The sequence below is a fragment of the Phyllobates terribilis genome, unplaced genomic scaffold, assembly GCF_046119375.1.
Source record: "Phyllobates terribilis strain yellow unplaced genomic scaffold, ASM4611937v1 Scaffold_5__5_contigs__length_657084704, whole genome shotgun sequence".
NCBI classification, from domain to species: domain Eukaryota; kingdom Metazoa; phylum Chordata; class Amphibia; order Anura; family Dendrobatidae; genus Phyllobates; species Phyllobates terribilis.
The window spans coordinates 45,937,691-46,009,779 of record NW_027362765.1 but is presented as its reverse complement, the minus strand read 5'-3'; the positions used below and the strand labels follow the sequence as shown (position 1 = coordinate 46,009,779).

The 72,089-nt window shown below is 45.8% G+C and overlaps 1 protein-coding gene across 1 annotated transcript; it reads left to right on the top strand.

Annotated features, from left to right (window-relative positions):
* The first annotated feature begins 33,918 nt into the window (after window positions 1-33,918).
* Window positions 33,919-69,263, top strand: LOC141271896 (uncharacterized). Its single transcript, XM_073682113.1, has 7 exons — window positions 33,919-34,101; window positions 34,226-34,405; window positions 34,489-34,612; window positions 34,692-34,789; window positions 34,988-35,078; window positions 39,762-41,381; window positions 67,814-69,263. Exons 1-7 carry the CDS (start codon window positions 33,919-33,921, stop codon window positions 68,644-68,646), a joined length of 3,129 nt encoding a protein of 1,042 aa, XP_073538214.1. The 3' UTR covers window positions 68,647-69,263.
* Window positions 69,264-72,089: the final 2,826 nt, after the last annotated feature.

Below are 72,089 nucleotides of genomic sequence, written 5' to 3'. Positions count from 1 at the left end.
AACTAACAGGAGAAATGAGAAGTGACAAGCTTAATCCTCCACTAAGTATGACAAATCTAACCCAAGTTGAGGTACAGAAACGCCTCAGTAACATTAAAATAAACAAATCACCAGGACCTGATGGCATACACCCACGGGTACTAAGGGAACTAAGTAATGTGATAGACAGACCGTTATATCTTATATTTAAGGACTCTGTTGAGACTGGGTCTGTGCCACTTGATTGGCGACAGGCGAATGTAGTGCCAATATTCAAAAAGGGAGCGAAAAGTGACGCCGGAAACTATCGGCCGGTGAGACTGACGTCCGTTGTGGGCAAAATTTTTGAAAGCTTCATTAAAGAGGCAATTACGGAGCATCTTGATGCTAATAATCTTCTAATCCCGAACCAACATGGATTCATGAGGAATCGCTCCTGCCAAACAAACCTGATTGACTTCTACGAGGAGGTTAGCTCTCGAGTAGATCAGGGGGAACCAGTGGATGTCGTGTATCTCGACTTCTCAAAAGCGTTCGATAGCGTGCCACATAATAGGTTGGTATACAAAATGAGAATGATGGGGCTGGGGGAAAATGTCTGCAAGTGGGTAGCTAACTGGCTAAAGGATAGAAGGCAGAGGGTGGTTATAAATGGAATATACTCAGATTGGGTAAGCGTCACTAGTGGGGTACCACAGGGGTCTGTACTAGGCCCAATGTTATTTAATATCTTTATTAACGACATAGTCAACGGGATAAATAGTAAAATATCAATATTTGCAGATGACACAAAGTTATGTAAAACAATTAATACAAAAGAGGACAGTGCAGACCTACAGAGGGATTTGGATAAGCTGGGTAGGTGGAGCATTAAATGGCAAATGAGGTTTAATGAGGAGAAATGTAAGGTCATACATATGGGAAGGAAAAATGGAAGTCACCAGTACTCACTGAATGGGAAACCATTGGGGAATTCAGAGATGGAGAAGGACTTGGGAATCTTGATTGATAGCAAACTAAATTGGAGTGCCCAAAGTCAGGCCGCTGCTGTAAGGGCAAACAGGGTAATGGGATCTATCAGAAGAGGTATAGCTGCAAAGGATGAGAACATTGTTCTTCCACTGTACAAAGCACTAGTCAGACCACACTTGGAATACTGTGCTCAGTTATGGGCCCCAATATATAGAAAGGATATAAATGAGCTTGAAAAGGTACAAAGGAGGGCAACAAAATTAATAAAGGGAATGGAGGGACTGCAAAACTAGGACTATTCAGCCTGGAAAAGAGAAGGTTGAGGGGGGACATAATAAATGTGTACAAATATGTTAGGGGACAGTATAGAGATCTTGCCCGGGATTTGTTCAAAAGGAGGGATATTACGGTAACAAGAGGGCATTCACTAAGACTGGAAGAGAAAAGGTTTCAGCACCAGCATAGGAAGGGGTTCTTTACGGTAAGAGCAGTGAGAATATGGAATTCATTGAGTGAGGAGACGGTAATGTCAGATTCACTACACCAGTTCAAGCGGGGACTGGATGCATTTCTAGATATCAGGCAGATTTCAGCATATACTTAAAAATAAAATAAAATAGTAGGTTGATACAGGGATTTATTCTGACTGCTGGTTTCAGAGTCGGGAGGGAATTTTTCCTCAAGTAAAGATTGGCTAAATCATTTGGGGTTTTTGCCCTCCTCTGGATCAACTTTAGCAATTACAGAACTAACAGGTCGAACTTAATGGACGCAAGTCTTTATTCGGCTTTACAAACTATGTTACTATGTTACTATGAATGGACGTATTTTCTGTAGGGTCCGGTGATAATTTAGGCTATGTGCCCACGATGCAGAAATGCTCTGGATTTTTTCCTGAGCGTTTCTGCATCTCCCTGGCAGAAAAAAATGCATGCGGATTGTACATGCGTTTTCCTGCCAGGGACATGAGGAAGTGAAGCGTTCCTCACATGCATTTCCGCATGCGGGTTGACAAGCACTTTCCAAGCGATTTTAGCATCTCTTGGAAAGTGCTTGACAACTTGGTCACACTATATAAATCCATGCAAATGGCATGGATTTATATACTGTGACCGAAAGAATGGTAAAAAAATAAATCTATACTTACCTTCTGATGGCCCCCGCAGCCTTGCTTCCCTCCGTCCTGGCTGCCAGCAGCGATACACTGAAGGACCTGCCGACGTCAGCGTCGCGTGACGCGTCACATGACTATGACGTCAGCGCAGGTCCTTCAGTCCATCGCTAGCTGCCGGGATGAAAGGACGAGTGCAGCGGGGGCCGTCAGAAGGTAAGTATAATATTTATTTTTTATTTTATTCTTTTTTTCACAGTTGCTATGGTACCCGGGTCCGGAGGAGAGTCTCCTCTCCTCTAGACCTGGGTACCATCCGCACATTGGAACGCATGGAATGCGCATCTACATATACAGAGATGCGGAATCCATGTGTTCTAATGTAAGTCAATGGCGGCGAAAACGCAGCACTTCCGCAAAATAATTGGTAGTGCTGCGTTTTTTTCCGCAATGATAATCTGCAGCGGAAATTTCCGCAGCATGTGCACAGCACATGCGGATTATCATTGGGGAACATGGCAGGCCTTCTAGCATGCGTTTTTTAAGCATTTCTGCAGCGTTTTTGCCGCTGCGGAAACGCTTAAAAAACGCATCGTGGGCACACAGCCATACGGCACTTTCTGGAGTAAATTACAGTAAATTTGATGGGCTAATGATGACCACACCCTTCTACTAAGCCACAACAAAAAAAAAGAGATATAAAGATCATCCTTAAAAAAAAAAAATGTAAACGTTATTTTTTTGCAATTTTTTTGCATGGCTCCGTCCCATAACATCACGCACATACTCTGCTAAGCCCCATACACATCGCGCACATACTCTGCTCTGCCCCATACACATCGCGCACATGCACTGCTTCGCCCCATACACACAGAACGCGCAGACTCAAGCCACTGACCTGTACATAACGCACAGCTTTTCCCCTGTACACATCACACATCCAGAGTTCCACCCTGTACACATCACAGACACACACAGCTAACTCCCCATACAGTCATGGCCAAAAGTATTGAGAATGAGACAAATAGTAATTTTTCCAAAGTTTACTGCTTCATTTTTTGTAATGGCAATTTGCATATACTCCTGAATGTCAAAGAGTGATCAGCTTAACAGCAATTACTGTACTTGCAAAGTCAATATTTGCCCAGAAAATGAACTTTAACCCCCAAAACACATTTCAACATCATTGCAGTCCTGCCTTAAAAGGAGCAGCTAACATCGTTTTAGTGATTGATCCATTAACACAGGTGTGGGTGTTGATGAGGACAGGGCTGGCGATCAATCAGTCATGATTAAGTAAGAATGACATCAGTGGACACTTTAAAAGGAGGCTGGTTCTTGGTATCATTGTTTCTCTTCAGTTAACCATGGTTATCTCTAAAGAAACACTTGCAGCCATCATTGCACTGCACAAAAATGGCCTAACAGGGAAGAGTATCGCAGCTACAAAGATTGTACCTCAGTCAACAATCTATCGCATCATCAAGAACTTCAAGGAGAGAGCTTCCATTGTTGTCAAAAAGGCTCCAGGGCGCCCAAGAAAGACCAGCAAGCGCCAGGACTGTATCTTAAAACTGTTTCAGCTGCTGCGGGATCGGACTACCAGCAGTGCCGAGCTTGCTCAGGAATGGCAGCAGGCTGGTGTGAGTGCTTCTGCACGCATTGTGAGGCGGAGACTCTTTGAGCAAGGGCTGGTTTCAAGGAGGGCAGCAAAGAAGCCACTTCTCTCCAGAAAAAACATCAGGGACCGACTGATATTCTGCAAAAGGTACAGGGAGTGGACTGCTGAGGACTGGGGCAAAGTCATTTTCTCTGATGAATCCCCTTTTCGATTGTTTGGGACATCTGGAAAACAGCTTATTCGGAGAAGAAGAGGTGAGCGCTACCACCAGTCTTGTCTCATGCCAACTGTAAAGCATCCTGAAACCATTCATGTGTGGGGTTGCTTCTCAGCCAAGGGAATCGGCTCACTCACAGTCTTGCCTAAAAACACAGCCATTAATAAAGAATGGTACCAGAATGTCCTTCAAGAGCAACTTATCCCAACCGTCCAAGAGCAGTTTGGCGCCCAAAAATGCCTTTTCCAGCATGATGGAGCACCTTGCCATAAAGCAAAGGTGATAACAAAATGGCTCATGGAACAAAACATAGAGATTTTGGGTCCATGGCCTGGAAACTCCCCAGATCTTAATCCCATTGAGAACTTGTGGTCAATCATCAAGAGACGGGTGGACAAACAAAAACCAACAAATTCTGGCAAAATGCAAGCATTGATTATGCAAGAATGGACTGCTATCAGTCAGGATTTGGTCCAAAAGTTGATTGAGAGCATGCCAGGGAGAATTACAGAGGTCTTGAAGAAGAAGGGGCAACACTGCAAATATTGACTTGCTGCATTAACTCATTCTAACTGTCAATATAACCTATTGGTACTCATAATATGATTGCAATTATATTTCTGTATGTGATATAAACATCAGACAAACACTAATAAAAACCAGAGGCCAGCAGATCATGTGAAAATATAATTTTGGTGTCATTCTCAAAACTTTTGGCCATGACTGTACATGTCACGGCTCCGCTCCGCACACATCGTACACAAACTGTTCAGCCTCATACACACACAAATCCATTCACGTATGCATCATACACAAACGACTCCGCTCTGTACATGTTGTACACTCACAGCTCAGTACACACGTGGCTCTGCTCCGTACACATCGTACACACACAGCTCCGCTCGGTACACACGCGGCTCCGCTCCGTACACGTCGTACACACGCGGCTCCAATCCGCACACGTCGTTCACACGCGGCTCCGATCCGCACACGTCGTTCACACGCGGCTCCGATCCGCACACATCGTTCACACGCGGCTCCGATCCGCACACGTCGTTCACACGCGGCTCCGATCCGCACACGTCGTTCACACGTGGCTCCGATCCGCACACGTCATTCACACGCGGATCCGCTCCACACACATAGTACACACGCGGCTCCGCTCCGTACGCCTCATACACACGCGGCTCCGCACACCTCGTTCACACGCGGCTCGGCTCCGCACACCTCGCTCACAAGCGGCTCCACTCCGCACACCTCGTACACGCACGGCTCCGCTCCGTACACCTCATACACACGCGGCTCCGCTCCGTACCCCTCGTACACACGCGGCTCCACTCCGTACACCTCGTACACACGCGGCTCCGCACGCCTCGTTCACACGCGGCTCCGCTCCGCACGCCTCGTTCACACGCGGCTCCGCTCCGTACGCCTCGTACACACGCGGCTCCGCTCCGCACGCCTCGTTCACACGCGGCTCCGCTCTGCACGCCTCGTACACGCGCGGCTCCGCTCCGTACGCCTCGTACACACGCGGCTCTGCTCCGCTCACCTCGTACACACGCAGTTCCGCTCCGTACGCCTCATACACACGCGGCTCCGCTCCGCACACCTCGTTCACACGCGGCTCGGCTCCGCACACCTCGTTCACAAGCGGCTCCACTCCGCACACCTCGTACACACGCGGCTCCACTCCGTACACACGCGGCTCCACTCCGTACCCCTCGTACACACGCGGCTCCGCTCCGTACATCTCGTACACACGCGGCTCCGCTCCGCACGCCTCGTTCACACGCGGCTCCTTACGCCTCGTTCACACGCAGCTCCACTCCTTACGCCTCATTCACACGCGGCTCCTCTCCGTACGCCTCGTACACACGCGGCTCCGCACGCCTCGTTCACACGCGGCTCCGCTCCGCACGCCTCGTACACGCGCGGCTCCGCTCCGTACGCCTCGTACACACGCGGCTCCTCTCCGCACGCCTCGTACACACGTGGCTCTGCTCCGCACACCTCGCTCACAAGCGGCTCCACTCCGCACACCTCGTACACACGCGGCTCCGCTCCGTACACCTCGTACACGCGCGGCTCCGTTCCGTACACCTCGTACACGCGCGGCTCCGCTCCGTACACCTCGTACAGGCGCGGCTCCGCTCCGTACACACGCGGCTCCGCTCCGTACCTCTCGCACACACGCGGCTCCGCTCCGTACACCTCGTACACATGCGGCTCCGCACGCCTCGTTCACACGCGGCTCCGCTCCGTACGCCTCGTTCACACGCGGCTCCGCTCCGTACGCCTCGTTCACACGCGGCTCCTCTCCGCACGCCTCGTTCACACGCGGCTCCTCTCCGCACGCCTCGTACACACGCGGCTCTGCTCCGCACACCTCATACACACGCGGCTCCGCTCCGTACATGTTGTACACACACGGCTCCGCTCTGTTGACGTGGTACACACGCGGCTCCGTTCCGTACACGTCATTCACACGCGGCTCCGATCAGCACACGTCGTTCACACGCGGCTCCGATCCGCATACGTCGTTCACACGCGGCTCCGATCCGCACACGTCGTTCACATGCGGCTCCGCTCCTCACACGTCATTCACACGCGGCTCCGCTCCGCACACCTCGTACACATGCGGCTCCGCTCTGTACGCCTCATACACACGCGGCTCCGCTCCGCACACCTCGTTCACACGCGGCTCGGCTCTGCACACCTCGTTTACAAGCGGCTCCACTCCGCACACCTCGTACACACGCGGCTCCGCTCCGTACACACGCGGCTCCGCTCCGTACCCCTCGTACACACGCGGCTCCGCTCCGTACACCTCGTACACACGCGGCTCCGCTCCGCACGCCTCGTTCACACGCGGCTCCGCTCCGTACGCCTCGTTCACACGCGGCTCCTCTCCGTACGCCTCGTACACACGCGGCTCCGCTCCGCACGCTTCGTTCACACGCGGCTCCGCTCCGCACGCCTCGTACATGCGTGGCTCCGCTCCGCACGCCTCGTACATGCGCGGCTCCGCTCCGTACGCCTCGTACATGCGCGGCTCCGCTCCGTACGCCTCGTACACGCGCAGCTCTGCTCCGCACGCCTCGTACACGCGCGGCTCCGCTCACCTCGTACACGCGCGGCTCCGCTCCGTACACCTCGTACACGCGCGGCTCCGCTCCGTACACCTCGTACACACGCGGCTCCGCTCCGTATGCCTCGTACACATGCGGCTCTGCTCCGTACGCCTCGTACACATGCGGCTCTGCTCCGTACGCCTCGTACACATGGCTCCGCTCCGTACTCCTCGTACACGCGCGGCTCCGCTCCGTACGCCTCGTACACACGCGGCTCCGCTCCGTACACCTCGTACACACGCGGCTCCGCACGCCTCGTTCACACGCGGCTCCGCTCCGTACGCCTCGTTCACACGCGGCTCCTCTCCGTACGCCTCGTACACACGCGTCTCTGCTCCGCACACCTCGTTCACACGCGGCTCCGCTCCGCACGCCTCGTACACCCGCGGCTCCGCTCCGCACGCCTCGTACACACGTGGCTCTGCTATGCACACCTCGTACACACGCGACTCCGCTCCGTACACCTCGTACACGCGCGGCTCCGCTCCGTACACGTCGTACACACGCGGCTCCAATCCGCACACGTCGTTCACACGCGGCTCCGATCCGCACACGTCGTTCACACGCGGCTCCGATCCGCACACGTCGTTCACACGCGGCTCCGATCCGCACACGTCGTTCACACGTGGCTCCGATCCGCACACGTCATTCACACGCGGATCCGCTCCACACACATAGTACACACGCGGCTCCGCTCCGTACGCCTCATACACACGCGGCTCCGCACACCTCGTTCACACGCGGCTCGGCTCCGCACACCTCGCTCACAAGCGGCTCCACTCCGCACACCTCGTACACGCACGGCTCCGCTCCGTACACCTCATACACACGCGGCTCCGCTCCGTACCCCTCGTACACACGCGGCTCCACTCCGTACACCTCGTACACACGCGGCTCCGCACGCCTCGTTCACACGCGGCTCCGCTCCGCACGCCTCGTTCACACGCGGCTCCGCTCCGTACGCCTCGTACACACGCGGCTCCGCTCCGCACGCCTCGTTCACACGCGGCTCCGCTCTGCACGCCTCGTACACGCGCGGCTCCGCTCCGTACGCCTCGTACACACGCGGCTCTGCTCCGCTCACCTCGTACACACGCAGTTCCGCTCCGTACGCCTCATACACACGCGGCTCCGCTCCGCACACCTCGTTCACACGCGGCTCGGCTCCGCACACCTCGTTCACAAGCGGCTCCACTCCGCACACCTCGTACACACGCGGCTCCACTCCGTACACACGCGGCTCCACTCCGTACCCCTCGTACACACGCGGCTCCGCTCCGTACATCTCGTACACACGCGGCTCCGCTCCGCACGCCTCGTTCACACGCGGCTCCTTACGCCTCGTTCACACGCAGCTCCACTCCTTACGCCTCATTCACACGCGGCTCCTCTCCGTACGCCTCGTACACACGCGGCTCCGCACGCCTCGTTCACACGCGGCTCCGCTCCGCACGCCTCGTACACGCGCGGCTCCGCTCCGTACGCCTCGTACACACGCGGCTCCTCTCCGCACGCCTCGTACACACGTGGCTCTGCTCCGCACACCTCGCTCACAAGCGGCTCCACTCCGCACACCTCGTACACACGCGGCTCCGCTCCGTACACCTCGTACACGCGCGGCTCCGTTCCGTACACGCGCGGCTCCGCTCCGTACACCTCGTACAGGCGCGGCTCCGCTCCGTACACACGCGGCTCCGCTCCGTACCTCTCGCACACACGCGGCTCCGCTCCGTACACCTCGTACACATGCGGCTCCGCACGCCTCGTTCACACGCGGCTCCGCTCCGTACGCCTCGTTCACACGCGGCTCCGCTCCGTACGCCTCGTTCACACGCGGCTCCTCTCCGCACGCCTCGTTCACACGCGGCTCCTCTCCGCACGCCTCGTACACACGCGGCTCTGCTCCGCACACCTCATACACACGCGGCTCCGCTCCGTACATGTTTTACACACACGGCTCCGCTCTGTTGACGTGGTACACACGCGGCTCCGTTCCGTACACGTCATTCACACGCGGCTCCGATCAGCACACGTCGTTCACACGCGGCTCCGATCCGCATACGTCGTTCACACGCGGCTCCGATCCGCACACGTCGTTCACACGCGGCTCCGCTCCTCACATGTCATTCACACGCGGCTCCGCTCCGCACACCTCGTTCACACGCGGCTCGGCTCTGCACACCTCGTTTACAAGCGGCTCCACTCCGCACACCTCGTACACACGCGGCTCCGCTCCGTACACACGCGGCTCCGCTCCGTACCCCTCGTACACACGCGGCTCCGCTCCGTACACCTCGTACACACGCGGCTCCGCTCCGTACACCTCGTACACACGCGGCTCCGCTCCGCACGCCTCGTTCACACGCGGCTCCGCTCCGTACGCCTCGTTCACACGCGGCTCCTCTCCGTACGCCTCGTACACACGCGGCTCCGCTCCGCACGCTTCGTTCACACGCCTCGTACATGCGCGGCTCCGCTCCGCACGCCTCGTACATGCGCGGCTCCGCTCCGTACGCCTCGTACATGCGCGGCTCCGCTCCGTACGCCTCGTACACGCGCGGCTCTGCTCCGCACGCCTCGTACACGCGCGGCTCCGCTCACCTCGTACACGCGCGGCTCCGCTCCGTACACCTCGTACACGCGCGGCTCCGCTCCGTACACCTCGTACACACGCGGCTCCGCTCCGTACGCCTCGTACACATGCGGCTCTGCTCCGTACGCCTCGTACACATGCGGCTCTGCTCCGTACGCCTCGTACACATGCGGCTCTGCTCCGTACTCCTCGTACACGCGCGGCTCCGCTCCGTACGCCTCGTACACACGCGGCTCCGCTCAGTACACCTCGTACACACGCGGCTCCGCACGCCTCGTTCATACGCGGCTCCGCACGCCTCGTTCTCACGCGGCTCCGCTCCGTACGCCTCATTCACACGCGGCTCCTCTTCGTACACACGCGGCTCCGCTCCGCACACACGCGGCTCCGCTCCGTACACCTCGTACACACGCGGCTCCGCACGCCTCGTTCACACGCGGCTCCGCTCCGTACGCCTCGTTCACACGCGGCTCCTCTCCGTACGCCTCGTACACACGCGTCTCTGCTCCGCACACCTCGTTCACACGCGGCTCCGCTCCGCACGCCTCGTACACCCGCGGCTCCGCTCCGCACGCCTCGTACACACGTGGCTCTGCTATGCACACCTCGTACACACGCGACTCCGCTCCGTACACCTCGTACACGCGCGGCTCCGCTCCGTACACCTCGTACACGTGCGGCTCCGCTCCGTACACCTCGTACACGCGCGGCTCCGCTCCGTACACCTCGTACACGCGCGGCTCCGCTCCGTACACCTCGTACACACGCGGCTCTACTCCGTACACCTTGTACACACGCGGCTCTGCTCCGTACGCCTCATACACACGGCTCCGCTCCGTACGCCTCATACACACGGCTCCGCTCCGTACACCTCGTACACGCGCGGCTCCGCTCCGTACACCTCGTACACGCGCGGCTCCGCTCCGTACGCCTCGTACACGCGCGGCTCCGCTCCGTACGCCTCGTACACGCGCGGCTCCGCTCCGTACGCCTCGTACACGCGCGGCTCCGCTCCGTACGCCTCGTACACGCGCGGCTCCGCTCCGTACGCCTCGTACACGCGCGGCTCTGCTCCGTACACCTCGTACACGCGCGGCTACGCTCCGTACACCTCGTACACGCGCGGCTCCGCCCCGTACACCTTGTACACGCGCGGCTCCGCCCCGTACACCTCGTACACGCGCGGCTCCGCTCCGTACACCTCGTACACGCGCGGCTCCTCTCCGTTCCCCTAGTACACGCGAGGCTCCGTACACCTAGTACACGCGCGGCTACGCTCCGTACACCTCGTACACGCGTGGCTCCGCTCCGTACACCTCGTACACGCGCGGCTCCGCTCCGTACACCTCGTACACGCGCGGCTCCGCTCCGTACACCTCGTACACGCGCGGCTCCGCTCCGCACACCTCGTACACACGCGGCTCCGCACACCTCGTACACGCGCGGCTCCGCTCCGTACACCTCGTACACGCGCGGCTCCGCTCCGTACACCTCGTACACACGCGGCTCCGCTCCGCACACCTCGTACACGCGCGGCTCCGCTCCGTACACCTCGTACACGCGTGGCTCCGCTCCGTACACCTCGCACACACGCGGCTCCGCTCCGTACACCTCGCACACACGCGGCTCCGCTCCGTACACCTCGTACACACGCGGCTCCGCTCCGCACACCTCGTACACACGCGGCTCCGCACACCTCGTACACGCGCGGCTCCGCTCCGTACACCTCGTACACGCGTGGCTCCGCTCCGTACACCTCGCACACACGCGGCTCCGCTCCGTACACCTCGTACACACGCGGCTCCGCTCCGTACACCTCGTACACACGCGGCTCCGCTCCGTACACCTCGTACACACGCGGCTCTGCTCCATACACCTCGTAGACGCGCGGCTCCGCTCCGAACACCTCGTACACGCGCTGCTCCGTACACCTCGTACACACACGGCTCCGCTCCGTACACCTCATACACACGCGGCTCTGCTCCGTACACCTCGTACACACGCGGCTCTGCTCCGTACACCTCGTACACACGCAGCTCCGCTCCGTACACCTCGTACACACGCGGCTCCGCTCCGTACACCTCGTACACACGCGGCTCTGCTCCATACACCTCGTAGACGCGCGGCTCCGCTCCGAACACCTCGTACACGCGCTGCTCCGTACACCTCGTACACACACGGCTCCGCTCCGTACACCTCATACACACGCGGCTCTGCTCCGTACACCTCGTACACGCGCGGCTCTGCTCCGTACGCCTCGTACACACGCGGCTCCGCTCCGTACACACGCGGCTCCGCTCCGTACACCTCGTACACACGCGGCTCCGCTCCGTACACCTCGTACACACGCGGCTCCGCTCCGTACACCTCGTACACGCGCGGCTCTGCTCCGTACGCCTCGTACACACGCGGCTCCGCTCCGTACACCTCGTACTCACACGGCTCTGCTCCGTACACCTCGTACACACGCGGCTCCGCTCCGTACACCTCGTACTCACACGGCTCTGCTCCGTACACCTCGTACACACGCGGCTCTGCTCCGTACACCTCGTACACGCGCGGCTCCGCTCCGTACACCTCGTACACTCGCGGCTCTGCTCCGTACACCTCGTACACACGCGGCTCCGCTCCGTACACCTCGTACACACGCGGCTCTGCTACATCCACACTGTAACTCCCTCCTGACCCCACACATAACCTTCACCTCATCCAGCACCATGACAACCAGCACAGCAGAGTCCTGCATCCACTGAGGCCCCTGATCATGTGACCCCTGACTCCTCCCCTCCTGTGACCTCATCACAGGTCCTGTGCGCACAGAACAGCCATATATGTGGTGGCGGCTCTGCAGGTGGAGGTATGTGGAGATTCCCCATTACTAAGAATTATAACGCTTTCCTCCCTCTCCTCTGATAGATACATACGACCCAACTATGAAACACCGGAAGTCAGGAAACACATATTGCCCCATAGTACAGCGCCCCCTGTCTGACACACACAGTATATTGTCCCCACAGTTCCCCCATCCCCCACACACACATTCTGATACTACAAGATGCCCCCACATTATGGTACCACCCACCTCACCGGCTAATAAATGCCCCCTTCTCCCCATTTCTGATACAGAAGACTCCAGGACACAGCACCGACCCCCTGGATCAGTTTCCCAGGTCTTGAGATGTGGCCCCGGGCCGGGGGGCCGGTGCTATAGATGTATGAGGGGCTGTTATCTGCATTAGCTCTACGGGTCAAAGACACAGAGTAGGGAGAGCTGGAGCTGAGCGAGGGACAGAATTGGCGATTATTTTAAACAGGGATTCCACACCGCTATTATTAATCTGCTCTAACAATCCTTGTAAAGGCTCATTCTGATGAATATTAATCCTGCTGATAGCATTAGTTAGGATGAGTTTGTGGAGATCTGGTATAGTACAGAATAGGGTCCATTGCACGTTCTTTCTGCTACTAGAACTATCAATAGCTCTAGATACCAGGGCTGATAATATTTTTTTTGCTCTTAATCCTGCTAATTTTGGTGAAAAGCAATATAATACACCATTTTTACTTCTCCATTTGCTTGTTAGCAGCATACAGCCAGATTTGGTTGATTTGAATAGCATTGCTGTGTTGTGGAAACAGAGAAACTTGTCCATCATCTCAGTGGGTCAAATATTACTGCAGTATTAATCCTGAATTTTTATATTATATTTTATATTCCATTTAAAGTGTGCTACTTGTGTGCCCAAAATATATTCTCACTTGTTCGCTGACAAATAGCATGAGTATACCATCACTGGGCAAAAGAATTGGTCATCAGATATGATCAAATACTGCGGTATTAATCCTGACATTTTTTTGCAAGCTGCTAAAGATTATACTCCATCTAAGATGGGCAAGGTGCGAGGTAAGGGACAGGGAAGTAGATGTGATGCTGATGGCGCACGCAGATTCCGAGACCATGGGCAAGATGAAACTGCCTGCTGGGGGAGCACAAGAAGCACCCACATCATGTCGACCTACCTTCCTGTCCCACTTTCTATGGGGCCGCGGAACACCATTCTTGAAGCCAGGGCAGTGTGAAAAGGTTGTTTGTTGTATAACAGATAATGCTTCCAGTCAGTTTGCCACCACCACCCTGTCTTTCACATGGTCCAGTCTCAGTAGCCGTGAGTCTGGACTGCATATTCCTCACCCTAATCCTCCTTCCTCCCACCATGCCGAGCGCCCGGAGACAAGTGATCCCACACTTGGAGACACTGAAGAGCTATTCACATTTCCATTTATAGATTCTGGCCTTTCACTCGGTCCGTTTCAACCGGGGCAACAGGAGATCGCATGTAGCGATGCCCAAATATTTGAGCAGCCACAGTCACACGAAGGCAACAGTGGGAAAGTGCAATTACTGTCGCAAGAGGTGAATGATGATGATGAGACGCAATTGCCATCAAGTCAGGAGGAGACCCAGGGTACGTACGTGGAAGATGAGGTGGTGGACGGTGAAGTCATTGAGCCAACCTGGCAAGGTGACCTGCATAGCGAGGACAGCAGTGCAGAGGGGGAGGGAGGCATAGCACCATAACAGGCAGGAAAAAGCAGTGGAGTGGCCACAGACACAAGGCAGGCAACTGTTCCACAAAACACCAATATGAGGGAAGTTGCCAGTCCAACTGCTAGGTCTTCCCGAGTCTGGCTCTTTTTTAAAGATTGTCAGGATATCCCAAAAAATACCATTTGCAACATCTGCTATGCCAGCATCAGGGGTAGAAAAACTACCAGCCTGCCCTGACCACCACCAGCATGCTCAGGCACATGACAGCAAAGCACCCGACTAGTTGGGACGAACGCCAGGGTCCAGAAACTGTCTGCGGGTGACACCACTACTTCTTCCGCTGTTGCAACTGCACGGCAATACCCTGTCCATGACACAGGCAAAAATGCCTCCAACCCTGCACCTGTCGTTGCACACTTGCAACCATTACAGTCAGCGTCCATGTCCTTGTCCCAGCGCAGTATTCAGTTGTCCCTATCCCTAGGGTACTCACAGGCCAGAATACTAAACTGCCACATTTCTCGACTGCTTGCATTAGAAATTATGCCTTTTAGGCTCATGGAGATGGAAGCTTTCAGAAACCTCATGGTGGTGGCTGTCCCTTGGTACTCGGTCCCCAGCCGCCACTATTTCTCCCAGTGTGCCGTCCCCACCTTGTACAAGCACTTGTCCCAGAACATTACCCGTGCCCTCACCAACGCAGTCACTGGGAAGGTCCACCTGACCACGGCACGTGGACAAGTGCTTGTGGCCAGGGACGGTACATTTCACTGACGGCACACTGGGTTAATATTGTTGAAGCTGGGATCCAGTTGGACCCTGGGACGGAACACATCCTCCCGACGCCGAGGATTGTGGCCCTGGGTCAATCAGGGTTGCCATCACATTCTACAGCTACTGCGCCTCCTCCTCTCCTCTTCACTCTCCATCTCCGAAATGACCACATCAGTCGCAAGCTGGAAGCACTGCAGCACTGCCTCGGCCAAGCGGCAACAGGCTGTGCTGAAGCTTATCTGATGAGGCGACAAACTGCCCACCGCTGCTGAGTTGTTCAAAGCTGTAACAGAGCAGGCGGATCCGTGGTTCTCACCGCTGAACCTACAGCCAGGCATGGTCGTATGTGACAATGGCCAGAAACTGGTGGCGGCTCGGAAGCTTGGCGACTTTGCACACGTACCATGCCTGGCCCTTGTGCTCAAGCTGGTGGTTCAGCGGTTTCTCAAAACCTACCCGGATCTGCCTGAGCTGCTTGTGAAAGTACACCACATGTGTACCCATTTCAGAAAGTCAGCTATAGCTTCCGCTGCCCTGACAGTGCTTCAGCAGCGTTTGTAGCTTCCAGCTCACTGACTGGTGTGCAATGTCACCATGCGTTGGATCTCAGCATTGCATACGTTGGGAAGGATTTGTGAGCAGCAGAAGGCAGTTGCTGAGTCCCAGCTTCAACACGCCCGTCGATATTCAGGTCAGCCTCCGCACATAAGAGCTGATGAGTGGGAATGGATGTCTGACATCTGTGCCGTCCTCAAAAACTTTGAGGACTCAACCAAGATGGTGCGGCAATGACGTCATAATTATCGTCACCATCTCACTTCTCTGTTTACTGAAACGCTCACTGCTCACAATTAAAGAGGAGGCTTTGCAGGCAGAGCACAATGAAATGGTGCAAGGAACTATACATGGTGATGCTACACAGTCCAGCCTCATCTCATCTCAATGCGAATTGAGTGATAATGAGGAGGAGGAGGAACAGGAGCTGGTTTCCTGCGCTACAGACGGTACAACACACACCACATTCATGTTGCCTGTTCAGCGTGGATGGCCTAAAGAGGGGGAGGACCAGGAGGAGGAGAACATGGACAGTTGTCCTCTTGGTGGGGACAGCGAAGTCTTGGCTGTTGGCAGTCTGGCACACATGGCTGAGTTTATGTTCTGCTGCCTTTCCCGTTTCTTCGTGTTGTACACATTTGGGCAACAGTAATTACTGGTTGGTCACACTTCTAGACCCGCGCTACAAGGAGAACAAGTCTAATAAAATGTTGCATTACAAGAAGGGCCTTGTTGAAGAATTATTTAAAAAATTCCCAGCTGAGAACGCTGGCGGCAGAGGTCACAGCTCCTTGGACAACCAAGGAGTACAGCCGAAGGAGACACAAACCAGATGCAGCAGAGGCAGATGAACATTCTCAAAGGTCTGGGACAGTTTTCTCAGACCCCCCCCCTCCCCTCCAGCGCCCAGGCTCTTATGTGCGGGGTACTCTGACAAGGAGGGAAGAGTTTTGGCAGATGCTGAAGGAGTGCTTTGATGACCGTACCAGCGTCCTCTGTGATTCCTCTGTGCCTTACAACTATTGGGATTCAAAGCTGGACACGAGGCATGAACTGTTTCTCTATGCCTTGGAGGTCCTGTCCTGTCCTGCCGCTAGCTTTTTGTCAGAGCGGGTTTTTAGTGCTGCCGGGGGTATTATAACTGATAGGCGCATCTGGCTGTCAACTGAAAATGATGACAGGCCGGCTCATGTCAAAATGAACAAGGGCTGGATTGGACCAGACTTCTCAACATCACCGGATGATAGCAGCGAAACATAAACTCAAATCCAGTGGTTTTTTTTGGAGGGTCTATTCCCATGCACCCAGACATGGGCATACGCTTCAGGATTTTGTCTATTTCATGTCGTCCTCCTCCTTATCCTTCTATTCATTCTCCACCACCATATCATCAGGGTGATCATCATGCAACGACCACATCATTTTTAAGGGTGTTTATGATGCCAGTAGGAACTATTTTTAGAGGCCAACCTCTAACTTTCTAAATAATATATATGTATACCCCCCAGGGGTAAATGTTTTGCAGCTCATGCTTTAGTCTAGGAGACCCACTTCTTAAAGGGGTGTTCCCACCAACAAAAGTTAATTTTAATCAATAGATCTTGGAATAATAATCATTTCCACAATTGGATGTGTTTAAATAAAATGTTCCTGTGCTGAAATAATCTTATAAATGTGCCGCTGCTGTGTACTGTGTAATGGCTGTGTCTCACCGTGCAGGAACATGGTCTGATCATACCACAGCTCCTAGGCAGGAGAGAAAGCAAAAGAGTATACAGACTTTTCAGCAGGGGATCACAGCTGATTCTTTCTTTGAAGTAAAACATTGTTTAAAAACAGGCAGGGAAATGTTTTACCTCACAAAAAGAATCAGCTGTGATCCTGAGCTGTAATGTCTGTATATTCCTTTGCTTCATCCCCTGCCCAAGAGATGTGGTATGATCAGACCATGTTCCTGTATGGTAATACACATCCATTACACATTACACAGCAGGGGCACATTTATAAGATTATCTCAGCACAGGAACATTTTATTTAAACACATTCAATTGTGGAACTTATTATTATTCCAAGATCTATTGATTTAAAATTAACCTTTATTCTTGGGAAAACTCCTTTAATAATGGAAAATATTTTTTTTTATTGAGGCCCTCCACTATGTCTCTTCAAATTGGTATTTTAGCGTGTCCTAATTTTTGGCAGCCCTTGAACTTGCTGCATACGCAATAAAAGTATAGGAGACTCACTCCTTAACCCGTTAAGCCCCGGAGCATTTTCCGTTTTTGCATTTTCGTTTTTTGCTCTCCTTGTTCCCAGAGCCATAGCGTTTTTATTTTTTGGTCAATATGGCCATGTGAGGGCTTATTTTTTGCGGGACGAGTTGTACTTTTCAACGCCATTACTAGTTTTACCATATCATGTACGGGAAAACGGGAAAAATATTCCAAAATTGCAAAAAAAGTGCAATACCACAGTCGTTTTTTATTTTTATTTTTTACCACGTTCACTGAATGCTAAATCTGACCTGCCATTCTTATTCTACAGGTCATTACGAGTTTATAGACACCAAACATGTATAGGTTCTTTTATATTTAAGTGGTGAAAAAAAAATCCAAAATTTGGTAAAAAAAAAAAAAAATAGCGCCATTTTCCGAGACCTGTAGCGTCTCCATTTGTCGTGATCTGGGGCTGGGTGAGGGCTTATTTTTTGCGCGACAGGCTGATGTTTTTATTGGTAACATTTTGTGGTAGATCCGATGTTTTGATCGCCCGTTATTGCATTTTATTGCAATTTTGCGTCGACCAAAAACCGTAATTCTGGCGTTTAGAATTTTTTTCTCGTTACGCCGTTTACCGATCGGATTAATTATTTTTTATATTGATAGATCGGGCGGTACTGAATGCGGCGATACCAAATATGTCTATGTAGGTTTTTTTTTATATATATACAGTACAGACCAAAAGTTTGGACACACCTTCTCATTTAAAGATTTTCTGTATTTTCATGACTTTGAAAATTGTACATTCACACTGAAGGCATCAAAACTATGAATTAACACATGTGGAATTATATACTTAACAAAAAAGTGTGAAACAACTGAAAATATGTCTTATATTCTAGGTTCTTCAAAGTAACCACCTTTTGCTTTGATGACTGCTTTGCACACTCTTGGCATTCTCTTGATGAGCTTCAAGAGGTAGTCACCGGAAATGGTCTTCCAACAATCTTGAAGGAGTTCCCAGAGATGCTTAGCACTTGTTGGCCCTTTTGCCTTCACTCTGCAGTTCAGCTCACCCCAAACCATCTCGATTGGGTTCAGGTCTGGTGACTGTGGAGGCCAGGTCATCTGGCGCAGCACCCCATCACTCTCCTGCTTGGTCAAATAGCCCTTACACAGCCTGGAGGTGTGTTTGGGGTCATTGTCCTGTTGAAAAATAAATGATAGTCCAACTAAACGCAAACCGGATGGAATAGCATGCCGCTGCAAGATGCTGTGGTAGCCATGCTGGTTCAGTATGCCTTCAATTTTAAATAAATTCCCAACAGTGTCACCAGCAAAGCACCCCCACACCATCATACCGCCTACTCCATGCTTCACGGTGGGAACCAGGCATGTAGAATCCATCCGTTCACCTTTTCTGCGTCGCACAAAGACATGGTGGTTGGAACCAAAGATCTCAAATTTGGACTCATCAGACCAAAGCACAGATTTCCACTGGTCTAATGTCCATTCCTTGTGTTCTTTAGCCCAAACAAGTCTCTTCTGCTTGTTGCCTGTCCTTAGCAGTGGTTTCCTAGCAGCTATTTTACCATGAAGGCCCGCTGCACAAAGTCTCCTCTTAACAGTTGTTGAAGAGATGTGTCTGCTGCTAGAACTCTGTGTGGCATTGACCTGGTCTCTAATCTAAGCTGCTGTTAACCTGCGATTTCTGATGCTGGTGACTCGGATAAGCTTATCCTCAGAAGCAGAGGTCACTCTTGGTCTTCCTTTCCTGGGGCGGTCCTCATGTGAGCCAGTTTCTTTGTAGCGCTTGATGGTTTTTACAACTGCACTTGGGGACACATTCAAAATTTGCCCAATTTTTCGGACTGACTTACCTTCATTTCTTAAAGTAATGATGGCCACTCATTTTTCTTTACTTAGCTGCTTTTTTCTTGCCATAATACAAATTCTAACAGTCTATTCAGTAGGACTATCAGCTGTGTATCCACCTGACTTCTGCACAACACAACTGATGGTCCCAACCTCATTTATAAGGCAAGAAATCCCACTTATTAAACCTGACAGGGCACACCTGTGAAGTGAAAACCATTTCCGGTGACTACCTCTTGAAGCTCATCAAGAGAATGCCAAGAGTGTGCAAAGCAGTCATCAAAGCAAAAGGTGGCTACTTTGAAGAACCTAGAATATAAGACATATTTTCAGTTGTTTCACACTTTTTTGTTAAGTATATAATTCCACACGTGTTAATTCATAGTTTTGATGCCTTCAGTGTGAATGTACAATTTTCATAGTCATGAAAATACAGAAAAATCTTTAAATGAGAAGGTGTGTCCAAACTTTTGGTCTGTACTGTATATATTTTATTTTGAATGGGGCGAAAGGGGGGTGATTTAAACTTTTATATTTTTAAAAGCTTTTTTTTTTCACTTACTGCATGCTTCAATAGTCTCCATAGGAGACTAGAAGCAGCAGTTGTCTGATCGGCTCTGCTACATACAGGGGACGAGCAGATCCCCTGCATGCAGCAGAAATGGTCCTGTGCTATGAGCGCCGACCACTAGGTGGCGCTCATAGCAACCAGATGATGACAACCACAGGCGTCTGCTGCAGACCCTGGGTTGTCATGCCCACCCATCGGTGACCCGCGATCACGTGACGGGGTCGCCGATGGGCGGGGCATATGACACGCTACCCGGAAGCGCGCGTTAAATGCCGCTGTCGGAGATTCCACCCGCGGCTGTTGCGGGCACATGTCAGCTGTAAGAATCAGCTGACATGTGCTTGGTTCAGTGTGGGCTCAGAGCAGGAGCCCTCACTGAACGGGGGTACGCAAATGTGCGTACTAATACGGCAAGGGTTGTTAAGGGGTTAAAGAGGTTGTTCACTACTTTTTCATTGATGCCCTAGGATAGGGATCAGTAGGATAGGTCATCATTGTTTGATCAGCTGGGGTCCCGCACCCTGCACCCCCGCCGATCAGCTGTTATCAGTGCCAGTGGCCAGTGGCCACTGGCCGGAAGTACTTACTTGCGGTCCTTGGCCGTCTAGCTGTAGTGGCCGAGGCTTGTTACTGCACATCCGCCTCCCATTGAATTAAATAGGAGGCGAATGAGCAGTACCCCGCAGTTGCCACTACTGCTAGACGGCCAAGCACAAGTAAGTACTTCCGGGCGGCGGCACCAGTAACAGCTGATCAGCAGGGGTGCTGGGTGCGGGACCCCAGCTGATCAAACATTGATGCCCTATCCTACGGATAAGGGCATCAATGAAAAAGTAATGGAAAACTTCTTTTAATCATTTTTAAAACAATTTTTATGAGGCACTGCACTACATCTCTTCAAAGTGGTATTGGAGTACGTCCTAATTTTTGGCAGCCCTTGAACTTGCTGTATAGAAGACCCACTCCTTAATAATGGGAATATTTTTTTTGACTGAGGCCCTCCACTACATCTCTTCAAATTAGTATTGGAACGCGTCCTAATTTTTGGCAGCTCTTAAACTAGCTGCATACGCAATAACAGTATGGGAGACCCACTCCTTAATAAATTTTAAAACTCATTTTATGAGACCCTTCACTACGTCTCTTCAAATTGGTATTTGACGGGGGCGTGGCCTGAACGTTCTGCTGGACGGACGTGCTTCAGAGGAGCTCTCCGGATCCTATCCTTTTAAGACCGTTGTACGGTGCTACAGGAGAGATCCTCGATACTGGCTAGTCCCTGTGGATTCCTAGACCCCAGACGCCCACTTTGTGACCCCCTGCGTGACGATCAGAGGTCCAGGATTGAGAGCAAGAAGTGAGGGCGTAGGTGAGCCCAGAGAGAAGGCGCCATTTTGACTAGCAGCCTCCCTCCACAACTCACCTCTCTTATCTTACGGACGTCGGTGACGGCTGGCCGCAGCGGAGCCGGAGCGGGGGTCCTGTCTTGACAGGCACGGGAGAGGAAGGTGACGGATGCACTGCTGTAGCCGGTGAACGGGGGGAAGATTGGAGACTGGTAAGCGGAAGGATATGGACCTGGTATCTGCAGCCATTCTCACAAAGGTGCGCAGCATAGAAGGGAGAGAATAGGAAGCAGTTTCTTCAGAGGCACAACTTGAAAACATTTTGCCTCATAGTTCTCCCTCTGCCTCACACCCCCCTCCCTCATCCCAGGCAGTATACACTGCTCAAAAAAATAAAGGGAACACTCAAATAACACATCCTTGATCTGAATGAATGAAATATTCTCATTGAATACTTTGTTCTGTACAAAGTTGAATGTGCTGACAAAAAAATCACAAAAAAATCATCAATGGAAATCAAATTTATTAACCAATGGATGCCTAGATTTGGAGTCACCCCCAAAATTAAAGTGGAAAAACACACTACAGGCTGATCCAACTTTGATGTAATGTCCTTAAAACAAGTCAAAATGAGGCTCAGTATTGTGTTTGGCCTCCACGTCCCTGTATGACCTCCCTACAATGCCTGGGCATGCTCCTGATGAGGTTGCGGATGGTCTCCTGTGGGATCTCCTCCCAGACCTGGACTAAAGCATCTGCAAACTCCTGGACAGTCTGTGGTGCAACGTGACGTTGGTGGATGGAGCGAGATATGATGTCCCAGATGTGCTCAATTACATTCAGGTCTGGGGAATGGGCGGGCCAGTCCATAGCTTCAATGCCTTCATCTTGCAGGAACTGCTTACACACTACAGCCACATGAGGTCTGGCATTGTCCTACATTAGGAGGAACCCAGGGCCCACCGCACCAGCATATGGTCTCACAAGGGGTCTGAGGATCTCATCTCGTACCTAATGGCAGTCAGGTTACCTCTGGCGAGCACATGTAGGGCTGTGCGACCCTCCAAAGAAATGCCACCCCACACCATTACTGACCCACTGCCAAACCGGTCATGCTGAAGGATGTTGCAGGCAGCAGATCACTCTCCACTGCGTCTCCAGACTCTGTCACGTCTGTCATGTGTGCTCAGTGGGAAGCTGCTTTCATCTGCGAAGAGCACAGGGCGCCAGTGGCGACTTTGCCAATCCTGGTGTTCTGTGGCAAATGCCAAGCTTCCTGCACGGTGTTGGGCTGTGAGCGCAACCCCCATCTGTGGACGTCGGGCCCTCATACCACCCTCATGGAGTCGGTTTCTAACCGTTTGTGCAGACACATGCACATTTGTGGCCTGCTGGAGGTCATTTTGCAGGGCTCTGGCAGTGCTCCTCCTGTTCCTCCTTGCACAAAGGAGGAGGTAATGGTCCTGCTGCTGGGTTATTGCCCTCCTATGGCTCCCTCCACATCTCCTGGTATCTGCTCCATGCTCTGGACACTGTGCTGACAGACACAGCTACCCTTATTGCCACAGCTCGCACTGATGTGCCATCCTGGATGAACTGCACTACCTGAGCAACTTCTGTGGGTTGTACTGTAGACACCGCCTCATGCTACTGTACCTCTAGGGTTGAGAGCAATGGCAAATTGAAAAAGTGACCAAAACAACAGTCAAAAAGGATGAGAACAGAGAAATAATGGTCTGTGGTCACCACCTGCAGAACCACTCCTTTAGAGGGGGTATCTTGCTAATTGCCTATCATGTCTACCAGTTGTCTGTTCCATTTGCACAACAGCAGGAGAAATGGATTCACAATCAGTGTTGCTTCATAACTGGACAGGTAGATTTCACAGAAATGTTATTGACTTGGAGTTACATTGTGTTGTTTAAGTGTTCCCTTTATTTTTTTGAGCAGTGTATATCTTCCGCCCTATATCCTATAGAAGAAGCTGGACATACTCCCCAGGCACATATAAGAAATTCCCTGGGACTATTTTCTTGGTGTATATTCACAACATTAAAAAGAAGAAGTTCTCGGGAGACGTGGGCCAGGCATAGGATCTGGATGCTGCAGTGTGCTACTGCCACCTACCGTCCTTTCTGAAAATTGCACTTGTTGGACGAGCTCCTGACCCTAGGCCATACAATTGAGCGCAATATTTTGAGCGTCTCAAAAATAAGACATTATTAGAACTGAAAACGCAATGAACATCTAAATAAAGCAACGTTCAGGTAGTGTAAAAAAGCTGCACGTTATTAGGAACTCCAAAATGGTGAAAACAAATAAAGAATGTGCAAAAAGCCGACAAAAGACCCCTTCCGGAGGTCAACAACCTCCGACACAAGGAGACATCGGCAGATACTTGAAGACACAACAGGACACTACGCGTACCCCTAAGATACGCCCACCGAAACGGAACATCTTGTCAGAGCAACTGCCGGTCTCAGATACTAGCGGAGAGGAGTCAGAGGGAGATTCGGCAAGGGAAGATTACACTCCGATAACTAAGGACTTTATGAAACAGTTAATGGTGGACACAATGAAACCACTAATGGAGGCAATCTCGGGACTGCGGTTCGATCTACAACAAATAGGCCAAAGAGTTGAAGCCCTAGAATCCACTGATGAGAAGCTAATTGAGGCGGCTAGATGTTTATGGACGCAAGTTATACAGCAACAACATTTACTGAACATGGCCCTCCTCGCAACTGAAGATCAGGAAAACAGAAGTAGGAGGAAAAATATCCGCCTACGAGGAATTCCTGAATCATTTGCTAATGAGACACTAGAGAAGGTCACTAAAGAAATCTTCGCGAATCTCTTGGGAGAGGAGCGGGTGGAATCTATAGTTATTGAGAGAGTACACTGCGCCCTAAAGCCAAGGCCGAAGCAGAATGAGCCCCCCAGGGACGTAGTATGCGGATTACTCAGCTATGTGGATACCTCCGCCGTCCTCTCAAGGGCCAGAGAGTTGAAAGATATCACCTACGGAGAAGCACCGCTTCAACTATTTCAAGACCTTGCTCCTTCTACCCTTGCAAAGTGGAGAACCCTTAGACCGCTTCTACTGGCTCTTAAAGATAAGGGATATAGCTACAAATGGCTCTTCCCCTTTGGCTTGACGGTCACTGCAAAGGATCAACACATTGTTATTCGCTCCCCAGACGACCTGAGCAAGATCTAGGAGACGCTAGACATAGCACCAATCTCCATCCCCTCCTGGACACCAGTAGACACGGGCTGGAACTTCTCCCTGCCGTCCAAACCACCAGACTGGACCCCAGTCAAGAGGAATCACGCCTCAATTAAACAAAAGAAACATGGATCCGGAACTCATCTAACCTGAAGAAGAGCAAGATATTCTCGACTTCTACCTTGTTACATTGATAATCCTGTTCTCCCTCCTTAGATCCCAAACAGGTTTGAGACTCTGTGATGACACTCCAGAATGTACAAACTAATATATTCCATGCTAACATAACGCAGGGAATATGAAGTTACTAGAGTTAAAACTGTCTGCTTTGAGTTTGAGCTTAAGTTACAAAGACACTACCTGAACCTCCTCGCCTATGTGGGGACATAACCTCCCCCCCTTGCTGTAGGCGATGCCTTATTTGTACAAAGTTATTGTTATACTTGGTTTAACATGTTTGTATTGCTGTCTATCTCCTATCCCCTCCCTGACCTTAACAGTGTGAAGGCGAGCGCAACGGGACGAACCGACCATGACGGATAGCCTGAACCCCTCCACGATCACCGTGGCATCCTTCAATGTCAAGGGATTAAACTCCCCAGCGAAGAGACACCAGACCCTTAATATTCTTAAGAAACACAAGACTAAGGTAGCTTTCTTACAGGAAACCCATTTTAAACTGGATAGAACCCCCAACCTAACATACACATCCTTCCCCACTTGGTACCACAGTTGTAGCACTCCGGCATCAAAGGGAGTAAGTATAGCCTTCAAAAAAGGCCTCCCTTTCTCCTTCCAAGATAGTTTAAGTGATTCCGAAGGTAGATATAGCTTCGTGAACGGCCATATAGCAAACACAGCAGTAACTTTTGCCAATATATACGCACCAAATACACGCCAGGTCCACTGGTTACTCACAATGCTAGACACTTTGAATTTATTTAAACATGGCCTACTAGTGCTAGGGGGAGACTTTAATATGACATTGAACCCCTTACTAGACTCGACCAGCGGCCAATCCCCAATTTCTCAAAGACTGAGGAAACGCTTATTAGACAAACTCCACTCACTATCATTAACAGACGCCTGGTGTTCCTTACACCCCACAACAAAAGATTTCTCATACTTCTCCCCACCACATGACTCGTACCATTGGATAGATCTCTATTTACTACAAGCCAGAGCTCTCCCATTGCTTACATCTGCCAGCATAGATTTAATCACAATCTCGGACCACGCCCCAGTGTTCATAGACATACTCATCACCTCGTTACCAAAGTCTGCCATGACCTGGCAACTAAACGAAACCCTATTAGATCATTTACAAAATGTAGATAAATTACGTAATATTATATCACATTGTTTTATGGAAAACTCTACGCCCGGAATGCCTGAGCCACTGATATGGGAAACACATAAGGCAGTTCTTAGAGGGGAAATCATTGCTTTGAGCTCTTACATCAAAAAACAGAAAGAAAAAGAGATATCTTCGATACTCCATCAAATTTATGTGATGGAGAGATTAAGCAAACGTGTCGGGGCCTCGGGGTCCCACCTGGAACTCACGACTCTACGAAACAGCCTTAAAAATTTACTAAATACACAATCGGCTAAACAGTTCATGCGATGCAGGCAACGCATCTATATGCATGGAAATAAGGCCGGGAAACTAACCTCTTCCTTACTTAAAAAACAAAAAGAAAAAACTTTTATAAAACAAATTACTACAGAGGCTGGTGGAGAGGTCGTGGGGACCAAGGGGATAGCTGAGGCATTCCGTCAATACTACGAATCTCTTTACAATCTTCCCACGCCAGAGAGCATAAAGAACCCAATAGAAGCCACTACCTTAATCCATGGTTTTCTCAATCAGCTCTCCCTTCCAACATTGTCCCCATCTGAGGCTAATATGCTTCTTTCTAAGATCTCCCCAGCAGAAATTATAGAGGCCATACAAACTTCACCCACAGGGAAAACACCAGGTCCAGATGGTTTTTCCATTGGATACTATAAAATTTTTTTAGACCTCCTCCTTCCACAGATGACGAAACTATTCAGCGCATTCCTGGCAGGAGAGACACCACCATATCAAGCTCTAGAGGCCCATATAGCTATCATCCCGATGAAGGGAAAGGACAGCAACCTATGTAGCAACTATAGACCCATTTCATTTCTCAATGTAGATATGAAGCTCTGGGCCAAAATTCTGGCAATCAGGATTGGGAAGGTTCTGGGGGGGCTAATTCACCCGGACCAAGTGGGTTTTGTGAGAGGCAGAGAGGGCAAACAGAACGCCACACAGATTCTAAAAGCTATCTCATTCGCGAGGCGCTCCAATACCAGTCTTACCCTTCTGTCTACTGAAGCCGAAAAGGCATTTGACAGAATTAGTTGGCAGTATATGGTACGCGTATTGGAGAAATTCGCTTTTCCTCCTACCTTTTATAGACGCCATTATGTCCTTATATACTCACCCCACTGCAAAGGTCGGGGTGAATGGGCTTCTCTCTGCTCCTTTCATGATCCGTAACGGAACTAGGCAAGGCTGCCCCCTTTCCCCTACACTCTTCATTCTAGTGATGGAAACACTAATTCAAAAAATAAGGCAAGATGAGTCAATTGCGGGCCTAAAAATCGGACAGGTGGAATTGAAAACGGCAGCTTTTCAGATGATCTCCTACTTCTGGTGTCGAACCCAACAGCAGCATTTCCCAAACTGCTGAAGGTTTTTTCAGAATTTGGTGTTATATCTAACTTCAAAATTAACATGAGTAAAGCACTAAATATTACATTAACCAAGGCAGAAGCAGACGAACTGAAAAAGAACACCCCCTTTAATTGGCCCCCTGACAAATTGAAGTACTTAGGTATAAACGTAACTCCCGAACCGGACTCCTTATATACTGCTAACTACTTACCTCTGTTTAATAAGATTAGAGACACCCTAAAGAAATATGATATTCCTGTGTTATCGTGGATTGGTAGAGTTAACGTTGTTAAAGCATATATTTTTCCGAAGATTTTTTATATCATGAACATGATGCTCATAAAACTCCCCGATTCCTTCTTTTCATCCTTGCATCAAATCGTGTCCCAGTTTATATGGAAATACAAAAAAGCCAGATTATCCCTAAAAACCATAATTAAACCGAGAGAAAGGGGAGGACTGGGACTCCCAGATTTCCGCCTCTATTACTCGGCAATCCTCCTCAAGCGCTGGATTAACCTAGTAAAAGCTAAACAAGATAACAATATCTCTAATATAGAACTTCTCATGCTGGGCACAGATGTTGATTGCTACCTGTGGACATCAAAACATCCCTCTCCAGGTAAGCTAGACGAAATAACCGACGCAACCCTTTCACTGAGACGTACCCTCATACTAAACCAATTGCCTTACTGCCACTTCCTAGAAAATATCCCGCTAAAAGTATTACCGTGGCTTGCAGACCCCCAATATAAAGATATATATAATGTATGGGAATTATTACCCAACTTACCAATTTCACATTATATAGACGACCTACCTGTATACCGGGAAAGCAGGCTGACAGTAAGAAACAATCATTCAACTTCCTTGTGGAAGAACATATAAACTACACTATGTCCCAATTTAAAACCGCACTCAAACACAAGACAGATTGGCTTTGGCTCGAACTATTTGTCAGACTCACCGGCACCATAACTAAACTCACTTCCAAAATTTATGCCAACCTGACCAACCCAATTGAACAGCACACCACAGTATATATCCTTTCATGGGAAAAGGAGTTAGGGACTAAATTTTCCTCTCAAGACATACGTTGCATCCTAGCAAACTCTCACGGATTTTCAAGGTGCACACTACTACAGGAAAATACTTTTAAAATAGTGACCCGCTGGTATTATACCCCTGAACGCCTATACCACTTACAATTGGCAGAGTCATCTTTATGCTGGAGATGCTCTAACTCCAAATCACACTAACCCACATATTATGGTCCTGTCCTAAGATACAGCCTTATTGACTGGACATAAAAAACTCACTTCGCTCACTAGGCATAAAAGAATGGGACCTTACTGCCCCAGAAATACGGTTATCCTTGCCTACCCATAAATATAAACCTAAGAAACACGCACTTGTTCCACTATTACTCTCTTGTGCAAAAAATCTAATCACGACTGGCTGGAAACAGGTTTTACCACCAACCTTACACGACTGGGTACAAAAAGTACAAGATCTCTATCGCTTAGAAGAAATCTTAAGTTGGGAAACCGGATCCCATGACAAATTTGTAGATACCTGGTCCCCATGGTACACAAACTTCCAGTTGCTTGCGTGCCCCCAATCATCTCCCGCGGCCCCGACCTCAACCACTACTTGAGCCAATTACCCTAGACATAAATCAATATGCCACGACGACGAAACCACTAGTGGTTGGAAAGGCACTGACGTTAACCATCACAGCCGATAAGCTCGCACCTCCCCTTGACAAACTTAATTTGATGTTTTTACTGATCTTGACATAACATCTAATTCTATCATGCACGACTTGCTCGCCTGAGACTATATCCCAAAGTTCTTCCCCATTCCAAACCCCCCCCCCCTTTTTTTCTTGTTTAAAAAAATTTTTTTTTCTAAATGAAAGTAAATGTTTACTATACATTTTTGACTCACTAAGTAATAATTTGTACAATATTTACTGTATTTGCTATCGCTTTAATATTATATGTATACAAAATTCCTTTAAATAAAGATTTGAGAAAAAAAAATTGGTATTTGACCGCGTCCTAATTTTTGGCAGCCCTTGAACTTGCTGCATGCACAATAACAGTATAGGAGACCCACTGCTAAATAATGGGAAGGTCAATTCAAATCAATTATATATTTTCCAATATTAACTCTTATCTGAAATTTGTGTACGGGTGAGCTATCACACTATGGATAGCGTATTACATGCATCCAGACAGGGATTATTGCCTTATACTCTTGTTGCTGCAAGCAAACAAAAAAAATCTATTCCCTATTGATACCGCTGTTAGCTGCTTTTAGAATAGGAACAGTTGCTAGGTATCATCCGCTGGAAATGAGTGTTCATATTCTGGTCACATACATATATTCCACAGTGCATAAGTTGATATATTTGTTCCATGCACTCGTTGACCGATTCATAATTTTTAATGGTGATCTGTAATTAAAAATTGATGAAAGCAGACAGGGTGGCTTGCGTTCCTTCACAGTTTGGTGGTGCAACGTACCAAAAAAATCTCTTCGGGGCCGGTTAAATTCTATTTTCTATTGTACTATATTACCTGTCTTATCTGAGATTCGTGTACAGATGAACTATAGCAGTTTGGATAGCCTCTTACAGGCATCTAGTCAGGGATTATTGTATTATACTCCTTGCTGAAAAAAAAAATTCTATTCCCTATTGATAACGCTGTTAGCTGCTTTTAGAATCGTACAGCTGCTAGGTATCATCAGCTAGAAATGAGTGTTCATTCTGGTCTCATACATCCCTAGTACAATCCATAGCTTGATTGATTGATTTTTTTCCTTGCACTCGTTGACAGATTCATAATTTGTAGCGGTGATCTGTAATTAGAAATTGATGAAAGGAGACAGGGTTGCTTGCGTTCCTTCACAGTTTGGTGGTGCAACATACCAAAGAAAACTCTTCTGAGCCTGTTAACTTCTATTTTCTATTGTACTATATTACCTCTCTTATCTGAGATTTGTGTATGGGTGACCTATAGCAATAGGGGTAGCATTTTACAGGCATCTAGTCAGGGATTATTGTATTATACTTTGTGCTGAAAAAAATTTATATTCCCTATTGATAACGCTGTTAGCTGCTTTTAAAATAGGGACAGGTGCTAGATGGTATTATCAGCTGAAAAGGGGTGTTCGTGCTGGATGTGTCTGATCATGTCTCACACACATGGCCAGATAAGGTAGTAAAATGTTAAAATTACATTTACTAGTGAATGTATTTTTCACCTTTGAAAGAAATACAAAAGTGCAAAAACACATCAAAAACACTACGTGTGAACATAGCCCAAGGTGTGGAGGAGCATTTTTTTTTCGTTATTTATTTTGCGTTATATATGTCATTACACTGGAAAGAATGTTTCATAACATTTTTTCCAGGAAAATCCATTTTAGCTTCGTTTTTGTATGTTTTATTCCATTTCTTTGACCAATTTTTAGGCCCCCTCCAGACCTCCGGGGGTGGGGGCAGAGGAAAAATACTGGGGTTTCCCATTACATTACATTGGGCTTAAATCCAAAGGTGGTGAAGGTAGAGATATACGTCCGCTTTGCTGAAAAATCCTCAAATCAGGAACATATAATAAAATCCTTGTTTATTGGTAAAAGCCTACGCGTTTCTGGGTGTTCCACACCCCTTCATCAGGGCACCAACAGATATATCAATGTATGCACTGAAACACTCCATTTATATACAGACATAAAGTGAAAAAAAAAAAAAAAAAGGGTGTGTTCAAAAGGAAGAGCAGAAAAAAACAACATAACCTTTGCACCTGAGGCCGTGTGCAAAAACCTTCAACAAAACTTTATCAATGAGTGTCACCAATATAAAATGTGAGAACATGTATTAAGACACATATTACAAATAATGTAGTGTAGAGATGTATAAATAATCAATATACAGAATAGTCAAATGTATCAGTCAAATGGAGTAAATACATGAAAGGAATATTACTTACTAATAAGTAAGCATTCACATTAGGTAAGAACAATATAAATATATATATAACATTAAAATCTCTAATGAGAATACACCCATCAGCTGTCGTTCCATAAAGGGAGATGGAAAATGAAGGAACAAAATAAAAATAAAAAGTACCCCCATGTAAAAAATAGCCCGTAATATCCTCTATCAACTGAGGAATGGTACAAGGAACAGGTTATCTGACATATATCATGTAGTGACATAGAGACTTAATGTGTAGTAATAGGACTCAAAGAAAACGCCGCGATGTAGTGCAAAGGCTGTGGCACAGATAAAGGAGATACACAAACAGGTAGTGAATCACCTGACGTGCGGTGGCGTAGAAGGAAAGAGGTGTGTGATTGTAGCAACCAGCAGAGCGCTACGATGTGGGTTCGAGTTGTACTGCTCCAAAAAGGAAACCATAAAAGAGGGAATATTTATAATAGCGTGCAGGATTTTAGAGGAACACAATATGTGTGTCAGTAAAAACTATGATAAATGTAAAAACACAGATTTATGTGTGTATATATAAAAAACAATATTAACTATAAAAAAAACTTCAGAGACATCATTCAGACCAAAGGGTTTAAGAGTATTCAGTCTGTAAATCCAATAAATTTCCTTTCTGTTTAGTTCTTGGAGTCTATTAGGATAATTCTCGGGAATTTGATCAATAGGGCTGATCTTTAGACTTAAAAAAATCTTTATTATGCACCATTGTGCAATGTCTAGAAAGACCTTGTTTAAGAAACCCTTTAAGAACATTATGCCTATGGGAGTTAAGGTGTAGGTGGAGAGGCTGTATCGTTCTCCCCACATATTGTTTATTACAACTGCATTCTATTAGTATAAATAACAAAAGTAGAATTGAAGGTGAGATATTTATTGATCTCAAAAATCTCCATATTAGTCTTTGATTGAAAGTGAGTAAGACCATGTGTAATACTTTTACAACATAGACAATTTTTGTTGCCACCCTGTTCTCTTTGTATTACATTGGGCTTGTTACTCGGGTCGAGCACCCAAGCATTACGATTTACTCAAACCGAGTAACGAGTACCCGAGCATTTTAGTGCTCGCTCATCACTAATCATTTTTCTCTCTAGTGGATAACACTGTACAAAGATTTATTTTTCTTGTGAGATAAGATAGAGGAGGCTCGATCTATCTCTTTCTGCTTCAGATAAAATAAAGGACACTGTCTTTCAGGTAACTCAGATATAGAAGATGCTTTCTCTCTGTCTTCATCATGATTGGGGATGTTCTCTTTCTGTATTGCTAAAACTGTGATATTTTTTTCACTTAAAACCTTTATTTTTAAACTTTCCTCAACAACACTCGTACAACATATAAACCAATGATATCGCTCAGGTGATGCACTGCACTACTGTAGTGCAGTGTATTATCACTTCCTGTCAGGGTAATACTAACGGCCCCACACATTAGATAACTGTTGGCAGAACGATCATTCGGCTGACAGCTCTCTCCCAACTCCCCCATACACACAAACATTCATATAGGCGGTGGTAATGTAGTCAGTGACAGACTCTGACCAAATCTGTTTATAGAGCCGTAGTAAGAAATGAAGAGGTTGTCGTCGTCATCATGAAGTAGTTATTTTTCATGTCACGTGTAATGAATATCTCCTGCAGTATTGCTAATGCTGATTCCAGTGTTGGTAACTGGGACATGAATTACCGTTATGAAAGATGAGTCTATGAGAAACATATTCAGCTGAAGAGTATTAACAATTAACCATCCTCCTCTCACCTGAGACCCTTTACAATATCTCCTCCACAAAAACTCATTGTCAGATCCGGGAGAGACAATGTGAATTGTAGATCTGTCCTACTTCCTGCAGTGATCTTCTCCGCCAGAAGGTTCAATCTATAAGACTTTTCTGTATGTAACCCGTTTATTTTTGTACTGTTTTTTTCCTTATGTGTAAATCTTGTAATTTCATTTATTTGTCATTTTGTAAACTGCACTTTATTTTTTATATATTAAATCTAAAGTTTAATAAGTTTGTTCCTTGCTCTTCTAAACATTCCCACATCAAAGCGGAAAGTATAGTTTGTTTTTTTACCCAGTGTATGGCAAAGTGCAAGTAGTACCTATCGGGTGCCTTGAAAAGTTAGCTGTGTGTGTGAGCTAGTGTGTCACCCAGGGCAGGTTTCTCTGTCTATCAAAATGGTAATTCTTGGCTGAGAGAAGTGTTGTGTGGATGTGAGGTGACTGTGGGGTGCGCTTAGCTCATTTTCAGCCTGTTGTGGTAATTGAATGGACAAATGATTGTAAGACCCCCTTTCCAGTCACATCCAAGTCACTAGTTCAGCAAGTGGGTGATGTTTATGACATTCCAGTTTATATGATCTGAAGATACAACATCTACACGTTCTATCTTCTCATATGTTCCCCTTATTATCTCCTGTAATTATGTTATTATATGGGATCTTTATGATATTACATCTTCATCATCTTCCCATTCAGATCCCTACAATATCGGATCCTCCCAGAGGAGATCTTCTATATAAGAGAATTTTCCTGATTGATCCATCAAGGATGGATATGGACAGGGACAAGATGGCGGAAAGGATATTACACCTCACCCTAGAGATCCTCTTCCGGCTTACTGGAGAGGTGAGAGATTCTGATGATGTCACATTACATTATTCGATGAGAATAACAGATGGACAGAACTGGAGAGGTGAGGACCCAGAAAATGTTTGTAGGGAGATTTATTAATGTGTCTCTCCATAACCAGGATTACACAGTAGTGAAGAAAACCTCTAGTGAGCCCTGTAAGGCCCCTGTGTCTGAGGGATGGGGAAGAACCCTGAGCCCAATAATGGGGCCTCCGCCTCGCCCCCTAATACATGAGGACATCAATGACCAGAAGATCCTAGAACTCGCCTACAAGATGATTGAGCTGCTGACTGGAGAGGTGACACTGCTGGAAATGCTGGGACATTATACAGTAACACTATGAAGGGATCAGGGGGATGACGGTATCATTGTATGTGTCAGGTTTCTATAAGGTGTCAGGATGCCACTGTCTATTTTTCCATGGAGGAGTGGGAGTATTTAGAAGGAAACAAAGATCTGTATAAGGACATAATTATGAAGGTTCCTCAGCGCTTCACATCACCAGGTAATAGACCGGACTAAATACGTCCTATATTTATCTGTATGTAAAGAATGAATTCAGTCCCTGTATGTGTTTCCAACAGATCTATCCAGTAAGAGGACAACACCAGAGAGAAGTCCCCATCCTCTTCTTCCACAGGACTGTAAGCAAGAAAATCCCAATGTTTCTCAGGATCATCAGGTAGGTGGAGAGAAGGTGTCATGACATCTCCCCTGTGATGTGTAGACGGCTGTGAAGGTCTTGTGTTTAGTCTTGTTTTATCCACCAGTATCATATGTTTTATACTTGTGTAATGAGAACGGTGGAGATGGCAGGATTAGTGCTGATTATAGATGTGACTTCTCCATGTATCTGTGACTTTTAAAATATTTGTTTCAGGGTAAAGATCTGACCCATATTAATACTACAGAGACATATGTGATGGGTAATGAACGGTGTAAAGAGGAGATTCCTACAGATAACAGCACAGGTGAGTAGTAACTATTAATTGCAGAGAAGTCAGAGATTCTCCTCAGTCACTGGCTCTCTCAGCTTTATCGGCGGTGTAGTCCAACCATATCACAATTAAAGGTCGCCATTCTGCCACTATACCACTGCATGCTCCTCCACCCAAAACTGTCCATATTATTTTGAAGCATTTATACAAGAAATTGTACTGTAGCCATCCATTCTTTAACCTGCAAGGCCATAAAATAAAATTCCCCTCTCATTAGTAGATTCAATTAAATGTAAAAAATTTTTCTTGGCCAAATGTGAATAATAATAGTAGAGTTTCCCTTTATCCTGACTTTTCAGTTTCTGTGAGAAAACTTCTAACTTCAAAGAAGTTCACTATAACTACACAAAAACACATAACACCTATGCCATAATACAGTGGGTAGGTATTCAGACTCCTTTAAATTTTTCACTTTTTATTTCATTGCAGCCATTTGGTAAATTTTAAAAAGTTCATTTTTTTTTCATTAAAGTAGACTCTGCACCCCATCTTGACTAAAAAAAAACAGAAATATAGAAATTTTTGCAAATTTATTAAAAAAGAAAAACTGAAATATCACATGGTCATAAGTATTCAGACCCTTTGCTCAGTATTAAGTAGAAGCACCCTTTTGAGCTAGTACAGCCATGAGTCTTCTTGGGAATGATGCAACAAGTTTTTCACACCTGGATTTGGGGATCCTCTGCCATTCTACCTTGCAGATCCTCTCCAGTTCCGTCCGGTTGGATGGTGAACGTTGGTGGCCAGCCATTTTCAGGGCTCTCCAGAGATGCTCAATTGGGTTTAGGTCAGGGCTCTGGCTGGGCCAGTCAAGAATAGTCACAGAGTTGTTCTGAAGCCACTCCTTTGTTATATTAGCTCTGTGCTTAGGGTCATTGTCTGGTTGGAATGTGAACCTTTGGCTAAGTCTGAGATCCAGAGCACTTTGGAAGAGGTTTTAACCAGGATATCTCTGTACTTGGCCGCATTCATGTTTCCTTCAATTGCAACCAGTTGTCCTGTCCCTGCAGCTGAAAAACACCCCCATAGCATGATGCTGCCACCACGTTTCACTGTTGGGATTGTATTGGGCAGGTGATGAGCAGTGCCTGGTTTTCTCCACGCATACCGCTTCGAATTATCACCAAAAAGATCTATCTTCGTCTCATCAGACCAGAGAATTTTATTTCTCATAGTCTGTGAGTCCTTCATGTGTTTTTGAGCAAACTCTATGCGGGCTTTCATATGTCTTGCACTGAGGAGAGGCTTCTGTCGGGGCACTCTGCCATAAAGGCCCGACTGGTGGAGATCTGTGAAGGGCTGCAATGATAGTTGACTTTGTGGAACTTTCTCCCATCTCCCTACTGCATTTCTGGAGCTCAGCCAGAGTGATCTTGGGGTTCTTCTTTATCTCTCTCATCAAGGCTCTTCTCCCACGATTGCTCAGTTTGGCTGGACGGCCAGGTCTAGAAAGACTTCTGGTGGTCTCAAACTTCTTCCATTTAAGGATTATGGATTCCACTTGTTCTCTTAGGAACCTTGAGTAATGCAGAAATTCTTTTGTAACCTTGGCCAGATCTGTGCCTTGCCACAGTTCTGTCTCTGAGCTCCTTGGGCAGTTCCTTTGATCTCATGATTCTCATTTGGTCTGACATGCACTGTGAACTGTGAGGTCTTGTATACACAGGTGTGTGCCTTTCCAAATAAAGTCCTATCAGTTTAATTAAACACAGCTGGACTCCAATGAAGGAGTAGAACCATCTCAAGGAGGATCACAAGGAATTGGACAGCATGTGACTTAAATATGAGTGTCTGAGCAAAGGGTCTGAATATTTATGACCATTTCAGTTTTTCTGTTTTAATACATTTGCAAAAATTTCTACATTTCTGTTTTTTTTCAGTCAGGATGGGGTGCAGAGTGTACTTTAATGAGGAAAAAAATGAACTTTTTAGAATTTACCAAATGACTGCAATGAAACAAAGAGTGAAAAATTTAAAGGGGTCTGAATACTTTCCATACCCACTGTATCTCTAAGCTTTGCGTGGTTGATGGCTCTAATGACTCCATGTCATGAGTTTCATGATGTTTTCAATCCTAAAGAATGAAAATTACTGCACAGTCTCTCCTAAAACAGGGATCACTAATACTTTCTACCTTTCAATTCAGTGCTTATAGAGGCTCCAATTGTCCAATCACTATTGTCTCCTACGATAGTTTGGATTGCCAAGTACTATCATGTCACATACTCTAATTCAGAGGTGGAGAACGTTTTTTGCTACAAGGGCCACATTGCCATACTAAATGAATCCCAAGGGCCCCCAAAAAAGTTAATAGGGTACTTGCATGAATAAATCACTAGAACCACCATCAGTACATTAATACATCACCTGAACCATGTTCTGCTCCAAAACAAATCTGTATGCAAACACGCTAACTTAATCTGTGTTTTTGCAGCAGAAACTTGCCAAATCCTCCTCATAATCTCAAAATTTTGAGGATTTTTAAGTTTTAACATAGCCATGAAGCATGGATTGTTACATGTGTACAAGGTGAGAACCACCATCCGCACATGTATGCGGCTCCAGAACAACCATCAGCACATGAGTGCAGCGCCCGAACCACCGTCAGCACATGAATGCAGTGCCCGAACCACTGTCAGTACATCTATGCAGTACCATTGTAATGTCAGGTCAGCCTCATGTACGTCCTTAAAAATGGTAAGGAAATGCTGGGAGTTGTTACCAGTCATCAGACTGCGGACCATACAGGACCCACCATACTTATAAGACGAAGGCACGAAGGCAGGATCACAAACATTTACATCCAGGTACCTTATAGGTGACATCTTCTCTGATTCAAGTCATTTCAATCACTTTTGTCATCATGTAATACAGACGCCATGATGAGATTTCATGCCCAAAGCCCGTCTCTGCAGACTTCCTTCTCCTCCGTCTTCAGCAGCACTTTTTGACACTGTGTCCTTAGAAATAAAAGTATCATTATACTTCCCCATAAATATAAATATCTCCCATTCTGCACCCCTGAATATATAATTGCCCCCTCACTGTGCTTCCTGTGAAAATATTTCCCCTCAATGCCCCTGTCCATAATGTCCCTCTCACACTTCCTTTGTAAATAATATACTCCACCCCCACACTGCTTCTTTCCATAATATCTCCCCACAGTGCCTCTCTGCATAAAGTTTCCCTCACTGTACACTTTATTTTGTTCCCTTTCACAACCCCCCTTAAGTGCCCCATAATGTCCCCCATTGCTCCATAATTTCCCCTGTAAAATAACACAGAACAAACACATTTCATCTTTGGCTCCTCCTGAGTTGCTTACCGGTGCCAGCCGCGTCCTTGCCACCTCTGTGGCCTGGCGCCAGCAGCAGTGGGATGAAGTCAGTAGTATGCTAACCTAATCACGCCAATGCACGTCGGGGCGGGGGCTGACGAGCGCTGTGCTGCTCCTGTCACAGCGCCACCGTGTTCAAATGTATTCGCGTCTAAAAGACTCCAGAGATGTCACCGTTTTTTTCTATAGTAGTTATTGCACAGATTCTTTACCGTAAGAGCAGTGAGACTATGGAACGCTCTGACATAGTGATGTTGTAATGGTTGATTCACTACTAAAATTCTTGCCTTTCTTGAAAAATATATTACAGCTTGAGAACTAGATTCTGTAATGGGACGTTGATCCAAGCAACTAGTCTGATTGATTTATTAGGAGCCGGGAAGGAATATTTCCCTTGATATGGAGCCATTAATGTCTGTTCCATTGGGTTTTTGCCTTTCTCAGGATCAACATGTTGGGATATAGGTTGAAATCTATGTACCTAAGTCTACGTTCAACCTTAAAACTATGAAGCATTCAGGAAATGTAACCTTTTAGGTGTATCACATTAATTATCAAAAATTAGAATTCAAAAACTAAAAAAAAGATTGCTCAATTGTTGATGTAGCCCCAATTTTTTAAAATTTTACAAGGGGAAATAGAAAAAAATGAACCACACAATATATTTTACAACTTCTGAATCGGACAGTATCATACTCTTTTGGCACATGGCAGGGCTCAGTAGGGAAGGAGCGCAATTCGGCTATGGGAATTCAGATTTTGCTGGAATAGTTTGTGGGCACCATTTGCAGATCACCTAAGGTTCCAGAATGGTGGAAAAACACAACAGTAGAAAACCGCATAAAGTGACTGTTTTACCCTCATGGAATTCATCTTTAGGAGTAGTAACTATTTTGACTCTACAGGTAATCTCTGGAAACTAACACGCAGTTAATGCTGCAGAGTGAAAATTGCATATATGCCACTTTAGTGACCAATAAGTGCTGCCCAACTGTTTCTGGAGACACGACCACCATCAATTTTTAAGTGGCTTCTTCTTGCTATAGCAATACTAAAAATGTGGATGGTAACAATATTTGGGCACACAACAGGACTCAGAAGCGAGGGAAATATCTGGCTTTGGGAGTACAGATTTTGCTGGATTGGTTCATGGAAGCCATGTTGCTTTTTAAGGTCTACTGTTTAAATTGTTAACTTGTCTTTGTCTTGGTAAATAATTTAATTTTGCTACATAGCTTGCAATTTATTTGGGTATTTTAGAAATGTTATAAAAAGATAATTCAGCATAATTTATTTGAAATAATCTTTATTCTTGGCAGGTGACTGCACCAAAAGATCAGAAGAACAAATGACATCTTCAATTTTTACATCAGATGACCTTGATACCACTCAACATATAACTGACATCTATGCCACTATTCCAGAAATTCCATCATCCTTTCACAACAAAGATCTATCATCTGATGCTTTTAAACAGGTCCTATCTTCTGATTCATCACAGAATATTAAGAAAAATAAAAGTCACAATGGAGGCGTTAAAAATCAAACTGCTCTTACAGCAAACAAGTCATTTTCAATTGTAGAATGTGAAAAAAGTTTGTGCCTCAAAACGTCTTTTGTTACATATCCAAAACAACACCTAGAGGAGAAAGGATTTTCTTCTTCAGAGTGTGAGAAATATTTTAACTCGAAATTAGAGCTTGTTAGACAAAAAAGAGTTTACATAAGGGAGAAGCCATATTCATGTTCAGAATGTGGGAAATGTTTTGCAGATAAATCATATCTTGTTAGACATCAGAGAATTCACACAGGGGAGAAGCCATATTCATGTTCAGAATGTGGTAAATGTTTTGTAGATAAATCATATCTTGTTACACATTGGAGAATTCACACAGGGGAGAAGCCATATTCATGTTCAGAATGTAGTAAATGTTTTGCAAATAAATCATATTTTGTTACACATCAGAGAACTCACACAGGGAAGAAGCCATTTTCATGTTCAGAATGTGGGAAATGTTTTATGGATAGATCGCATCTTTTTACACATCAGAGAACTCACACAGGGGAGAAACCATATTCATGTTTAGAATGTGGGAAATGTTTTACAGAAAAATCAACTCTTATTAAACATCAGAGAACTCACACAGGCGAGAAGCCATTTTCATGTTCGCAATGTGGGAAATGTTTTACAGAAAAATCAACTCTTATTAAACATCAGAGAATTCACACAGGTGAGAGGCCATTTTCATGTTCAGAATGTGGGAAATGTTTTACAGATAGATCAAGTCTTGCTACACATGAGAGAACTCACACAGGAGAGAAGCCAATTTCATGTTCAGAATGTGGTAAATGTTTTACAGACAGATCACATCTTGTTACACATCAGAGAACTCACACAGGAGAGAATCCATTTCCATGTTCAGAATGTGGGAAACATTTTAACCAGAAATCACATCTTGTTACACATCAGAGAACTCACACAGGGGAGAAGCCATTTTCATGTTCAGAATGTGGGAAATGTTTTGCAGAAAAGTCAACTCTTACTAAACATGAGAGAACTCATACAGGAGAGAAGCCATTTTCATGTTTAGAATGTGGGAAATGTTTTACAGATAGATCACGTCTTGTTAAACATCACAGAACTCACACAGGAGAGAATCCATTTCCATGTTCAGAATGTGGGAAACATTTTAGCCAGAAATCACAGCTTATTAGACATCACAGAACTCACACAGGGGAGAAGCCATTTTCATGTTTAGACTGTGGGAAACATTTTAGCCAGAAATCACAGCTTATTAGACATCAGAGAACTCACACAGGAGAGAATCCATTTCCATGTTCAGAATGTGGGAAACATTTTAGCCAGAAATCACATCTTGTTATACATCAGAGAACTCACACAGGAGAGAATCCATTTCCATGTTCAGAATGTGGGAAACATTTTAGCCAGAAATCACGTCTTGTTACACATCAGAGAACTCACACAGGGGAGAAGCCATTTTCATGTTTAGAATGTGAGAAATGTTTTACCAACAAATGGAGTCTTACTAAACATCAAATATCTCACAAAGAGAGAAGCAATTATCATGCCTAGAAGGTGGGAAATCTTTTACCTGAAAATCATATTTTGTTGACCACAAAAGAAAACTCACACAGGTATAAACCATATATTTTTGACAAACTACAAGAAAACAGATAAAGGAGAGTCAAAGTAACGACAAAGAAGTAAACGAGAAAGTAAGTTAGAACTTTTGAATTAAAACATATGAAGTCATTAATATACATCTGTTATCTAAAAATCAAATAAAATGCAATTTTCCTTTGAATATTTCACAGTTACATATTTATATATTCACTATATGGACAAGAGTATTGCTATACCTCCTCTTAAACCTCCCAAAAAGTACCCAATATTTCCTCATCCCACTTCTTCCTAACCCCCAATCTGCCATTCATCAATGTCTTTCAGTCCACAATCTCTGCGTGTGAACAAAGTTTTTAACTTTTCTATACTACAATAATAAACATGTTCATATTGTAAATTACTATTTACATGTACGATCCATTCCTTCTTTGTTAGAACATCTGATGTTGTCCATTCCAATTAAAATATAATGTCTCCACCTCCCTTATCTAAATTTATAATACTTGGGTAAGATTATCTATTCAGAGGCCTCATGTACGGAAATATAAGGCCTATAGCAACATCACATGTTTTATACTATCTCCATATAGGCAGAGATTCCACACCACTTTTATTTATTTTATCTGCAACAACTGCCCTTGTAAGTGGTGCTCATTCTAATCAATATTAATACTGCTGCTAGGGACAGTTTGTGGAGGAATAGTGTAGGACAGGATAGGGTTCATTACACGTTCATTCTGCTGCTGGAGTTCATATCTATAGCCCTTCTTAGGGATAATAGTAATAATCATTTTGCTCTTAATCTTGCAAATTGTTGTGAAAAGAAATATAATACACCATTTATACTGGTCCATTTCTGCGTTAAAGGCATACAGACAGACTTGGTTGATTTGAAAAGTATCGCTACATAGTGCAAGCAGTGAAAAAGACGATCAAAGGTGTGCTAAATTTGCTGCGATCTAAATACTGCAAAGTTTTCTCAGCATCAAAATATTCTACTCTATTAATCAGCCCCAGTTGTGCGTTCAAAATTAAAATCCAGACTTGTCCGATAAACAGTAGCATCGCTATATTGCGATTGCACTATAACAATTCCATCTGAGGTAGTCATTGTGAAGGATCCACACCTCGCAAACGCCTGACGTCACAATTACGTCAGACGGATCACGTGATACGGATCTGCACTTTGCACTAACGTGACGTTCCGCACCCCCTCGGGGACACGTAGTGAGAAGAGGTGGCCCATGCAGTCACTGATGTGACACCACACTTGCTCACACCCCTGACAGGCTGAGAGGCCCCTCTCACTGAGCCCAGTGAAACAGAACCTTGTTAGCCTGGTAGAGCTGCCACCTATTAGATATAAGCCCCTGTACATTAACGGGGATTATATCAGGCCAGGAACCAGCCCCGGTAGCATGAGGATTAAGCCAAACAACGGACGTGTGGATTCATGGATCGAGATAAAAGAGCAGCCCAAGGTTAAATTATATATTTAATTGCCTTAAGGGCACACTAAACAATACACTATATACATAAGGGTTATACATACAGTACAGACCAAAAGTTTGGACACACCTCATTTAAAGATTTTTCTGTATTTTCATGACTATGAAAATTGTACATTCACACTAAAGGCATCAAAACTATGAATTAACACATGTGGAATTATATACTTAACAAAATAGTGTGAAACAAATGAAAATATGTCTTATATTCTAGGTTCTTCAAAGTAGCCACCTTTTGCTTTGATGACTGCTTTGCACACTCTTGGCATTCTCTTGATGAGCTTCAAGAGGTAGTCACCCGAAATGGTCTTCCAACAATCTTGAAGGAGTTCCCAGAGATGCTTAGCACTTAATGGCCCTTTTGCTTCCACTCTGCGGTCCCGCTCACCCCAAACCATCTCGATTGGGTTCAGGTCTGGTGACTGTGGAGGCCAGGCCATCTGGCGTAGCACCCCATAGCTCTCCTTCTTGGTCAAATAGCCCTTACACAGCCTGGAGGTGTGTTTGGGGTCATTGTCCTATTGAAAAATAAATGATGGTCCAACTAAACGCAAACCGGATAGAATAGCATGCCGCTGCAAGATGCTGTGGTAGCCAAGCTGGTTCAGTATGCTTTCAATTTTGAATAAATCCCCAACAGTGTCAACAGCAAAGCACCCCCACACCATCACAACTCCTCCATTCTTCACGGTGGGAACCAGGCATGTAGAGTCCATCCGTTCACCTTTTCTGCTTCGCACAAAGACACGGTGGTTGGAACCAAAGATCTCAAATTTGGACTCATCAGACCAAAGCACAGATTTCCACTGGTCTAATGTCCATTCCTTGTGTTCTTTAGCCCAAACAAGTCTCGTCTGCTTGATGCCTGTCCTTAGCAGTGATTTCCTAGCAGCTATTTTACCATGAAGGCCTGCTGCACAAAGTCTCCTCTTAACAGTTGTTGTAGAGATGTGTCTGCTGCTAGAACTCTGTGTGGCATTGACCTGGTCTCTAATCTGAGCTGCTGTTAACCTGCGATTTCTGAGGCTGAAGACTCGGATAAACTTATCCTCAGAAGCAGAGGTGACTCTTGGTCTTCCTTTCCTGGGGTGGTCCTCATGTGAGCCAGTTTCTTTGTTGCGCTTGATGGTTTTTGCCACTGCACTTGGGGACACTTTCAAAGTTTTCCCAATTTTTCGCACTGACTGACCTTCATTTCTTAAAGTAATGATGGCCACTCGTTTTTCTTTACTTAGCTGTTTTTTTCTTGCCATAATACAAATTCTAACAGTCTATTCAGTAGGATTATCAGCTGTGTATCCACTTGACTTCTGCACAACACAACTGATGGTCCCAACCCCATTTATAAGGCAAGAAATCCCACTTATTAAACCTGACAGGGCACACCTGTGAAGTGAAAACCATTTCCGGTGACTACCTCTTGAAGCTCATCAAAAGAATGCCAAGAGTGTGCAAAGCAGTCATCAAAGCAAAAGGTGGCTACTTTGAAGAACCTAGAATATAAGACATATTTTCAGTTGTTTCACACTTTTTTTTTGTTAAGTATATAATTCCACATGTGTTAATTCATAATTTTGATGCCTTCAGTGTGAATGTACAATTTTCATAGTCATGAAAATACAGAAAAATCTTTAAATGAGAAGGTGTGTCCAAACTTTTGGGCTATACTGTACATAATGGTCATAGATGCAAACACAATTGTAGTGGTATAAAAGATATTAGCAGATGTTAAAAGTCAGTTACCAGTCAGATGGAAGGCCTGGCTTGCGGGGAGGGCTGCCACATGGAAGGCTTGTGGTTCCCCCCTTGTTGGGTGACTTCTCCCACGTGATGGGTCTTCATGACCTCCCAGAGAAAAAAACACTAGGCCAGAGCTGCAGGAGCATTTAACCCCTCTGAGTTACCACTCCTGCTCCCTGGGCTGGACCTAAATCTCCACCCCTGGCCCCCATCAGCTATAAACTCTAGAAACTAAAATGGGTTATAATTCCTTAATGGATGCTCCTAGGGAGCCGGTTCTAGTGTCATCGGATCCAGCTGGGCACCTGCTATGCGTGGAGACCAAACGCAGAGGCCCTAGGGGTTTCCGAAAGGCTGTGTCTGGTATCTCCCCATCCCTATGCGCTAGACTGGGCTTGGAGCCAGGCTGACATTCCCAATTCTCTTGGGATCTCGAAAATCTGTTATGAATTCATAGTTTTTATGGTATAAATCGGTATAAAATGGTCCGACTTCAACTCCTAAAATATATAATAAATTGGGTACAATAGTTCAATGCAGTTTGTGGGGAATATTTTTTTCACAAGAATTTGGGAAAGTTATGAAATGTCTTATAAATGTCTGTCCTATTCCTGATCTAAGGGTCTAGACTTTTAGCTGAGTTGAATGTGTGCTACAGTAAATTTATCACTTAAACATGAGCCATGTGTGAGGGAGTCGGAGTTGAAGTCATGGAAATTGAGGAGTCGGAGTCGGAGGTTTGGCTTACCGACTCATCAGCCCTGCTAAGAAGGCAGGGTTGCTAGCATTCCTCCACAGTTTGCTGCTGCCACATCCAAAAAAAAATCGTTTCATGGCCGATTCAAATCTATTCTATATTCTACAATATTTCCCCTCTTAACTACAATTTGTGTACAGTGAGCTGTCATATTAGGGATAGCGTATTAGAGGAATCTAGTCAGGGACTATTGCCTTATACTTCTTGCTGCTGCAACCAATCCCCCCAAGAAAACAACAAAAAACGACTATTCTATTTCCTATCAGGGTTGCCCCCACCTTCAGCTGTTCCAACCTCCATCTCTAAAACGTCTTCAGTCGGAAGCTGGAAGCACCGCAGCACTGCCTCGGCCAAGTGGCAACAGGCTTTGCTGAAGCTAATCTGCTTAGGTGACAAACCTTACACCACCGCAGAATTGTTGAAAGGTCTAACAGACCAAACTGATCTGTGGCTATCATCCCTGAACCTACAGCCAGGCATAGCCGTGTGTGACGATGGCCAGAACCTGGTGAAGGCTCTGAAGCTTGGCAACCTTGCACACGTACAATGCCTGGCCCACGTGCTCAACTTAGTGGTTCAGCGGTTTCTCAAAACCTACCCTGATCAACTACAGCTTCCGCCAACCTGGCAGTGCTTCAGCAGCATTTGCAACTTCCAGCTCACCAACTGGTGTGCTATGTCACCACGCATTGGAACTCAACATTACATATTTTGGCAAGGCTTTGAGAGCAGCAGAGGGCAGTAGTTGAATACCAGCTACAACATGCTTGTCGGTATTCCGGTCAGCCTCCGCACATAAGAGCTAATGAGTAGGCATGGATGTCTGACATACGTGCCATTCTCCAAAACGTTGAGGACTTAATAAAGATGCTGAGTGGCGATGACACTATAATCAGCGTAACCATCCCACTTCTCTACTGAAACACTTGCTGCTCACAATTAAAGAGGAGGCTTTAACTGAACCGAACTGCAACCACCCCGCAAAAAAATCTATTCCCTATTAATACTGCTGTTACCTAGCACCTATTCCTATACTAAATGCAGCTATCTGCTGGAAATCAGTGTTGATTGTGGTCACATACATCTCTTCCACTGTCTATAACTTGATTGCTTTTTTACAAAAACTCACTGACCGATTCATGTTTTTTACTGTTATCTTCACTCAGAAATTAATGAAAGCATGCAAGGCTGCTTGCGTCCCTCCACAGTTTGGTGCTGCTACGTACTACAAAAAACTTTTCAGGGCCGATTAAAATCTATTTTACATTCTACAATATTTACTCTCTTATCTGCAATTCGTGTATGATGAGCTATTGCTCAAGGTATAGCACATTGCAGGCATCTAGTCAGGGATTGTTGCCTTATAGTCCGTGCTGCTGCAACCTAAAATAAAAAGAGAAAAAAATTATATTCCCTATTAATACCACTGTTAGCTGCATTGAGTATAGGGATAGGTGCTAGGTGGTATCATCTGCTGGAAATTAATGTTCATACTTCTCTTCCACAGTCCATAACTTGATTGATTTGTTCCATACACTCATTGACCGATTCATAATTTTTACAGTGATCTGTACTCAGAAATTCATCAAAGTTGACAGAAATTCATCAATGTTGACAAAAATTTATCAAAGATAAAAGAAATACATTGAAGTTGACAGAACTTTTTCAAATGTGTCAGAAATTAATCAGAGTTGACAGAAATTCATCAAAATTAACAAAATTTACTGATTTAATGTGTCATTCGCATTTTCTTTTCAGCATTGGTATGTAAGTGGCAGTGTTGGGAGACTTTACGCTACTGGAGCTGGAATTACCACTTCAGAACTCTCCAGTGCTTTGTTTTCTTCCATTCTGGGTGACTCTTGAAGTGTGTTCGGGGTCATTGTCCTGCTGTTAGATCCATGACCTAGGATGCAAACCCAGCTTTCTTACACTGGGCAATATATTGCGACTCAAAATCCTTTGGGAATATTCACATTTCATTATGCCTTGCACACAGTCAAGGCACCCAGTGCCTTTATTTGTAGTCCTCATTCTATTTACAGTAAACAGTTGAATGATGTGCTTTAACAAAAAGCTCTATCATGGTCTCCTCTGTCCACAAGACGCCTGCTGGGCCTCTAAAAATAGTGGGGACCACCTGCTGGCTCTGTATAACTTGTGAGGGCCGCCTGCTGGCCCTCTACATTTCAAACATTACAGTATTAATGCGAAGAAGAAAATTAGCAATATATGGCTATGCAAAGCATAGCTGGCTGCTGGCCCTACAAAAATGCTTAGAGAGGGCTGGCTGGTGGCCCTCTAAAAATGTTGACTTTCAGATTCCCTCCTTCATGAATGAAACAGGATGTGTCTGATCTTGTCTCACATACCATATGGTCAGATGAGGTATTAAAATGTTAAAATTACATTTACTGGTGAATGTATTTTTCACCGTTGAAAGCAATGCGAACGTGCAAAAACGCAGCAAAAAGACTACATGTGAACATAGCCCAAAGTGTGGAGGAGCATTTTTTTTCTCTTATTTATTTTGCCTTATATATAAGTCATTATCCTGGAAAGAATATTTCTTAATTTTTTTCCAGGAAAATCCATTTTATCTTTGTTTTTGTATGTTTTATTGTCAGTCCGTAAAAGTGGCGTAATACTCTGACAATATTGTTCCCAGAAACGACCTGAGATTCAGAGATGCTTCCAGGGGTCTTCCCCATGCTGTTCCCATGCCACTTCAGCGCTGTTTCCATCAATTTGACCAATTTTTTAGACCCCCTCCAGACCTCGGAAGGGGGAGTTCGCCGGATAAATGCTTGGGTTTCCCATTGACTTCCATTATACTCATTACTCGGGTCGAGCACCCGAGCATTACGATTTGCTTGACCCCAGTAACGAGTACCCGAGCATTTTAGTGCTCGCCCATCACTATTGATCATGTTTTGTAGGAGGGTTTATCTGAATCCATCTAAATGTTATCACTTTATATGCAAGAAACAATAAATGCCCTATTGCAGTTTTACCATGTGTGTACAGTGTCAGTTCTTCTACATGCCCTAATACAAAAATAGGAGTACCTTGGTGTCTCCAACCAAACCTGCTGATTATGATTACACAATTGTAATAACCTTACTCCATCAAATCCCGTTTTTTGCATCAAAGGTGTGACTTACCTGAATATAGTGTTAAAAACATTTATGAGGAGGATTAATTTCCTCCCGCAGGGAAAGGGGTGGGCAACCAAAGCATAGACAAATGACTGTATCTGGTCAGAGGCTGGCCACAAACCGTGATCTTGGACTAAATGGAAGGAAATGTTATCAAGCGGCTGCCTGTTACTAATACTATGGGTGTCACCAATAGGCTGTAAACCAGACACACTGCATCACACGTACCCGTGTGACCGGTGCCCTATGCAAGCCTCAACTGAGTGAATTTTTTACTAGACAACCATCACCTCCATGAATTGGTAGGTTTGTGAGTGGTTGCTAAATCAGTATTTTGCACCTGTGCCACCCCCACCTTTATCATGGCGTCTGTTGCATCCTGCTAGTGTATTGGTAATCTGACCTGGTGTTGGTAAGGGCTCTTTCACATGTCAGTGTGTCCAGTACGTGTGGTGACAGTTTCCACATGTACAGGAGACACTGACACATGCAGACGCATTCAAATCTATGGGTCTGCACACATACAGTACAGACCAAAAGTTTGGACACACCTTCTCATTTAAAGATTTTTCTGTATTTTCATGACTATGAAAATTGTACATTCACACTGAAGGCATCAAAACTATGAATTAACACATGTGGAATTATATACTTAACAAAAAAGTGTGAAACAACTGAAAATATGTCTTATATTCTAGGTTCTTCAAAGTAGCCACCTTTTGCTTTGATGACTGCTTTGCACACTCTTGGCATTCTCTTGATGAGCTTCAAGAGGTAGTCACTGGAAATGGTCTTCCAACAATCTTGAAGGAGTTCCCAGAGATACTTAGCACTTGTTGGCCCTTTTGCCTTCACTCTGCGGTCCAGCTCACCCCAAACAATCTCGATTGGGTTCAGGTCTGGTGACTGTGGAGGCCAGGTCATCTGGCGTAGCACCCCATCACTCTCCTTCTTGGTCAAATAGCCCTTACACAGCCTGGAGGTGTGTTTGGGGTCATTGTCCTGTTGAAAAATAAATGATGGTCCAACTAAACGCACACCGGATGGAATAGCATGCCGCTGCAAGATGCTGTGGTAGTCATGCTGGTTCAGTATGCCTTCAATTTTGAATAAATCCCCAACAGTGTCACCAGCAAAGCACCCCCACACCATCACACCTCCTCCTCCATGCTTCACGGTGGGAACCAGGCATGTAGAGTCCATCCGTTCACCTTTTCTGCGTCGCACAAATACACGGTGGTTGGAACCAAACATCTCAAATTTGGACTCATCAGACCAAAGCACAGATTTCCACTGGTCTAATGTCCATTCCTTGTGTTCTTTAGCCCAAACAAGTCTCTTCTGCTTGTTGCCTGTCCTTAGCAGTGGTTTCCTAGCAGCTATTTTACCATGAAGGCCTGCTGCACAAAGTCTCCTCTTAACAGTTGTTGTAGAGATGTGTCTGCTGCTAGAACTCTGTGTGGCATTGACCTGGTCTCTAATCTGAGCTGCTGTTAACCTGCGATTTCTGAGGCTGGTGACTCGGAAAAACTTATCCTCAGAAGCAGAGGTGACTCTTGGTCTTCCTTTCCTGGGGCGGTCCTCATGTGAGCCAGTTTCTTTGTAGCGCTTGATGGTTTTTGCAACTGCACTTGGGGACACATTCAAAGTTTGGCCAATTTTTCGGTCTGACTGACCTTCATTTCTTAAAGTAATGATGGCCACTCGATTTTCTTTAATTAGCTGCTTTTTTCTTGCCATAATACAAATTCTAACAGTCTATTCAGTAGGACTATCAGCTGTGTATCCACCTGACTTCTGCACAACACAACTGATGGTCCCAACCCCATTTATAAGGCAAGAAATCCCACTTATTAAACCTGACAGGGCACACCTGTGAAGTGAAGACCATTTCCGGTGACTACCTCTTGAAGCTCATCAAGAGAATGCCAAGAGTGTGCAAAGCAGTCATCAAAGCAAAAGGTGGCTACTTTGAAGAACCTAGAATATAAGACATATTTTCAGTTGTTTCACACTTTTTTGTTAAGTATATAATTCCACATGTGTTAATTCATAGTTTTGATGCCTTCAGTGTGAATGTACAATTTTCATAGTCATGAAAATACAGAAAAATCTTTAAATGAGAAGGTGTGTCCAAACTTTTGGTCTGTACTGTATCAGTGTGTTTCCACGAACCGTGGGTACGTGTGCTCCACACGTACACATGTCCGTTTTTACACGCTGCATGGTCCGCAAAATATCACATGCTGAACACATATGGATGATATAGAGATCGGAGGTTGTGGGTTGTAAGTAATCTCCTAGACAGGTTAACGATGCAACAATATTTTATTAATCACAGCCATGGTAATAAAGCATTTCCAGGTAAATGGCCAGAATACAGTTCTGTCAGTCCTCAAGTTCCCAATCTGGGTTCAGTAGTTCTACTGGCTTTATATTAGGCCATACTCACTGTCTCCCAACTTTTGGTTGGCCCATAGATTTCGTATCTCCAGCCAGTATAGTCTGTAGCCACAGTCCATGATCCTCTAGACGGCAGATAAAACTATGAAAGCACAGGTATCCAGTAGCAGCAGTCCTTTTAAGAAAGTTTAAATCCAAACGACATAATCCATAATGGCAACATGTTTATCCATTCATCCTTCCAAGTCCACAATCTCCATCCTCTTCCTTGAATCCTTCCACACAACTCTTAGACTAAAACATGTCTCTCCTCTACTTCCCTGGGGTCAGCCCCCTCCCAGCTCAGAAGTGCTGACACCCTTCCCCTTAAGCATTTACCGATCGCTAAAACAATGAAGAATATTCTAGAAGCCTTCATCTGAGACTGCCTGTAAGACCCCCTGTGGTGACGGCTCCACTGTGTCTCAATCTACACTCACCTAATGAGATTATTGGCTGTTGAAACAATGGACTCCTGAAATAAAGATGAGATTAGTGGAATGCTGGACATTTTACAAGTGAATCTTACATACTAACAAGTAAGCAGAACTATATAAAACATAACAAGCAAATCACTAATAACACACAATAATAATATTGATGAAAATGGTGATCCGTGCTGGAAAAGTATCATAGTCTTTAGTAAGTGGGCAGCTCCTCACAGATGACATCCATGTGTCATCAGTGTGACGTGTACCGGCGCCTGGGAATCAGTGCACAGTTAGCGCTGTTCCCAAGTGCCTGGTGCTGAACGATGCCCTCATCATTGTTCCTTGCTCGCGCTGTGATCAGCATGAGCAAGGGACAATGTTGGGAGTAGTAGTCTGCTTCCGCAGTGTCCGTGTGTAAAAATAAGAATAAAATAATAAAATCTTTATACTCACCTGTCCGGAGATGTACCCCGCTGTAATCCTCTGACGTCGAGGAGCCGGGGAGAATGAGCCGCTCCAGCGAACGGGGGCCCTGCACTGAGCTCAGCACAGAGCAGGGGCCCGCTCGCTGGAGCGGCTCATTCTCCCCGACATCAGCAGTCAGAGGATTACAGCGGGGGACATCTCCGGACAGGTGACTATAAGGATTTTATTATTTTATTCTTATTTTCCACATGGACACTGTGGGAGCAGACTACTACATTGTCGTGTGCTGATCACAGTGCAAGCAAGGGACAATGATGAGGGCAGCGTTCAGCACCCAGCGCTTGGGAGCATCACTAACTGTACACGGATTCCCGGGCGCCGGTACGTGTGCTCCTGATGCAGCACACGGTTGCCACACACGGACATGGATATCTCTGGTACCGGTTTTTCCTTTACCGGAAAAGTCAAGACATGTGAAACCAGGCTAAGGCTGTTTCTTTTTCTGTTACTAGAAGCCAGGAGCAGGCCATGCCACTTGATCTGTGACGTATCGTCCCAGAAGTGTGAAGGAGCACGAAGGAGCACTTCCACAGTCACAATGGATATCAGATACCGTCAGGATTAGGAACAGCACTATGAATTTTAGCTCAATAGTTTATGATGGTTTGTCTAGGAGAGTACTTTATCTCCCTGGAATACCCCTTTAAATGTTGGTGTTGTTCTGCAAGGTAAAAGAGCTAAGGGTTTAGAAGTGCCAGCCCTGCATCATCTTTATCCCAATGTGACATTTCTAGTTTTAGTCTGGGGTGACCCTTGTTCCAAATCAGATCTGTGAAATAGACATACAGTATTTATATTAAGTGAGAGTCAAATAGGGTCATTATGTATTATGTGCAGTAACTGTTTAACTAGGAACATTTTTATTAGGTTTAGCCACCTCACCAATAAAAACTGGTAATAGGACCTACTTATGCCAGTGCATTGTGAGCTCAGAAAGCGTTCCAAACCAATCTATCTGATGCCCCGTAACACAGCAACCCATATTTTATTCATATGCAAATTAGGCTCACAAAGGCCCTCGTGGAGGCATCAATGCACAGTCCTGGACAATTCCTACCTTCTCCCCACTGGCAGTGCCTTCCACTCCTTGATTTACAGTGGAGAGTAGAGGTGACATCTTATAGCAGAGCCTCTTTCTCCGCTTTCAGGTGAACTTGCAGCAGCCTGACTGTACCTGCCTCTAGTTTCTCCATCTTTTTCCTCTCTCCAAAGTCGTATATGTGTATATACGTAGCGTTATCTCCTCCCTCAGTAATGTGACAATATGTCAGTACTGAACACAGATTTTGGCTATGTTCAGTATTTGGTCAATATTTTATATCAGTGTTTGTAAACCAAAACCAGGAGTGGAACAATCAGAGAAGTATAATAGAAACACATCACCACTTCTGCATTCTTCACCTACTCTTGGGTTTGGCTTACAAACACTGATGTAAAATACTGACCAAATACTGAACGTGTGAACTTGACCTATATGTGAGAATTGAGGGAGAATGATCAGTCCTTGAGGAAAATAATCTGATTTCTCTGATAAGATATACTATAAAGTTTGTTATCTTAGGTTGTATTATTCATTTATGGATAGAAAAGTGCTTAGATGCCTTGGTTTCTACTGACTTCTGCATCTAAGTCGTTAAAGAAAAAGATGAAAAACTACTTTATTATTCATCATGTCCCAAAGTCCCATGCTCAGCACATATTCATCTCTCTCTCCCAGCTGAAGCGGATGTCTGCCCTTATGGAATACTGATGAGCTGCAGGCAAATAGCGGCTGCTCAGTGGTGGCAGCAGCACATTACACAGCAATGTCACGTCACTCTCTGGAGACAGTGGTGCTGACCTAGCTGGAATGGCGCTGCTGTGAGAGGCGAGTGCACACTAGTTTTATTGGAGTCCTGTAGTCGACAAGAACTTTAAAACTTTACCTCCTTGTCTGTAAAAACGCATCGTCTTACAACTCCAGCAAAATGGATGGGATTTATAGAATACTCATGCACACTGGGCTTTTCTGTCCATTTATCTTTCTGGAACGTTGAGTTTTTGGTTGTATTTGCAGTTTTCTCCATAGAATTGCATTAGATGCGGAAAATCCAAAGGATAAAAAATGCACGCGTATTTTGAGTGTGTGAACTTTGCAAAAATGCATTAAAAATGTAAGTAATCGACAAATGACTATATCACTATAGTGCTGTCAAAGCCAAATACATGGAAGTATGAGAAACAAAGCAGCTTTATTTATAACATGACACAAAAGAGACAAAAACCAAAGCAAAAAATGCAATAAAAATACGGCCCCTAATGGGTGCAGAAAATCTACAGCATCAAAAACTCACCAAATCCTCATTGTGAGCACAGAGCCTTAGGCTCCAGGCTCAGAATACCTTAGTCATGTACAGTGAGCCGGGGTGTATGCGCCCCAGCCTCACCAAGGTTATTCCGTACAATGTCTCCCATACACCAGACAAGAACGCCGCTCCTGCCCCCGGACATGACATGGTAGGCACCAGACCAGAGCGCCACTCCTGCCCCCGGACATGACATGGTAGGCACCAGACCAAACAAACAGGCAACCCCCGCATGTGTTGCGTCTGTCTACCACCGGAAAACATGCAGACGCAGGGAGGGAAACATATTAGACAAGCACGCCGAAGAGACTCGGATAAATCTGAGCATGCGCAGATAACACGTTATTGAGATTATTTTTTTTGCAGTTATTTTGTTGCATGGCTCCACCCCATGCACATAATGCATACACACGGTTCAGCCTCATACACACACAGATCCATCTCCGTTCGCCTCGTACATGCACGGCTCCGCTCGGTACGCCTCGTATGCGCGCGGCTCCGCTCCGTAGACCTCGTACACGCGCGGCTCCGCTCCGTACACCTCGTACACGCGCGGCTCCGCTCCGTACACCTCGTACACGCACTGCTCAGCTCCGTACACCTCGTACACGCGCGGCTCTGCTCCGTACACCTCGTACATGCGCGGCTCCGCTCCGTACACCTCGTACACGCGCGGCTCCGCTCCGTACGCCTCGTACACGCGCGGCTCCGCTCCGTACGCCTCGTACACGCGCGGCTCTGCTCCGTACACCTCCTACACGCGCGGCTCCGCTCCGTACACCTCCTACACGCGCGGCTCCGCTCCGTACAACCCGTACACACGCGGCTCCGCTCCGTAAACCTCGTACACACGCGGCTCCGCTCCGTAAACCTCGTACACACGCGGCTCCGCTCCGTACACCTCGTACACACGCGGCTCCGCTCCGTACACCTCGTACACACGCGGCTCCGCTCCGTACACCTCGTACACACGCGGCTCTGCTCCGTACACCTCGTACACACGCGGCTCCGCTCCGTACACCTCGTACACACGCGGCTCCGCTCCGTACACCTCGAACACACACGGCTCCGCTCCGTACACCTCGTACACGCGCGGCTCTGCTACATCCACACTGTAAACCCCTCCTGACCCCACACATAACCTTCACCTCATCCAGCACCATGACAACCAGCACAGCAGAGTCCTGCATCCACTGAGGCCCCTGATCATGTGACCCCTGACTCCTCCCCTCCTGTGACCTCATCACAGGTCCTGTGCGCACAGAACAGCCATATATGTGGTGGCGGCTCTGCAGGTGGAGGTATGTGGAGATCCCCCATTACTAAGAATTATAACGCTTTCCTCCCTCTCCTCTGATAGATACATACGACCCAACTATGAAACACCGGAAGTCAGGAAACACATATTGCCCCATAGTACAGCGCCCCCTGTCTGACACACACAGTATAATGTCCCCACAGTTCCCCCATCCCCCACACACACATTCTGATACTACAAGATGCCCCCAAAGTATGGTACCACCCACCCCACCGGCTAATAAATGCCCCCTCTCCCCATTCCTGATACAGAAGACCCCGGGACACAGCACCGACCTCCTGGATCAGTTTCCCAGGTCTGGAGATGTGGCCCCGGGCCGGGGGGCCGGTGCTATAGATGTATGAGGAAGACAAAATGGGGAGTAGGGGGAAAAGCGCAGTGCTTGTGTGAGCCTGTAAGGAGATGTATTATGCACACAGGTATGTGGGCCGGACCATACAAAGAATGCAGGCCCGCCTTAATAAACATCGCTCTAATATTAAAAATGGGTATGTGCAGCATAGTGTTTCCAAGCACTTTCTGACTGTCCATCAGAAAGATCCCAGTAGCTTGAGGCTCATGATTTTAGAGCAAGTTCCTGTTAATACAATAAATCGGCTTAATTATCTTATGAAGAAAGAGAATTTTTGGATTTTTAAATTGGGTGCATTATATCCGGAAGGATTGAATTTAGCGATTGATAATGTATGTAGATGAATTATTAATATTTTTGATGAAGAACTGGTGTAGGTGCAGATCTTCATGGATATGTCTTATTAATTTTTATGTAATGTGTTAATTTATTTTATTCATATATGCATTTTATATGTATGTATTTTTTTAAAGCATTGCCGCCAGTACCTACATCTTACATCTTCTCAGTAAGTTTGTGATGTGTGGTTATTGGCCCGCAATGCCTTTTTAAGTTCTCCTTGTCATAAAATTGCAATTGTTTTTTTGTGAATGGTGACTGAGGGGTTAAGTACCAAGGTTCACTTGGTACCTCCCATTTAGTTCCTCTGTTTTATGTAGAAAAGTGCCTGTCTCTGTCATTTCCCCATAACTCCACCTGATGAAGGCAGCAGATCGCTGCAGAAACGCGTTGTGGGCATCATAACTTCAATAAAGAGGTTTGTTTTTATCCAACTTGAGCACCTTATCCAGTGTCTGGCGCCCCACTGACCACTTCATTTTGCACATAGATGTATGAGGGGCTGTTATCTGTGGTAGGAGCTGTACATTGTAATGGAGACATTCTGGGGACAGATTATCCCAGAAATAGAACTTGTTAGTTCTTTACACAATGTCGCTGGATTTTAGCTTTTTCTTCACCTTATATTCTTAATGACGCTGTTCTAGGACCCCATTGTTCGTCCCCGGCTGTCATGGCGATATATTGGGGTGTGTTGATGGGAACAGGCCTCCCCCTCTGTCTCCTCCGATCACATAACAAATAATCACAGTTGAGTCCTCAGTAGTTGATGCCTTTAATGACTGAAAATATGGGAACAAATCGTCGCTCTCCAGACTCCTCCGGTCTCTTCATCACTTTATATTATATTATATTTGTTGTTGACTTCTTTTCAGTCGCCATTAAAAGGTATCAACCAGTGAGGACTCTCAGCTATGGTGATTTTCTATCTACTAGATAACACGGTACAAAGATAGATTTTTCCTGTGAGATAAGATGGAGGAGGCTTTATCTATCTCTTTCTGCCCCAGATAAAGGATCCTGTATTTCAGGTAACTCAGATATGGAGGATGCCTTCTCTCTGTTTTCATGTGTCTACATATGCTTACTCAGAGTAGCCATCTCCATATATAACTAACAAATAAAGTAGCACTCTGCAACGCTAAGTATGCAAACATTTTTAGTAAGCACCTGTTCACACTAGTTTTCTGTTTTGGAAGTGGCAGTCAGGTTTTTTTGTTTATATGCATAGGCCTTCTGACTGAGCACTCCGCATCTAAACCACAGGCAGTTTTAATTACAGCAGGTTTTTACCCTCCCAGACGCAAGCAGACTTTTGTCTCTAAGAGAGGATTTACATTGGTAGGTTCCTGGTAACAAGAAACGCCCTATTGTGGCTACCAAGTACATATGAATTGGCCAATTTATGCGTTAAGATTTCTCAATGATTTCTTTTTTCTTGAGCTGTAATGCAGTTCAAATTTCATATATTTCATGTTTGCATACTTTGCTTTACAGAGTGCTACTTGATATATTGGTGTATGGCACAGAACTTCTAATCATTGTTGCATTGCTGGTTCATCCTCTAATTGTAGATCTGTCCTAATTTCTGCAGTGATCTCCTCCACCAGAAGGTTCAGTCCATAAGACGTTTCTGTATTTAACCCATTTATTTTTTTCTTGTATATAAATCTTATCATTACATTTACTTGTCTTTTCTTTAAACAGTGTAATTTATTTTTTTATATATTAAATCTAATGTTTAATACGTTTGTTCCTTGCTGTTCTAAACGTACGCACATCAAAGAGGAAAAGTATAGCTTGGTCTTTTACCCAGTGTATGCCAAAGTGCAAGAAGTATCTATCTGGTGCCTTGAAAAGTTAGCTGTGTGTGTGCGCTAGTGTGCCACCTGGGGCAGGCATCTTGATGGCCCATCAAAATGGCGAGTGGTGGCTGCGGGAAGTGTGGTGTGGATGTGTAAGGTGAATGTGGGGTGCGCTTAGCTCATTTTCAGCCTGTTGTGGTAGTTGAATGGACAAGTGATTGTGAGAAATGAAGTCCCCCTTTATAGTCACATCCAAGTCACGAGTGCAGCAAATGGCTGATGTTTATGACATTCCAGTTTATACGATCAGAGAATACAACATCTACACGTTCTATCTCCTCATATGTTCTCCTTGTTATCTCTTGTAATTGTGTTATTACATGGGATCTTTATGATGTAACATCGTCAGCTCCCCATTTAGGTCCCTACAGTATCAGATCCTATCAGTGGAAATCTTCTGTATAAGAGAATTTTCCTGATTGATCTGTCAAGGATGCATATGGACAAGGAGAAGATGGTGGAAAGGATATTACACCTTACCCTAGAGATCCTCTTCCGGATTACTGGAGAGGTGAGAGATTCTGATGACGTCACATTACATCATTCTTATCTATGCGAATAACAGATGGAGAGAACCGGAGAGGTGAGGACTCTGGAAATCTCTGTGGTGAAATTTATTAATGTGTCTCTCCATAACCAGGATTACACAGTAGTGAAGAAGACCACTAGTGAGCGCTGTGAGGCCCCTGTGCCTGAGGGATGGGGAAGACACCTAAGCCCAATCACGGGACCCCCACCTCACTCCCTGATACATGAGGACATCAATAACCAGAAGATCTTAGAACTCACCTACAAGATGATTGAGCTGCTGACTGTAGAGGTGACACTGCTGGGAATGCTGGGACATTATACAGTATTGCTATGACGGGATCAGGGGGGATGACGGTATCATTGTATGTGTCAGGTTCCTATAAGGTGTCAGGATGTCGCCGTCTATTTGTCCTTAGAGGAGTGGAAGTATTTAGAAGGACACAAAGATCTGTACAAGGATGTCATGATGGAGGTTCCCCAGCCCCTCACACCACCAGGTAATAGACAGGACTAAATACACATGGCCTATAATTATCTGTATGTAAAGAATGAAGTCAATCCCTGTATGTGTTTCCTCCAGTTCTATCCAGTAAGAGGACAACACCAGAGAGATGTCCCCATCCTCTTCTTCCACTGGACTGTAAACAAGAAAATCCCAATGTTCCTCAGGATCATCAGGTAGATGGAGAGAAGGTGTCATGAGATCTCCTCTATGATGTGTAAACGGCTGTGAAGGTCTTGTGCTCAGTCATGTTTTATCCACCAGTATTATATGTTTTATACGTGTGTAATGAGAACGGTGGAGATGGCAGGATTAGTGCTGATCATAGATGTGACTTCTCCATCTGTCTGTGACTTTTACAATATTTGTTTCAGGGTGAAGATCTGATCCATATTAATACTACAGAGACTTGTGTGAGGGATGATGAGCGGTGTAAAGAGGAAATTCCTACATATGACTACCCAGGTGAGTAGTAACCACTAAATGCAGAGAAGTCACATAGTTGTAGAGGTTGAGACAATTGTAATTGCTTGAATCTACAATTCCCAGTATTTCCTTAACAATGGTAAGGAAATGCTGGGAGTTGTTGTTACCAGCCATCATCAGACTTCAGGCCATACAGGATTCACAGTACTGATGAGACACAGGTAGGATCACAAACATTTACATCCAGGTACCTTATAGGTGACATTTTCTCTGATTCAAGTTGTTCCTATCCCTTTTGTCTCAATGTAGTACAGATGCTATGATGAGATTTCACACCCAGAGCTTGTCTTTGCAGACTTCCTTCTTCTCCGTCTTCGGCAGCACTTCTCAACACGATGCCCTTAGATATAACAGTATCATTATACTACCCCATAGATGTAAATATCGCCCATGCATGTGTGTGAATATCTAATTTTCCACTCACTGTGTTTCCTGTACAAAATTTCCTCCCTCTCTGCCCCTCTCCATAATTTCCCCCACACTTCACTACTCACTAATGTTGCTCTCTCAATAATATACCCCACACTTCACCTTTCCATAATCTCCCCCACACACTGCGACTCCACATTGTCTGACCCACATTGCTTTTCTCCGTAATATCTCCCCCACACTGCTCCTCTCCATAATGTCCTCGCATACTGCTTTTCTCCCTAATGTCCCCACCCCCCAAAACTGCACTTTTCTATGGTATCTACCCACACTGCCTTTCTGCATAAAGTCACCATACACTATTATGCCCCCTTTCACAAACTCCCCAATAGCCCCATAATGTCTGCCATAGCCATTTAATGTCTCCCATAGTGTAACCTGTTGCTCCATAACGTCCCTGGAAAGTAACACGAAACAAACATATTTCATCTTTGGCTCATCCTGGTGTGTTAACCGATGCCCGCCATGTCCTCGACACCTCTGTGACTTGCACCAGCAGCAGTGTAATGAGGTCAGTAGCATGCTGACCTCATCAAGTCAGGGCAGGGGTTGATGAGCACTGCGCTACCCCTGTTCCAGCACCACAGTTTCAAATGTCTAAGACGCGAATATATTTGAATATACTATAGGAAGAAGGGAGCGGTGTCTCCCGGTCATCTCCGCAGCCTACACAATAAACTTTGGCATTCCGTATGTGGCCCTGGGACCATATTTTGTGCAGGCCTGCTCTAATTATTGCAGAGATATCGCAGTTTTTGTCTACACTAGTTACACAAAATAACCTGTTAATAGCTTTCTGCCATAGCCACTTTCAAATCTGACATGTTCCTTTATGTTGGAAATAACTTTAAAATTTACCAAACCCACCTTCTTTCCTAACTTTAAAATGCTTAACCTGATCTAAGATTGTTTTTTTGTGTCAATGACACATTGTACTTTTAGTTAGTGGTAATTTTGTGAGTTTCTTTATGAAAAAATCTGAAATTTGCCAAAAAGTTTGAAGAATTTGAAAAGTTCAAACATTGATTTTGTATGCCCTTAAAAGAAATAGTAATACCACACAAAACATCTAATTTATGGCATATACTGTATTTCTTCTTTACATCAGTAGAATTTTTCAAACATTCTTTTATATTATTACGACTTCAAAAAGCTTAAAGGTAACCTGTCAGCAGGATTTTGCTAAGTAAACTACAGGCATTGTTATGCTGGGGCTGTTGCACTGATTAAAATGATATCTAGGGTGAAGAAATCAGTCTTGTGGTTTATGTGTAATTTAGAAGTTTTCAGTTAATGAGATTCTCGTGCTCCAGATCAGCAACATAAGACTCAAAGCTCAAGTATGTTCCTCATCATACAGACAGACACAGACTGTCTCTCTCTCGGTCTTATACATTAACCACTCATACCTACACAGCCCCCTCCAGAGACCCTGCCACAGCAGCACAGAGTATGTCAGCGACTCTATCACAGCATCTCTCTCTCTGTCTGTTTCTGTGTATCTGTCTGTGTCTCTGTCTCTCTCTGTGTATCTGTCACTGTGTATCTCTCTCTCTTTGACTGTCTCAGACATGGGTCGCTGATGTACTCTGTGGCGGAGTAGCTGACGTAGTCTGTGGCGGAGTAGCTGACGTAGTCTGTGCCGCTGTGGCGGAGTAGCTGACGTAGTCTGTGCCGCTGTGGCGGAGTAGCTGACGTAGTCAGTGCCGCTGTGGCGGAGTAGTTGACGCAGTCTGTGCCGCTGTGGCGGAGTAGTTGACGCAGTCTGTGCCGCTGTGGCGGAGTAGTTGACGCAGTCTGTGCCGCTGTGGCGGAGTAGCTGACGCAGTCTGTGGCGGAGTAGCTGACGTAGTCTGTGCCGCTGTGGCGGAGTAGCTGACGTAGTCTGTGCCGCTGTGGCGGAGTAGCTGACGTAGTCTGTGCCGCTGTGGCGGAGTAGCTGACGTAGTCTGTGCCGCTGTGGCGGAGTAGCTGACGTAGTCTGTGCCGCTGTGGCGGAGTAGCTGACGTAGTCTGTGCCGCTGTGGCGGAGTCGCTGACGTAGTCTGTGGCGGAGTCGCTGACGTAGTCTGTGCCGCTGTGGCAAGGTCTCTGGAGGGGGCTGTGTAAGTATGAGTGGTTGATGTATAAGACAGAGAGAGAGACAGTGTAATGCACACGCCCGGGCTGAGTGGCGTGTGCGTGTGTATGTAGTGATTCCACTGTGCCATGAACCGGAGAGTGCCTGGAGGGGCGTAACTAAGTATCTGCCCGATCCGACCAAGGTCGCACGACGGCATACGACGCCAGTGCACCAGGGAGGAACCGGGCAGAGGGACCAGGTGCTACTCCAGGTCAGACCCCATACACGGCTGTTGACCCACACAGCGGAATACTGGAACAGGCAGGTTAGGCTGGCACACCAACTGGTGAGTATAGGCAGACACAGCTGGAATACAGACGGGTGGATGCTGGTAAGCACGACTGGTATGCAGGCAGGGAGGTACTGGCAGGTACGACAGGTTGGAGCACCGAGTGGATAGGACCCAGTACAGACTGGGACTCAGGAACAGAACCGCAGACGCGGTGGACAAACAGCAGAGTGAGGCCGCCCAGAGCGGCGAGCAAGAGCTGAACAAGACGAGACCGCCTGGAGCGGTGAGCGAGAGAAGAGCAGGACAGGGCTGCTTGGAGCGGTGAGCGAGAGAGGAGCAGGACGAGACTGCCGGAGCAGCGAGCAAAGGGTCAGAGCAGAGCGAGACTGCCGGAGCAGCGAGCAAAGGGTCAGAGCAGAGCGAGACTGCCGGAGCAGCGAGCAAAGGGTCAGAGCGGAGCGAGACTGCCAGAGCAGCGAGCAAAGGGTCAGAGCGGAGCGAGACTGCCGGAGCAGCGAGCAAAGGGACAGAGCGGAGCGAGACTGCCGGAGCAGCGAGCAAAGGGTCAGAGCGGAGCGAGACTGCCGGAGCAGTGAGCAAAGGGTCAGAGCGGAGCGAGACTGCCGGAGCAGTGAGCAAAGGGTCAGAGCGGAGCGAGACTGCCGGAGCAGTGAGCAAAGGGTCAGAGCGGAGCGAGACTGCCGGAGCAGTGAGCAAAGGGTCAGAGCGGAGCAGGACTGCCGGAGCAGTGAGCAAGGCAGAGCAGGCTACAGCCGCCGGAGCGGTGAGCAAGGCAGAGCAGGCAAGAACTGCCGGAGCGGTGAGCAAGGCAGAGCAGGGGGGACAGGGCTCTGTTCACACGGAACAGACAGGAAAGGAAAGGCAGAACCTGATACCCACAGGGTACTTGCAGTGAAGTAGCGAGTGGACCACAAACTCACAAACGGAAGTACAGTGACAACGAGCAGGAGTTAGGTACGAGTTCAGACTCTGCAGAAAAAGGGAAGGTATGGACATAGAGAGAAACAGGCTAGGAGAGTATTCAGACAAGAACAGACACAGCTGCAAGATACAGGAGCGGGTCTAGGTATGCGGCCCCTAGAAGGCGGAACGAACAGGCTAGGAGCCTGTTCAGGCAGGAACAGGCAAGATACAGGAACGGGTCTAGGTATGCTGCCCCTAGAAGGCGGAAAGAACAGGCTAGGAGCGTGTACACACAGGCCTGGAAATACAGCCTCCAGGATAGGCAGAAGACAACAGGCTAGAAGATAATACAGACAGGACACAGTTCAGACACGGGAACTGATACCGAAGGCAGGAAACCTAAACGGGACCTGGCATATCAGTGACCAGAAGCCAACTGACAGAACACAATGCTCAGGCAGGGTTTCTTGGGAGGAGCTGGGTTAAATACCAGGTGACAGACAGCAATAGGCTGAGGACGCACAAGGGGTGTGTCTGCAGCAGGTACAAGAAACAGGAAGTGATCGGGCGCCGCCCTTAAGCAGCAGAAACAGAGGCAAGCAGACAGCATGGAGGGAAGCCAGGCTAGCAGACTGGACTGGAGATCAAGTGCACGCTCTTGCACAGTGGGAGATGGACCACTATGCAAGGACGCCGCCAGGTATGTTACAGACAGTCTGTCTCGGGGCGGGCCTGTGGGCAGGTCTTATGTTGCTGATCTGGCCTAGAGCACACGATAAGACCCTGCCTACAGTCCTGCCCCGGAGCACGAGAATCTCATTAACTGAAAACTTCTAGCACTGATTACACAAGAATCACAAGACGGATTTCTTCACCCCATGTATCATTTTAATCAGTGTAACAGCCCCTACATGACAATGCCTGTAGTTTACTTAGCAAAATCCTGCTGACAGGTTCCCTTTAAACAACCAATTATTATATGTTCAAGGAAATTTACAAAACCTATTTTTTGGGGGAGCAAATTACTTTTGGAGTTACTTGGATGGCCTATATTTTAGAAAATTGTACTCCTCAGTATCAGAAACCACATTGGAAGCTGCTGCCAAGGATAATAAAATAATGGGATGCATTAACCCCTTCACAACCTATGACGTATAGGTACATCATAGGTCGTGCCCCGGTATTCGATGCGGACTCCAGTGCTGAGCCCGCATCTTTCTCAACACATGACAGCTGATTTGATCAGCTGTCATGTGCCCCTAACAGCCGTGGGTGGAATCGTGATTCATCCGCAGCTGTTAACATGTTAAATTCTCCTGTCAATCTGTGACAGTGGCATTTAACATGATCGCTTTGGAAGCGTGTCACAAGTGCAGACCTCCGATTGTCATGCTAACCCATCGGCGCCCCGCGATCTTGTGACAGGTGCACCGATGGGTTGGCATGACAATCGGAGGTCTGCACCTGATCATATGCTCTCAGCTTCAAGTCTCCTAAGGAGACTATTGAAGCAGGTAAAAGTAGAAAAAAATGTTTTTAAAAATTTGAATATGAAAGTTCAAATCGCTCTATTTTTGCCCCATTCAAAATAAAATAAAAAAATACACACATTTGGCATCGCTGTGTTCAGAAACGTTCGATCTATCAAAATTACAATGCCAGGCAATCAAAATATCGTATCGTATCAAAATGGTATCCATAAAAATGTCAGCTCGGCGAGCAAAACATAAAAGCAGCCCCAGATCCTGAACCTATACATGTTTGGTATCTGCAAACTCATAATGACCTGAAGAATCATAATGGCAGGTCAGTTTTAGCATTTAGTGAACATGGTAAAAAAAAAAAAAAAAAGTGGAATTGCACTTTTTTTGCAATTTCACCGTACTTGGAATTTTTTTCCATTTTTTCAGTACACTATATGGAAAAATCAATGGTGTCATTCAAAAGTACAACTTGTCCTCAAAAATTAAGCCCTCACTGCCATATTGACGTAGAAATTAAAACGTCATGGCTCTGGGAAGAAGGGGAGTAGAAAACGAAATCCCAAGGTCGTGAAGGGGTTAGAAGAGGCATAGATGCTCATGACGAGAACATAGTTCATGGCTCTGGGAAGAAAGGGAGTAGAAAACGAAATCCCAAGGTCATGAAGGGGTTAGAAGAGGCATAGATGCTCATGACGAGAACATAGTTTTGACTCTATACAAGTCACTAGTGCGACCACACTTAGAATTCTGCAGACAATTTTGGTCTCCGGGGTATAAGGATGACATGGCTGAACTACAGAGGGTACAGAGAAGAGCGACCAAGGTTATTAAGAGAATGTGTGGACTACAATACCAAGACTGGTTAATAAACTGGGGTGTTATTCAGTTTGGAAAAACAAAGGCTTAGGGACGATCTTATTATAATGTACAGAGCTCTTTCTAATGATCTTTTTACACCTAAATCTACAACTGGGACAAGGGAGCATCCTTTACGTCTAGAGGAAAGCAGGTGTAATCATAATCAGATGCAGATTCTTTACTGTAAGAGCAGTGAGACTAAGGACTCACTCTTCAAGCTCAGTTTGTTTATTTAAATGTCAATTTATTATGCCATGCATCTGCTTTTCCTTTTTTCCCCTCTTTCTTTGTGTGCATATATTTGTGTTTCTTCATATACCTTGCCATATCATGCCTGAGGAAGGGACCTAAGTTGTCCCAAAAGCTTGCCGTGTAACATCATTTATTTTATTTTTGTTAGCCATTAAAAGGTATCATAACTACAAGATTATCTTGTTTTTCTCATATGGAACTCTCTGACACATGATGTTGTAATGGTTGATTCACTACTAAAATTCAAGGGTCTGGATGCCTTTATTGAAAAACATAATATTAATTTATGGGCTCTAGATTCTGTGATGGGACGTTGATCCAAGGAACTAGTCTGATTGCTGTATGTGGAGTTGTGAACTAATTTTTCCCTTAATATGGAGCCATTAGTGTCTGCCCCATTGGATTTTTGCCTTCCTCTGGATCAACATGTTAGGATATAGGTTGAGCTTGATGCACTTAAGTCTACTTTTAACCTTAAAACTATGTTGCATTCTGGAAATGTAACTTTTTAGGTGTATCACAATAGTTAACAAACATTGGAATTCAAAAATGTAAAAAAAAATCACTAAATCGTTGATGAAACTTTTGCAACTTCTGAATCAGACAATATCATACTGTTTGGGCATGTGACTGGGCTCAGAAGGAAAGGAGCGCAATTTGGTTATGGGAATTCAGATTTTGCTGGAATAGTTTGTGGGCACCATTTTCAGATTACCTACGGTGCCAGAATGATGGAAAAACAAAACCGTAGAAAACCGCATAAAGTGACTGTATTACCCTCATAGAATTCATCTTTAGGAGTAGTGACTATTTTGACTCTATTGGAAACTAGCACACAATGGATGCTGGAGAGCGAAAATTGCATATATGCCACTTTAATGACCAATAAGTGGTGCCCAGCTTGTGGTCGTGGAGAAACAACCGCCATAATTTTTTAAGTGGCTTCTTCCTGCTACAGCAATGCTAAAAATGTGGATGTTAACAGTATTTGGGCACACAGCGAGGGTACTATTTGGCTTTGGAAGCACAGATTTTGGTAGATTGGTTCATGGAAGCCATGTTGCTTTTCAAGATCTACTGTTAAATTGTTAACTGTTTTTGTCTTGGTAAATCATTTAATTTTGCTACATAACTTGCAATTTCTTTGGGTATTTTAGAAATGTTAGAAAAATATAATTCAGCATAATGTATTCAAAAATAATCTTTTTTTTTTCTTAACAGGTTCCTACACCAAGAGATCAGAGGGAAAAGTGACATCTTCAATTTTTATATCAGATGACCTCGATATCACTCAAGATATAATTGACGTCTGTGCCACTATTCCTGAAGTACCATCATCCTTTCACAGCAAAAATCTATTATCTGATCCTTTTAAACAAGTCCTATCTTCTGATTCATTCCAGACGATTAAGAAAAATAAAAGTCACAACAGAGGCGGTAAAAATCTAACTGCTCTTACAGTAAAGGAGCCATTTTCAAGTGTAGAATGTGAAAAAAGTTTGTCCCTCAAAACGTCTTTTGTTACACATCCAAAAATTCACATAGAGGAGAAAAGATTTTCCTCTTCAGAATGTGAGAAATATTTTAACTCGAAATTAGAGCTTATTAGACCAAAAAGAGTTTACGCAAGGGAGAAGCCATATTTATGTTCAGAATGTGAGAAACAGTTTAAAAATAAATCACATCTTATTAGACATCAGAAAAGTCACACAGGGAAGAAGCCATTTTCATGTTCAGAGTGTGGTAAGTGTTTTGCAGAAAAATCATATCTTGTTACTCATCAAAGAATTCACACAGGGGAGAAACCATATTTGTGTTTGGAATGTGGGAAAGGTTTTACCAAGAAATCACATCTTGTTACACATCAGAAAATTCACACAGGAAAGAAGCCATTTTCATGTTCAGAATGTGGGAAATGTTTTAACCAGAAATCACATCTTTTTACACATCAGAGAACTCACACAGGTGAAAAGCCATTTTCATGTTTAGAATGTGAGAAATATTTTGCAGATAAATCAACTCTTATTAAACATCAGAGAACTCACACAGGTGAGAAGCCATTTCCATGTTCAGAATGTGGGAAATGTTTTAACGATAGATCAAATCTTGTTACACATGAGAGAACTCACACAGGGGAGAAGCCATTTTCATGTTTAGAATGTGGGAAATGTTTTACAGTTAGATCACATCTTGTTGCACATCAGAGAACTCACACAGGAGAGAATCCATTTTCATGTGCAGAATGCGGGAAACATTTTAACCAGAAATCACAACTTGTTACACATCAGAGAACTCACACAGGGGAGAAGCCATTTTCATGTTCAGAATGTGGGAAATGTTTTACAGTTAGATCACAACTTGTTACACATCAGAGAACTCACACAGGAGAGAAGCCATTTTCATGTTCAGAATGTGGGAAACATTTTAACCAGAATTCACATCTTGTTACACATCAGAGAACTCACACAGGGGAGAAGCCATTTTCATGTTTCATGTGAGAAATGTTTTACCAACAAATGGAGTCTTACTAAACATCAAATATCTCACAAAGGGAGAAGCCATTATATCTAGAAGGTGGGAAATGTTCTACTTGAAAATCATATTTTGTTGACCACAAAGGAAAATTCACACAGGTATAAACCATATATTTTTGACAAACTGTACAAGAAAACAGATAAGAGAGTCAAAGTAACGACAAAGAAGTAAGTAAGAAAGTAAGTTAGAACTTATATTTGAATTAAAACATATGAAGTTATTCATATACATCTGTTATCTAAAAATCTAATTAAATGCAATATTCATTTGAATACTTCAGTTACATATTTATATATTCACTATATGGACAAGATTATTGCAACACCTCCCCTTAAACTTCCCAAAAAATACCCAATATTTCCTCCTCCCTCTTCTAACTCCCAATCTCAGCGATCTGCCATTCATCAGTCTCTTTCAATCCACAATCTCCGTGTGTGAACAAAATCTTTAACTTTTCTATACTGCAATAATAAACATGTTCATATTGCAAATTATCATTTACATGTACGATCCATTCCTTCTTTGTTGGAACATCTGATGTTATCCATTCCAATTAAATAAAATGTCTCCCTCTCCCCAACTCCCTTATCTAAATTTGTAATGCTGGGGTAAGATTATATATTCAGAGATCTCATGTATGGAAATTATAGGGCTACTGCAACATCGCATATTTTATACAGAAGAATAGCGCTATCTCCATAGTTCTATATAATGATATATAGATCAGACAAGGTCCTCGTATTTAGGCAGTTTCTATTTTTCTAAAATGCTCTGTATATCAATAAGATCAGTGAGTCTCATTATACCGAGTAGAGAAGCTCCAGGGACAAAGACCCCGTCTTGTACTAACATGCTGGAGGCCAGGCCTGAAGTATCCAGCCACGGTGCCAACTTCTCTCGGTTTTGGTTCTAGTGTTTCTTTTAGAATAAATCACTTTCTCATAAAGTCCTGTAGTAATGACTTTGTTAATCACATATTGTAGGATAGTTTGTCTGAATCCATCTGAATGTTATTCATTTATATGCAAGAAATGTCCTACCACTGTTTTACCATGTGTGTCCAGTGTCAGTTCTTCTACATTCCATAATAAAAAAATACTGCGGTGTCTTTAACCAAATGTTCTAATTATGATTACCCAATTGTAATAACTTTACTACATGAAATCCCATTTTTCCTATCACCAATGACAGCACCTACAACGAGAGAGGGGATCCGCCCTTCCAGGACAGGAAACCTACAGAATAAAAGGGCGGCGCCTCTCCACCACCTCAGTTGGTTTCCTGTCCTTGATGGGGAACCTTGTTAAAACGGCGGCAGAAGAAAGAAGAGAAGATTATTCCCAGACCTGGACCTGGGCCTGGGCCGGTCGGTTTCCAGGTCGGACGGGCGCGAGCAGCAGCCGCACCATTACCTTATGGTGGCCTGGCAGCCGCGTATCCCTGTTGTGCAGGCGCAGGACGCTATCCAGGAAATCGCGCCCTAAGACGCACGCCGGTGAAAAACGAAGTAACGAAGACCTATGTCTTCTTACATGTTTCCGGCTACTGTTTGTACCAGCCTGCGGCCCTGATGACGAGCGTACCGGAGGGTCCTTGATGGGAGAACCTTAGACAAGCTTACCTGTTGAAGATCCGGATATGACTGAGCAGCGCCCCTGCCTGGGGTCGGCAGCTCCAGCTCTGTGAATCAGTGGAAAAGCTGCTGTGGAACTGCGCCCCTGTCTGGGGTCGGCAGCTCCTGCTCTGCACATCAGTGAGAGAGCAGCTGTGGAACTGCGCCCCTGTCTGGGGTCAGCAGTTCCAGCTCTGCACATCAATGTGAGCACCTGTTGCGCTGCGCCCCTACCTGGGGTCGGCAGCTCCAGCTTTGATCGGCGCACTATTGGAGGCGGCCCTGCCTGGGATTGAACACCCCAGTATTGCTCAGGCATGGCCGGATGGAGAGGAATAGGCCTGTGACTTGGTACAGCTGGTGGTGAGTGATCTTCGTGGAATGTTTACCTTGTTTATGGGGCCCTTTCCTTGTTATGGTTACTAGGAAAGGCTGAAGGATGTTGGCGCAAAAATGGGTGTGTGTGCGCTCTGTAATACCCTATCTGGGCCAAGGGCCTCGTGCTTTAAATTTGGCTTCAGGACGGAAGCTGGACCTTAGACCTCTAGGCTAAAGTTAGCCACATGTCTGGGCCGCACAGAGCCTCATGATTGGCCTTCAGAATTTACCACAAAAATGAGCCTCTATCTGCTCAGTAAATGTTAAAGTAACACTCAGAGTTTTTTTCTGTTGTCCTCCAGTCAGTTTTACGGCACATGGTGTTAATACAGCACATGGTCTCTGTGAAGGTCTGCTGTCCAGCTGCGTCTCATCAGTTGTCTCCTTCGTGCGGGGCTAGTCTGACAATTGAGATTTACCACCCAAAGGAAAGGTTTATCCTTCATTCAGATGGATTACTCTTTTAAATAAAAATCTGAGCGCAGTGCCTCACAGTGCCTTATAAAGCCTCTTTGCGCTTGAGCACATCATAGCGCTTTATATCACATCATAGTGCCTCACAGCGCCTCTGGGCACATCATAGCGCTTCATAGCACATCATAGTGCCTCATGGCACATCATAGCATAGTGCGTAATAGCATAGCGCTTCATAGCACATCATACTGCCTCATGGCACATCATAGCATAGTACGTCAGCACATCATAGTGCCTCATGGCACATTATACCATAGTGCCTCATAGCATAGCGCTTCATAGCACATCATAGTGCCTCATGGCACATCATAGCATAGTGCCTCATGGCACATCATAGCATAGTGCCTCATAGCATAGCGCTTTATAGTATATCATAGTGCCTCATAGCGCCTCATGACACATCATAGCGCCTCATGGCACATCATAGTGCGTCATAGCATAGCGTTTCATAGCACATCATAGTGCCTCATGGCACATCATAGCATAGTGCCTCATAGCATAGCACTTTATAGCACATCATAGCGCCTCATGGCACATGATACTGCGTCATAGCATAGCGCTTCATAGCACATCATAGCATAGCGCCTCATGGCGCATCATAGCATAGCGCCTCATGGCACACCATAGCATAGCGCCTCATGGCACATCATAGCATAGTGCCTCATGGCACAGCGCTTCATGTCACTTAATAGTGCCTCATGGCACATCACAGTGCCTTATGGCACAGTGCTTCATAGCGCTTCACAGTGCTTCATGGCACATTATAGTGCCTCATGGCACATTATAGTGCCTCATAGCGCTTCACAGTGCCTCATGGCACATTATAGTGCCTCATAGCGCTTCACAATGCTTCATGGCACATTATAGTGCCTCATAGCGCTTCACAATGCCTCATGGCACATTATAGTGCCGTATAGCGTCTCAGTGCTTTATAGTGCCTCA

Bases quoted from the DNA above. Each gene is read 5' to 3' on its own strand.
- LOC141271896 (XM_073682113.1), top strand. From the start codon at position 33,919: ATGATATTACATCTTCATCATCTTCCCATTCAGATCCCTACAATATCG. The intron at 34,790-34,987 runs GTAGGTGGAGAG...TATTTGTTTCAG, and splicing joins ATGTTTCTCAGGATCATCAG to GGTAAAGATCTGACCCATAT. The intron at 35,079-39,761 runs GTGAGTAGTAAC...TATTCTTGGCAG, and splicing joins TCCTACAGATAACAGCACAG to GTGACTGCACCAAAAGATCA.